The sequence below is a fragment of the Equus caballus genome, chromosome 22, assembly GCF_041296265.1.
Source record: "Equus caballus isolate H_3958 breed thoroughbred chromosome 22, TB-T2T, whole genome shotgun sequence".
NCBI lineage: Eukaryota > Metazoa > Chordata > Mammalia > Perissodactyla > Equidae > Equus > Equus caballus.
The window spans coordinates 39,977,626-40,047,831 of NC_091705.1; the positions used below are offsets into that span (position 1 = coordinate 39,977,626).

The following is a 70,206-nucleotide window of genomic DNA, read 5'->3' on the forward strand; positions in this document are numbered from 1 at the left end:
GAGGAACATCCAGTGGGGTAACGGGGATAGAGGTTCTGCAGTGGCTTTTGTAGAGAGGTGGTCAGAAAGGTGATGGGAAGGAGCCAGCCACGCAGTGTTCTGTAGGAAGGGCATTCCCAGCAGGGGATCTGAATGTGCAAAGGCCCTGAGATGGGATGGGCTGGGTGAGAGGGAAGAGCCGAATGGAGGCCGGTGTGGCTGAGTGGAGTGAGCGACACGGGGAGAGGTGGGAGATGAAGGTGGAGAGGAGGAGAGGGTGCAGGTCATGCAGGGCATTTGGGTTTATTCTCAACGTGATGGCCAGCCACTGGCGGATTTAGGCAGGGCAGCGCTGTGATCAGATCTGTTTTAGGGCGTGTGTTCTGTGCGGCGGAAGGGAAGGGCATGGCCAAGGCAGCAGGGGTTTTGGGGTGAAGAAAGCGATGCTGCCGTATCTTCAAGGGTGAGGACAGACTTGTGACTGCGACCTGGGGGTGAAGCCCCTCCCCGTCCTGGCACCGAGGGGCTCTGATCCCTGCCAGCTGAGTAAACCTGGTGGGCTGGCCCGGGTTCCCTCTCCACTGCACATCATCTACACCACGGGAGGTCAGACAGCTCTTCCCAGTCAGGCGGGTGCTCTGCAGGCCTTTTGGGGGCACAAGGAGGCCTTTGGGGGCTTCAGACTGTGCTTCTCAGACTGCCCAGCAAACCACGGCCCACCTTCCTGAAGCACGAACCCCACTCTAGGTTTAGATTTAGATTCAGTTAAATGATTTAAAGCTTTTTTGTTTTTGGTGAGGAAGATTGGCCCTGAGTTAACATCTGTGTCAGTCCTCCTCTATTTTGTACGTGGGATGCTACCACAGCATGGCTTGATGAGCAGGGTGTAGGTCCGTGCCCAGGATCCAAACCCACGAACCCTGGGCTGCTGAAGTGGTGCCTGTGGACTTAACCACTATGCCACTGGGCTGGCCCCTTAAAGCATTTTTTTCAAATATTAAAACAAAGGTGGAGTAGAATAAAAACCTACACTGTTCTTTAGAGATAAAATGAAGCGATTTCACCCTGTGGTCATCGGCGCTGACAGGCCCCTTGGGGTCCACCCAACTGTTAGGGGTTCCTTGGGGGAAAGTTTGGAGAAATAGTCCTTAAGGTGCAAAAGAGGAGGTGAGAGGATGGGAGAGAAGGAAAAGGGGAGAAAGAGAGGTGGGAGGACTCAAAGAGAAACAAGAAAGGGACGGCAGTATTTACCAGCTGTTTCCCCAAAGGTCTCTCTCTTTTCTCTCCCTTTTCTTCCAAACCCGCTGGGGCCCATCAGGCCTGAAAAACCCAGGGAAACGGGCCCTATTCCTTCCGGCACCCACATTGGCTGGCTTTGCTGGGAAACAGTTTCCTCTCTTAAGAGAGCCCCATGGAAGGCTTGTCTCTCTTTTTCAAAGGTTTTCTTTAATTGCATATGATCCACACTACAGACAGACACACTGATGCTGCTGTTTGTATATTTTTCTCTAGGCAGACCCATAAGGCAAGTCTTTGCTGGGCATGTTATTTACATGGTGGAAAGAACAAGCCATCTCCTTATTGAGGGAAGCAGACATGAGGGCTGGGGTGGGCGAGGGGGCTGTTGCAGCTGTGTGCTGGGGTCAGGACCAGCTTCCACTTCCCTTGTGGACTCGGAGGGGCCCCCTCTGTGGATGGTGCGACGTCCTCCCTGGGGTGTGGTTCGAGTCAGTCCTATGCCGGGGCCGCGCTCAGAAGCAGTATGTGCCTCTGAAGGCATCATAGTGATGGCAATAGCTTCAAGCCGCAGAGGGCAGGCAGGGCTGAGGGTGTCCTGGCGGTGGCGGTGACGAGGTGTGTCCTCTGGGCTCAGCTGTTGTCTCTGGTGTCCGAGGAGGCACTTCCAAACAGGATGTCACTGTCCTGGGACATGCTGCTCAGCTGCGACTTGGTTTTGATGAGGAACTGGGCCCTCCGGAACACCACCCTCTCCTGCTCCTGCTTGAGCTCCAGGTAGGAGCGGGAGAAGGTGTGGAAGATGGAAGTCACCGGGAAGGCCATGAGGAGGATGCCGCTGAGGATGCTGCTGAGCGCCACTACCTGGCCGGGCGTGCTCCTGGGTACCATGTCTCCATAGCCCACAGTTGTCATGGTGATGACAGCCCACCAGTAGCAGGCAGGGATGCTGGTGAACTCGGGGCTGTCAGCCATCTCATTCTCGATGACATAGAGGAGCGGGGCAAAGAGGGCAATGGCTACGCAGAGGAAGAGCAGCAGGAGCCCGAACTCGCGGGTGCAGCGTCGGGCCGTGAGCCCCAGCGTCTGCAGCCCCAGGGAGTGGCGGGCCAGGCGCATGACGTACAGAATGCGCAGCGCCCGCAGGACCCGCAGCACAAGCCCCACCTTGTCCAGGTAGTTGTTGCCCGCGCCCGACTTGCGGCGGCCCGCGGCCGCGCCGTCCACCAGCAGCGTGATATAGTAGGGCAGGATGGCCACCATGTCGATCAGCGTCAGCGGGCTGCGCAGGAAGGCGAACTTGCTGGGCGCCTGGATGAGCCTCAGGACGAACTCGAGGGAGAACCAGCCCACGCACACCGACTCCACGATGAAGATGTTGTGGCACATCTGGGAGCACTGGCCCTGGGAGAGAGGGCAGAGGTCAGAGGTCCCACTAGCAAGGAGCACAGGGCTGAGCTACCTGAGTGAAAGGTGGTCTGGGCAGGGCCAACCTGCCTGTCCATGTCATGTGGCCCCGGGGCTCTCTCTAGTTAGGCTCACTCCCCGGGCGATCACGGCCAGGCCCAGGGCTTGAGGGTGACCACTCCTCATCTCTTTCTCCAGCCCAGACCTTGCCCCTGACCTCCAAACCCCAGATGGGCTCCCACCTTGATGTCACCCCCGGGGAGTCTGATAGGCATCTGGCACTCGTCATATGCTAAACCAGGCTCCCAGTTTCTTTTTTTTCTTTTAAACTTATTTTTATGGAGATACAATTGACATATAGCATTGTGTAAATTTAAGGTGTACAATGTATTGATTTGATACATCTCTGTATTTTGCAATCTGATTTCCACCACAGCCTTAACTGGCACCTCTAGCATGCCACCTAAGGACCATTTCTCCTTTGTGGTGGGAACGATGAAGACCGAGTCTCTTTGGGCTCCTGATTCCTCCTGCACACCCACCAGCCTGTGCTTTCCCTTCTTGGCCACCAGCAACCCCATCTTTCCCGTTGCTCTGGCCAGGAGACCTGGCCTCCTCCTGCCACCTCCCATGTGATCCTCAGGAAATCCTGTTGACTCTACCTTTGAAACAATTTCAGAATCAAATCACTTCTCACATGTCCACTGCCCCCAGCCACCATCCTCTCTGCCTGGACAGTTGCTGGCACCCTCGTCCTTACAGTCCACGTTGTACACACAGCCAGAGGGACCCTGAGACTGAATCAGATCCTGTCCCTCTGCTCAGCACCCTCCATGGCTCAGAGAGATACTCAAGTCCCCTCCTCCGCCCCAGGGCACATGTGGCCCGGGCACTACTTCCCCCACATCCTCGGCCCCTGTCCCCCTCACTCACCTGTTCCAGCCTCACGGGCCTCCTCACTGCCCTTCCAACCCCAGGCTCACCTGCCAGCCCGGCCCTGACTTTCTGCTCCCCCTACAAGATTCCTCTTCCCACATCCACCCTCCCTTCCTCCAGCTCCTTGCTTCAATATCACCTTCCCGGGGAGGCCTTTTGTGACCACCCCCTTTGTCCTGCACCCCATTCCCCTTATTCTGTGCTGTTTGTTCATAGTACTCATCATCTTTTAATATGCCTTAGAATTTACTTACTTATCACATCTGTTGTCTGTCTCCGCCCCCTGCCCCACCTGCCTCCTGCCCCAGCATTGTAGCCCCACAGTGCAGGCAGTTTGTTCGCTGCGAGTACCCCCACACCTGGAAAGGCCCGGCACGCGGCAGGTGATCCATTCATATTTGTTACTGGGATGGATGGAGGAGCATTGGACTGGCGTTTAGACAGAGGTCCAGCTCAAGGCCAGGAGGCACAGGAAAGACAGAGGAGGTGGCCAGGTGGGGTGGAGCCTGCTGGAGAGACCAGCTGTCCTGCTCAGCAGCCCCTGATCGCTGCCTCAGCGAATTCAGGCTTGAGGCTGCCTCACCGAAGCTTTCGAAGAAGCTGGAAAGCTGGAGTTTTACGTGAAATCTCCTGGGTTTTAAATGTGATAATTCAATACAGAGAAAACAGTCTATGAGCCACTTGGACACATCTGGGCACTGGATTTGGCATGCTGGCCGCCAGCTTGTCTCTCTGAAATCTAACTAGACAGTAGACTGTCCCAGTGGAACTTAAGCTCAAAGGGGCCTTTGGCTGAGAGGGAAGGCACGAATGGCTCTAGCCTGGGGCATCTCGTTGGGCCCTGGGCACAGCTGGTTCCACGAGTCTTGCTCTAATAGCTCGCTCTCCAGGAAGACGGAGAGCAAACTGCCACTGGGTGGGGCTTTGAGGTCTCAGACCTCTGGGACAGGAAGCCCCCTCCTCTGGGAAGCCTTCCTGGAGTGGCTCCCTCCAAGTATCCCCAGCACAGGTGGTGCGCCTCTCACAAGAACCCCCTCAGCTTGTCTTACACTTACAGTCACTGGGGGTGTCAGTGTCCCTCCTCTGCGAGAAGTGAAGCTGGAAGGCTTGTTCTGGTCACCCTGCCTGCCCGGTGGTGCCTGAATACAGTAGACACTCAAACGTGTGTTCAAGGAGCAAGTGAAACGGTGAACCCTACTGGTCCCCAAAATGAAGCAGAAGAAGAGCCTTTTCACTGGATCATTAAAAAGGCCACATATTACAGTCATGTGCCGTATAATGGCGTTTTGGTCAATGACGGACCGTGCGTATGACGGTGGTCCCGTAAGATGAGTCCCATGTAGCCCAGGTGTGTGGTGGGCTACACCATGTAGGTTTGTGTAAGTGCACGCAATGATGTTCACGTAATGATGGAATTGCTCAACGATGCATTTCTCAGAATGTATCCCCATCATCAAGCAACACGTGACTGTATTATTAAAAAAGCAAGTATCGGAAGTAGAAGAAAATGGTGGCTATATGAGTATTTTCCTGATGAAATGAGGACTGCATATGTTGGAGCTAAGAAGACGTCCATCCTGAGTAGAGGTACTTCCAACAGGTCTCTAATGATGGGCATTTTCTCTCTCTCTCTTTTTGGTGTGCACGTGTAATCTTTATAGTTTGCACTTCCCACATGCTCACGCGCAGGCATTGTTCCTATCGCTTCAGTGGACTCACTCACTGAATCCTCACAATGCTGTGAGTTGGGCCTGTTTACAGCCGACTGGATGGGTGAGGAAATTGAGGCACAGAGGAGGTAAGTAACTTGCCTACAGATACACAGCCAGAGTAGACGAAATAGGATTCAAATTCAGGCTGTCTGGTTCTAGCCCTGCCCTCTTCATCACTGCCCTTTATGCTTCTCAGAAGTTAATTTTACTGGTTGAGTGCTGTTTTCTTAATATTCCTTTTTAAAATTCAATGTACAAAAAAAAAGGGCCGGAAACCCCCTGCGAGTTATAAATTCAACAGCTATTGTTACTTCCTCCATCATACATGTAAGTGGAAAAACCCTCACGTGGTGAGTAGTTCTAATCTGCAATCAGAGAGCATATAAAGCACTTAGCACATGCAGGGTACACAGCCAGTGCTCAATAGATGCTGGCTGGCATGACATTTATGTTCAGTTCACACTGCCTTACCCATTTCTCCAATGCCCACACAATTTGTACCTGTGTGGACCTTTCGGGCTGTCTTGTACTTGCTTCCAGAACCTCTATGTGTGGGGTGGGGTCCTAACTCAAAGGCCCGAGGGTCTCATCCAGCAGAAGGCTGAACTGGGGAGCACACGTCCCATGGACTCAGCTCCCTCCAGGAGCTGCCACGAGGGACCGCAGGCCAGGGGGCCCGACCATATAAATTTTAAGAGAAGCTGGCAGTTGGAATTTTTAAGTGAAAAGCACCTTCCTTTTAAATGTTGGCAACCAAGTCAAAATTTTGGGCAGCACAGTGTGGACCGATCACACACTTCCCTGGGGCTGATGAGGCCCTGTCATGTGGACCCGTACTTCCATGTTTAAGAACACAGAGTGTGGACTCAGTCAGCTCAGGGTCTGGGCAGCCACCCTGCTCGGTGTCCTCATCTGTCAAGCGAGTGTGAGGACACCTCCTGGACAGGCTGCTGGAAGATGCTCTGAGAGCCAAGATGCAGGCAGACCTGCAGCCCAGCCCCGGCTCCCATCCACTGCCCTGAGAAGTGAGCACACAGCCCGTGTCCAGCCCTGGAGGAAACACCTTACACACGTTCTCTTATTTAACACAAAGAAATGCTCACTATTCGAAGTCGCATGCACACACACACACCTATCAATAAAAATTATGTTCAAGACCCAGAAAATGTTTCTGGGATATTTTTATACAGGAGAATTAGGAAGGTGGAGAAAGGCCTCAAGTAGGTGAAATAAATTTCGATGATATATGTCACGTGCTTAGCTTAGGGCCAGGCACGTCAGAAATCACATCATCCATTTTCCCCCATTCATCCATTCAACAGAGAGTGGCTGAGTGCCTCGTCCATGCTGCACATTGTTCTAGACACTGAGGGCACAGTGGAGACCAGGACAGGCACAGAGCTCGCATTTGAAGGTGGAGGTGGACAGGACACAGGTAAACACCATGTCAGGAGGGAATGGAGATGCTACTCAGCCACTGGCGCAGTCAGGGAAGGCCTCCTGGAGGAGGTGACAGTGTGGTCGTGAAGGATGTGGACGTCCAGGAGGAGTGGTCCAGCAGGCTGTTTTGTCTCCCGGCCTCAGAGACCTTCCCTCACTGCAGCCGGCCTGCCGCACCCAGCTGTGGGCTCCCTCTTACCTTCTCCTCCTCCTCTCTCAGGCTGGGCAAGGTGCTGACGGACAGGTTGATGGCGGTGACAGTGACAAAGAGCACCGAGAGGCAGGCGAACACTTTGCCGGGCAGCCCGGAGTGCGGCCTCTCCACCATGTCGCGCAGTCTCCGCATGCAGCGGCCCAGGCGGCCCTTGCCCTCCGCCAGGTCCTCGCTGTCCCGGTCCTCGCTGTCCAGCGCGTCGTCCTCGTCCTCCCGCTCCACCATCTCGGCGAACTCCTCCATCTTCCGCAGGTAGCGGCGCTTGCAGCAGCCGTCCAGGCGGTCCTCGGCGATGCCCCAGTACAGCAGCTCCTCTTGGAAGGACAGCGCGCACATCTCCCGCAGCAGGCGCAGCTTGCCCGCCCGCAGGAAGGTCAGGATGGTGCCGAAGGCCCCCGGGTGGCGGTCGAAGAAGAACTCGTTGCAGGTCACATCGTAGTCATCGCACACGTTGAGGATGTCGTCGAAGTTGGTGCAGGCCTTGAGCTGGCCCAGCCGCGTCAGCGGGAACTCCTCCAGCGTGGTCCAGGGCAGCGAGTACTTGATGCCGCCCACGTTGATGATGATGCGCCGCCGGCGGTCCTCGGGCTGGCCGCCCTGGCGGGGCTCGTCCTGCGGCCGCAGCCGCTGCGCGCGGCGGTAGAAGGCGCCCTTGAGGGACTGTCGCTGCGGAAAGAAGGTCCTGTGGAAGGAGGCGTCCGAGGCGCAGCTCAGGGCGCTGTAGTCGTAATCGGAATTGTCTCCCGGTAGGAGGGTCATTTTGGGCCTTCACATCCCTCCGGGGCCTGGGGGAGAAGAGGGGGAAGACCCTCAGTGACTCCTGAGTCTCGGCTGACCATGCTGATTCTGCCGCTATTTGCTGTTACGGACTCAATTGTGTCCCCCCCCAGTTCACAAGGGGAAGCCTGAATCCCCAGTGGGATGATACCAGGAGGCGGGGCCTTTGCAGCTAGTTAGGTTTCCATGAGTCATGAGGGTGGAGCCCCCATGAAGGCATTAGTGCCCTCATAAGAAGAGGGAGAGACACCCAGCTCCCTCCCTCTCCCCACCACGTGGGGGCACAGTGACAGGGCAGCCATCTGCAAGCCAGGAGGACAGTCCCCTCGAGAATCGCACCATGCTGGCACCCATGAGCCCGGAATTCCAACCTCCAGAACTGCCAGCAGTAAACGTCTGTGGCTGAAGCCGCCCAGGCTGGGTACTTCGTCACGGCAGCTGAGCTAAGACGTTCACTTAAGAGTGAAAATAGCAACACTGTTGTTCAGCCTTCCCTAACCTTCACGGTTCTTCGTATTCACCTCGTCTATGCTATAAGGACTTACCGAGTGCTACTGTGTCAGGCACCGCTTGAAGCTCGGGGGGCTCATAGTCAAGCACAGAATCGAACGTGGTCCCCAGCCCCACAGAGCCGACATCCTAGTGGACTGTCATGCAACATCTGTGCTGTTATTTACTTAACACTTGATTTTAAATTAGCCCCCACTTTTTGTATTTATTTAGCTTGGACAGACGGTCTAGTGGACGTCAGTGGCTCTCAACCAGGGCCGATTTGGTCCCGCAGCGGCAATGTGGCCATGTCTGGAGGCATTTGAGATGGTCATATGAGGGATGCTAGGGCATCTAGGGGATAGGGGCCAAGGATGCTGCTGCATGTCCTATGATGCACAGGCCACACTCCACGTCGGAGAGTCATCGGGCCCCAACGTGACCAGTGCTGAGTGAGAAGCCCTGGTGTTGTGGGCACAGGCGTGGGCTTTGGAGCCTCGTGGCGCAGGCAAGTTACTCAACCTTGATGTGTTTCAACTTCCTCCTCTGTGAAATGGGTGTGACCACATGGCCTGCTTCACAGGATTATCAAGAGGATTCAATGAATTATGTACCTGAGAGCACCTAATGCCGTGCCTGGCGTATGGGAGGTGCTCAGTTATTGTCGTCTATCGTTACTACATGCATTTATCTTAAAGGGACACCTGGTGTTGCTTCTATAAATGGGAAACCTATACCATTTGCCATAAATAAGAGGCGATGTCCAAAGTAACGTACAGTCCTCACCACGGTGCCATGTTTGCTCAGGTGTCAGGACACTTCATCTTGAGGACACGGGGGTGTGCTGGCCAGCCATGCCTGCTCCTCCAGGAAGCCTTCCTGGGCTCTTCCAGCTGAATTGAGTACCCCTCCCCCATACCTGGGGCATTTCTCTTCCCCAGTGTCACCACCCAGCTTTAGAATTATCTGTGTGCAAGACTGGCTCCTTTATTAGACTGCTCACTCTGTGGGGGCAGAACTGTGCTTTACTCATCTCTGAATCCCTGGACCCAGCAGCATAAGAAGTGCTCACCGAATGAGTACATTTCCTGTTGGTGAGGCCAACATGACGAGGCTACTTCTGAGAAACTGGGGTTAAACCATCAGCTTACATAGACTCTTTCCTTCCCACCCTCAAAGCTCAGACTCTGCGCTACTAGAATGAGATTGCTTATGCATTCCTAGCTCATGGGCTGAATTCGGTTCACAAATATTTTGCCGGAATTGAGAAATAGCATGTAAAGATTCATATTTTTGTTTTCTCTAGAAAAATCAGACTATCTGGCAACACTTGGCCCAAATTCCAGCTGAGAAATGGCTGCCCCCTTTAGGCAGGGCAGGTATGCTTCAATCCACCACAGCCGCCACCCTTCCCTATTGTCTCCCTAACACCCACTCTACTTCATTTCATCTATATTTCCTTCTTGGCCCCTTTAGGCATTTGAGTTTGAGACCCCTGGATTTTAGCAACAGAGCTCGCCAGAATTAAGCCAATGCAGAGAAAAGTAGTGAGATTCTAATACTTTGCTTTTTAAAATCACCCTCTTTCCCCACAAACCCGATCATCCATGGAGCAGCAAAGTCTATCAGTGCCCAATGGAAACCCATTTCCGACACCTGAGTGTGACACCTGAGTGTGACTCTGTGTTCAGGGAAACGAGGCCATGTTCAGGGAAAGCGCGCGCGTACACGCCCACACGTGCACCCCCGTATGGATGAGAAACTGCTTCACAGGAGCCAGGAGGCCGGGCTCCACGTTTGAAAGGGGGTCCTTCCTATCAGGAATTCTGTTACAGAAGCAAATTGTCACCCCGCTCATTTATCTTTGGGGAAAGCCACCGTTTCACAGATTGGGTTTGGGAAAGCTAGGCTACACCTGTGTTTGAAATTAAAATCATTGGATTTGAGAATGTTGCGAATGTTTTTAACTTCCCCTAAAATTGGAAGCCATCTCCTCAGGCAGCGCCTGCCAGGATCCCTCAGAGGCGTGGGAACACGGCCTGTCAGGCGCTTCACGGCAGGGACGTCGAGTTTCAGTTCTGCGGCTTCATCTTCGCCACCAACGAGAAGCGGAAAATGACACTCTTTTTGGCGAGAATGGTGATGGAGGCAAAGGAAGCTTCCTCTCATCCTGCAAGCCCCGGGGAGCTCTCGTGAACCCCACAGCTGCAATCACCTCTTCTCCCGGGGAATTTCTTCCTTCAACCCTCCCCACTTTCCCTCCAGCAGAAAGCTCCCCCAATTAGCGACTCTTCATTCCTTTCTCTCAGGACGCATGTCAGCGGTGAGTTAAAGGCTCGGCGTCCTGCGTGGAAAGTTATCCTGCCTCAGAAGCCTGCGGAGTCTGGAGAAGAGGACAGAGCACCCTTCGTTCAGGCTGCTTGCACACGGAGGGCCAGAGTTCCCTGGGGAGGGCCAGAACTTGCTAAATGAGGATGGGTCCACTTTGCCCTGGCCCTTGGTCTTGGGGGCGCCCAGTGTGATGGGCGTGGGGAGGCCGGCTCTGTGCGCTGGGCTCTAGAGTCGCGAGTGAAGTTCATAGATCAAACAGGCCCCAAAGTCCTGCTTCTGGAAAATAATGCTCCTCTTCACTCAGCCTGATACCCTCACCAGAAGTCTGGTCTTTCAAACTTTCTCTACAGTATTCGCTCTGTCAGTTCTAGAGCATGACGGATACTAGTGATGTTGCTTCTGAGGGTCTATACGGACGCTTGAAAAGAGGAAGCCGTCTGGGAAAGGGGCTGCAATGGTGGGGACGAGGAGCAGGAGTCCTGAGGGACTGTCACTCATTCCTTCAACGCTCACCACACGTCAGACCTGTGCTCCGTCTAGGGGCACAGCAGAGAACAAGACAGCCCCTGTGCCCATGGAGCTGACGTTCTAGTGGGGGAGACAGTCTCTAAATAAGTACGTAGATCATTTCAGGTTGTAGTGAGTGCTGTGAGGGAAGCAGAACAAGGTGACAGATGGAAAATGACTGGGGGGGGGCAACATTAGCTGATGGGGTCTGGCAGGGCTTCTCGGAGGAGGAGTCCTTGGAGCTGAGCCTCAAGGATGGGAAGAAGCCGCCCTTGTGAGGACCTGGGAGAGGGTGTCTCAGGTAGAGGGGAGGGGAAGAGCTTGCTCCCCGACCTGGGACATGGATGATTAAAGACCAAAGAGAAGGCTGAGTGGCCTGGCAGAGTGAGTGAGGGGAAGGTGGGAGGAGACGAGCATGGGAAGGCTGGCGCCAGATGGAGCAGGGCCTCGTGGGCATGACATGAGCTCAGAAGGCTGTGAGTGGGCCCGGGAGACCAGGCTGGAAGCCCCTGACATCACTCTGGAAAGAGGTAACTGAGGGTTGGACCAGCGGAGGGGACTGGAATTGGGTGGATGTGGGAGGGACTTGGGAGGAAGAGCGGACTGGACTTGCTGACCGACAGGAGTGAGGGAAAGAGATGAATGTAGGGTGATGCCAGTGTGCCGTTCGCCGAGGTGACAGAGAGGTGGCGCTATCATGAGAGCTGAGTTAGAGGCAGCTTCTGCTGGCTGTGAGATGACGGACAGGAGAGGGCGTGGGCAAGTCACAGATGGAGAGAGAGGAGGGACCCGTGTCTCACGTGGATGATGGATAGTGTCGCCCCATCAAAGCTGGCCTAATGATCATCTGTGTGTGTGTGTGTAGGGGGGTGGCATTAGCTGGTAGCTTTGACCTGGCTGGGCTGGAGAGGGCAGGAGGGCCAGGCTAGCAGAGATATGGTGAAGCCCAGAGGCCGGCGTTCCCTGTACCCAGCGCCCAGCACCCACTTCCTGGTTGAAGCTGCATTGCACACCAGGCCCATGTGGTTACTGCAGGTAGACACCACTAGGGGGGTGTGGCAGGCAGAATAACCCACCCCTCTCGCCCCCTGAAGATGTCCATGCCTTAATCCTAATGCCTGGAACCTGTGAATATGTTAGATCATATGGCAAGGAGGAACTGAGGTTGCTAATCAGCTGCCTTTGAGGTGGGAAGATGCTCCTGGATTCTCTGGGGGCCCCATGCAATCACAAGGGTCCTTAAAAGATGGAAGAGAGAGGCAGGAGAGGATGTTAGAGTGATGCGATGCTGTAGGAAAGACCTGACTGGCCAACACTGACGGCCAGTGTGCAGATGGAAGGGGCCACGAGCTGAGGAGAGCAGGCAGCCTCCAGAAGCTGGAAAAGGCAAAGACTGACTCCCCAGGGACCCTCCAGAAAGGAGTGCAGCCTGCCGACGCCTTTATTTTAGCCCAAAAAGGTCCACTGGAGGCTTGTGTCTCCCAGAAGCGTGAGGTGACAAATCTGTGCTATTTTCAGGCACTCAGGTTGTGGTAATCTGTTACAGCAGCCACAGGAAACTAACACAGGCAATGCTCAGGAAAAGCTGTCCTCCTCCAGCTTGGGGGACCCCTTGTTAACTACTCCAAGCTGGGGGAAAAGAAGAGCCCACAGGCTCTGAAATCAAGAGATCTGGGTTCAAGGCCAGCCACTCTGTGACTTTGGACAAGTCATGTCCTGCCTCTGAGACTCAGTTTCCTCATTTGTAAAATGGGGATGTGAATAGGTCCTGCCTCCTTGAGTTATGGTGAGGACTAAAGCAGATGACACGGGTGACGTGGTTGGCACATGCATGACACACCGTAGACCCTCAGTGGATACCTGCTCTATTATTAGCTATGAGGAGGGTCTGTCATCACCTCCTCCACCAGCCAGGGGCGACTCCTGTGTGGACCCGATCCAGTGGGATTTGAACCCAGCACTGTCGGACCACCAGAGCCCTCCACTGCAGGAAGTGCAGTCTGGCATGGCCTCTGGGAAAATCATCGGGGTGCAGAGGGAAACGAAGGGTGCTGATGCCCTGTGACCCAAGGATCCTACTCCCGGGTCTATTTCCCAGACCTGGGTCCCTGGGGTTGTGGCAGTCATTGCACTCAAATCCTTGACTCAGGATCTGCTTCTGGGAAGTCAGATCTGAGAGGAGCAAGGTATAAGAGTGTGTCCAGTGTTGCTTTTGGTGCTAGGAGGTCCCCCAGCATCCATCCTGGGGGAAATGGACAAGTGATGCATACAGATGGCGGACTCCCATAGATTGCGCAGGAATTAGAAGCGATGCACTAGATGTAGGTCTGGCAATACATTTAGATCTTAAAGACATGGTGCCAAGCGGAAAAAGAAACAGAATAGCACTATGCTATTTATGTAAATCACCACACACAAAACAGTACATACTTTACGAAGACTCAGGCGCATGTAAGGATCTGTATCAACCATGAGGGGGTGCCCAGGGGGGGCCGGGGAGGGGGAATAAGCATGGAGATTGGACTAAAGGGATCAATGAGCAAGACGGCCTGGCACGGGCTAATGAGGAAGCGTGCTATGAAGTCAAGACTGGGGTTAACACGACTCTGGGTTTTAATCCAGGTTAAATAAAGAAAAAAAGGGAATTGCACAAAGACAGCCAAGCACCAGGTTCCAAACCGCCCTGGGGCTCAGTGGAGATACAGACCCTCTCAGTCAGCATCCCAGAGCGGGAGGCCCAGGAGGTGGCATTTTTTGACAGGCTGCCCTAGAGATTCTTAGGCATGCTAAAGATCCAGAGAGAGCAAAAGGGGCGGCAGGAAGACCTGGAGAGCCCCAGGGGCCGGGGAGCAAGAGCTGCTCTGGGCTTCGGCGGGGAGCCCCTTGCCCAACTTCTCAATCTCCCTGGGGCCCTGGAAGGCTCTGGGGGTCCCACGCTTGGGGGGCTCCACTGGAGGAGTGGAAAAGCTGCTTAGAGACAAAAGCCTACTTCGGGGCTGCCGTGATCAAACTCCCCTTTGTGAGCCACGGATCTGCTGGCTCTCCCCTGCAACTGCTTTCCTTCCTCTTGGGAGAAGGATGATGTTCGCAAGCTAGGACGGGGGGCTGGGTACACTTTCCCAAAGATAAACAATCGTTTAAACCATAGGAGTTCTGAGTGGCAGCCCCACCACGAGGCTGCTCTGTGGTCAGCGTCTGACTGCGGGTTAGGGTGCAGGGCCTGGGGAGGGGTAGAGGGGGTGGTGGGATGGGATGAAGGGCCAAGTCAGGCTGGCCTGGCCATCACTGCTGCTCCTGCCGATAGCCCTTTGACCTGGCCCTCCGTACCCTCTGAGTCACCGGCCCTCTCTGAGCCTGGTTCCGCCCCACAGAGTGGGGATAAGTGTGCCTACCTCCCAGGACTGTTATAAGGGTCTGGGGAGTGCAGGTTTGCTGCAGGAATTAGCAGGGTCACCCGATCTCTCCTCCTCATGGCCGCACGCCATCAAGGACGTGAAAGGTTTCCACGAACTGTTGTGCGCTGATCCCAACTGCAAAAATACCTCCTGGCTTTCTCTCCGGGGTTTCAACAAACCACCGGCCTCTCTCGACTCTGCTCTTCCCGTCCTACATCCACCCCTTAGGACGGAGCTCGCCCATCCCTTAGGACCCAGCGCTCTGCCCCTCTTCCGAGTGCGAGTGCGAGGGGGGATGCAGAAAGAGTGCTACACACTCACAGGGCTGTAATAGCAACAACCAGCCTCTCCTAACTGCACACTCACTAAGTGCCAGGAGCTCTGCTAAGAGCCTTAACTGTGTGAGTCCATGTCCTTCCCTAAGAGGCAGGCAGTACCATTAACACCCCCATTTTACAGATGAGGAAATTGAGGCTTCAAGAAGGGAACACTCATGGCTCTGGTGAGAAGGGATGAAGCCAGAGTCAGACCAGGTCTGTGGGACTCCAAGTCAGACCCCTCTGACCTCTGATTTTACTGCCTCCCCGGATCCTGGTTCCGGGTGTGTGTGTGTGTGTGTGTGTGTGTGTGTCTCCACCACCCGGAGCAAGCCAGGGACTGAATCTCTTGTCTCTATTTTCTACAGACAAACTTTTGGAAAGTCTTTGGCGATGAGGAAAGCAGGCAATTGCCCATGGCTGGGGGAAACATCTTTATTCCTCTTGTGTATTTGTACAAGAGCAGAGTAAGAAATCAGCAAAAACCCTGGTTTTGTTAAATTCTGAGTTACTATCTGAGCTGGCCTCCGGGCAGAAGATCTCTCCTATGGTGTGGACAGAGGTAAGGGTGTGGCCTCTGGGCCAGGCTGCCTGGCTCACCGTTTAAAAGCTGTGCACCCTTACTCAAATGCCTTCACCTCTCTGTGCCTGCATGTCCTTGGCTGTAAACTGGGGTAATCACTGCATCTGCCTTGTAACTGCTCGGAGCTGTGCCCGGCACATGGGAAGGGCTCTGTGTTTGCTCCCGTGGCTTTTGTGCAGCAAGCCTGGCAGAACCCCCCTCCCCCATTTCCTTTCTTAGAGGAGGAATGTGAGGCACAAAACACCTTGCAGAGGGTGGACTTCAGCGCTGGCTCTCCCTCTCACCTGGCACTGAAGTCAAGTCTCTCCCTCGCTGGGCCTCCACTTCCGCATCTATAACATGAACTGACGAGGCATGCCCCTACGGGAGGCAGTCCCTGGGACCTGTGAACATGTTACCTGACAGAGCAATGAAGATTTTACTGGTGTGATTAAATTGAGGATCTTGAGATGGGGAGATGACCCTGTGTCATCTGCTGGCCCAATGTCATCACCAGGGTCCTTATAAGATGGAGGCAGGACGGTCAGAGTCAGAGAAGATGTGATGATGGGGGCAGCCGTGAGGCCAGGGGCTACAGGTGCAGCCAGCCTCCAGAAGCTGGAAAAGGCAAAGAAATGGATTGTCCCCCAGGAGAAACACAGCCCTGTGGACCCCTTGATTTTAGCCTAGTGAGACCCATTTTGGACTTCTGATCCCCCCAAAAATGTAATATAATCAATTTGTGTTGCTTTAAGCCACTAAATTGGGGTAATCTGTGGGAAACTAACACAACCTCCAAGGCAACTTTCTAAAAGAAAAGCATTTCTCTCCTGAGCTCCTTGAGCTTTGGTTTCTTTCCTTCAATGCTTCTCCACTTGTGTCATTCTCCAACTCCACGTGGGTGTCGAGGGGACCCTCCATCCCTCCACACAGCCCTTCCCCTCCCAGGGCGGCTTCCTCAGTCAGGGTCAGGGCTCCTGGCTGGGCTGACTCAGAGGCAGGTCAGGCTGCATTAATCCCCGGTTAACACGTTCATCAAAGCGGGTCCAGTCATTAGCCTGGCCCAGGTCGGGCATGCTTGATCTCCGAGATAGGCTGCACCCGAGCGGAGAATCTTTCTCAGCTACCTGCCTGCTGTCCCTCCTTGCCACCATCCAACCATGCTGGACCTCTGTCCCGCTTCCTGTGAGCTGGGGTCCAAGTCCCCGGCGGGGGCCGGGGAGTGGGGGAGATCTGCTGAGCGCTGGGCTCCTCCTTCCTTCTCCCACCTGTCCCCAAATGAGAAAATGTGCCAGTCTCCCCCCCTACAAAAAAGACAGAGGCGGCGTCTGGAGCCTCCCTACTCTGCGGCTGGCAAATTAACACAAATGTACTTTCGCCTTCTACCAGGAGGTGTTTCGGGGTGGGAGCCAGAAAGTCCTTTTCTGTTTGCCTCCTTGCAGGCTGAAATTTGGGAACACAGGCATGAGCAGAGGAGCAGGCTGGGGGAGCAGCGGGGACTTGGGGCAGCAGGAAGGGGACACCTGCTTAAAGCATCCCTCAGTTCTCTTTCCTTAGGAAGCGTTGAGGCTGCGGTCTCTGGGGAAGTGAGGAAGGAAGGAGAGAGAGCATGGTGGTGCCTGCCTGGCAGGGGAGGCACGGGGTGAGCGAGACACAGCCACCCCAGAGCAGGGCAGAGTCCGAGGCACAATTCAGGTCCCATCTGTTAGCACATCCACTTTATGTTCTGATTTTGTTAATCGAATAGTCTGCTATCTAATAAAAATGGCCAACCGTGATGGAGTGCTTGCAGCTAGACTTTCTTGCCTCTCCTTTTTTATTCATTCTACCCAGAGTGGCTTTTCCAGCCGCCATTTTCCACCCAGGGGCTCCATTTCCAGGTTTAATGAGTCAACCAAGAGTGGATTCCCAGACCCCTGTACCTTTGGCAACAGGAAATGTTGACTCTTCATCAGGTATTGGAAAAGGGGATGCAGAGAAAGGTCAGCCCAGTCATGACACCCTTTAGGGGCCCAGGGGCTTAATTCCTTGGTTCTGTTTGACTCTCAGCCCTGCATCCAGAACACATCTCTCTGCTCTTCTGTTTCCTCAGGCATCTCTCTCACCTCTCGCCAGAGCCCAGCTGTGTGTCTTGTGCAGAGAATTCAAAGTGGCAGTGGGATCGGAGTGTGGCTCCCAGATCTGCCCCAATCAGGCTCCAGGGTGCCCCCAGCCTGAGTTCTTAAGTCTCGGGACAGGAATCAAGGCTGTCTTGTTTCCAGCACATTCATGGTTCCCCATGGGTTTGGAGTGGGTCCCACGACAGAAATCTTTCCACTGGAATGGGCTGGTTGAGGGAATGACTGATGAGGGCAATCCCCAGAGGCCATCCTTGCCTGTCTGTCAAACATACCTTCTCTCCCTCCCCACTCAGCAGGTGCCTCAGCAGAGCTCCAAGACAGAGGACACAAGGTTGAGCTCAGGTCCAGCAGAGCCTGAGAAGTCCACTCAAGAAAGCTGGCATGCCCTGGCCACGTGTCCCTGGCAAGCCCAGCAGTGGGGCCGGGTCTCCAGCAGTGCCAAACTTTCCTTGGAGACAGGCTCTGGTGAGGCACCCCAGAGTGCCTCTGCCTGCCGTCATGTGTGTGGGTATCAAACACACGCTAGTGAATACACCTCTGCTCAGATTCACAGAGGCAGGAGCCTCCCCACTCCACACACACACACACACACACACACACACACACACACACACACGGCTAATCAGAGCAGCTCCTCCTCTCTCCTCACCCCCCTGCACTCATCTCAAGGTGTCAGCAAGAGGGTGGGTGTCTGCGTCTGTCTCATCTACCTGGGTGACTCTGGTGCCCGGCACCCTTTATGTGCTTCAGAAAATGCCGACCAAGTGGACAACTTAATTAATGATCCCCGTTGCTGGGAGCCTGCCCTCATCAGTCAGCTTAGATCAGTATTTCTCAACACCCCTCCCCAATGCCACCCTCCCCTAGGGAGCTTTTTAAAGACCTTTTCTTCCTCTCCAAGAACCTATTCCAGCCTCCCCCTCCCCTGGAGAACGAACACATCAAATGAGCCAAGGAAAGGCCCTCTGCCACCTGTCCCAGGGACCCTCTGCCTGTCACAGTCCCACCCGAGGGGGCTCAGGCCTCCTCAAGGGAGGGGCTGGGTCTTAATCCCTACTTCTCTCTGGGCTGCAGGCTGGCCTCCATCCGGTCCTACCCGCATCCCGTCCCTCTCCTGCACTGCTCTCTCGCCAGCACAGTGCCTCAAGAACTGACTGTGAAACAGTGAAATCACGGTGACGGGCACCTGGCCTGGGGAGCTGCCCACAGCAGGTGCTCAATCAGTCTTTGTCCAATCCGTGAACGAATGAACTTCTCTCTTTTCCTTCCTCCCCCAAAGGCTCCCGTCCACCCAAGCAGAGCCCCTCCTGGGTACGGAGCCCCTGAGGCTGAGGAGGCCATCACCCACCTTCCTACCAGTTGCTGGAGCCTCCCGTGAACAGAGCTGTCTCGAAATCCCCAGCGCCAGGCACACAGTAGACGCTCAATAAAAGCTTGTTGAGTTAATGAATGACTCAGTAAAGCTCAGTGGTGGGGATGCTCCATTCCGTGCCTAAGGATGGAGTCAATGAGCGAGTGACAGACGCCCCCCCCCACCCCAGACTCCCCCCAACACCCTTTCCTCTCGGGATCCAGCCAGGCGGCGAGACACCTCCGCCACAGCCAGGATGCGCCCCGCGCCGCGTCACCGCGGCGGAGAACGTCCAGCACTTCGCACCCCGGGGACCCCTCGGGAAGAACTCAGCTGGACCCGCACCGTGACCGCGGCGAGCGCGCCCCACGCCGCCGCCCGCTGCTCCGGGTCTTCCGTCGCCCCAGCCTCTCCGCTCGGTAGGTTTCGGGGCCCCGCCAGGCGCAGCGCCCCCCGACCCCCAGCTTACAGGCGCGGGGGCCGCTCGGCGGCTCGGCGGCGCCCGGCGAGGCTGCAGCGCGTAAAGTTCCCACCTCAAGTTCCCGTCCCGGCGTCCCCGCCTCGGAGTTGGCCGCGCCGCGGCTTCGGTTCCCCGGGCTGCCAGTGGGTCGCAGGGAGGACGCGAGAAGGGCTGGAAGTCGCCCGGGGCGCCCGCGTCGCCTCCCGGAGCCGCGGACAAACTTGGGCCCCCGGGCCCGGCTCCGCTCCTGCGCTCGGACCCAGGGCCGCCCCGCCTCTGCGCCTCGGTCCCCGCCAAGCTCCGAGCGCGCCGCGCGGCAGCCGCCGAGGGAGGGAGCGGGGGCAGGAGGCGGGACGGAGGGAGGAGACTGCGCGCGGGGCGGGGAGAGGGGGCGGGCGGCGGAGAGCGCGGCGCCGGGCATCGCCCCGCAGCCCGGGCGGTGGCAGCGCCACGCGGGCACCGGCGTCCGGGCGCCTCAGCCCGCGGCCCGTAGCTTGGCTGGGCAGGGCTCCTCACGGCACCTTCTGGAGCCCCGGCCTCGGGGGCACGCACGAAGCGCCCCCTGCCACCCCCTCTCCTCCTTCCCCCGCCCCGCGCAGGCCGTAGGCTCCCGGCGCTCGGCTGCCCCGGGGCTGCACGCGCTCAGCCGCGCGCCAGCCTCCTGGGGTCGCGCGCAGTGTCACGTGCTTTCCCTGGCTGTTCAAGTGCACCGCTGGTCACTGGAGCCAGTGCCCCAGGGTCTACACGTGCCATGCAAAGTCCCACGCTCCGCTGTCCCGGGGCCGCATCCTCCACGCGCTTCCACATCCCGGGGCCACACGCGCCGTGTCTTGTGCTTTTCCCTGGAGGTCCTAGTGCGCCGCTGCTGGTGAGCCCCTCTTGCTACCACGGGACACGGGCTGCACGCGCCTTGCCACGTCAACTTCTTAGGGTCAGCAACGGCCACGCCAGGTGCCTCTCCCTCCAGGTCCGTGTGCATCACTGCCCCAGAGTCCGCGTGGCCCAGCCGCCCGCACCCCGGCCCAGGCTGGGCGCTCGCAATGGGTCCTGGGCTCCCGGAGTCCCGCACCCGGAGGGCAGGCAGCCGGCCAGGAGCGCCAGCTCGCCTCAGAGTTGGTGGGAGTCGCGCTTTTGCCCAGGTTGGGTTGGAGGGCTCTGCCTGAGAGGGCGCCCCCGCAGAGCCGGCCTCTTAGAGTCGCTTGCCTCGCACCTCCTTTCCTCTTTTCCTTCCAGTCTCTGCCGCTTTTCCCACCATCAGAGATTCAGGAAGGGCTGTGAAGCAGCTCTGCCGTGGGCGACCACGACAGACAAGGACCTGCCCCCTAGAACTCACCTTCTGCTGGGGGAGAGGCAGGACCAGGAACACCCCTAACTGCACAGCTGCAGTCTGTGAGAAGGGCAAGGAAGAAGCCAGAGCGGGGTGGGGGTACAGTGAGGGGCGGGACCACTTTAGATAGGCCTCCGAGGAGGGGGTGTTTACGCTGACCATGAACGAGAAGAGGGAGCCCGTCTTTGGATGATCTGGGAGAGAGCTTTCCAGGTGGATGGAACAGCAAAGGCAATGGCCGCGAGGTGAGCCAGAGGAGGCACGTTTGAGGCACAGCAGAGATGGGTATTGGGGAGGGTGTGCGGGCTGTGGCCATCCGGTGGTCCCCGGAGCGCACTTTGAGAAACACTGTTAGCTCTAGGTGTTGGGTCAGGTCCCCGCCTTCCTCTCCCCTCTGAAAATTGGCGTTTCTATCTCTTTTCCTTGCTTACTGTCTGTCTTCCAGCTAGAAATCAAGCTCCATCGGGGCCAGGGTTAGTGCTCTCCCTCCAGCATCTTCCACGCTGCCAGGCATGGACAGAACAGACCAGGCTTCTGACATAAACGCTGTGGGAACGCTCAGGACAGTGCTATGGGATGGATCTGGTCATCTCAGAGAGACCTGGGGCTTGCTGAAGCCCCAGGGGGAGGATGTGGAGCAGTTCTCAGACTTTATTATGCATCCAAATCCGGGTTCTTTGCAGGACTTGTTAAAACCCAGATGGCAGTCCCCCCCGCCCCCCCGACAAGTTTCTATTCAGTAGGGTTGCTGGGGGGCCCTTAGAACAAGGTCCCTGGTGGTGCTGGTGCTACTGGTCTGGGGATCCCACTTTGAGAACCACTGATGTTGAAGACTTGAAACTCAACCCTGCTGGGTCTGACTTCAGAGCCCACAGGAGCTGCCAGATCCAGCGGGGTCTCGGGGCCTGACGCCTTGCTTCCTCTTGTGTAGGATCAGCTGGACCTGGTGAGCGCCTCAGGGAAGGGCTGTCCCTGGGGGCTAGGCCTTTCCGAACACTGTGTGCCTCAGTGAAATGTTGGGGTGACCTGTGGATAGAAGACCCCGAAACTTCTGTCTTACTGGTAGAGCCCATCAGTAAGGACGGTCCCTCCCTCCCACCCCCTATCCACCCCCCACATGCACAGACTCACTTGCTGTGCCCAGGAGTTAAATTACTGCCTGGTCTTATCCCCGACTTGTGCTAAACTACGTCCAATAAAATTCTTTTAAATCCTTTTAAGGAATTCCCTCTTCGCAGTTTCTCCCTCCCTTTAAAGGCTTCCAGATTTTCAGCTCTTCCCTTCATATTTTCATTTCCCTCTTGAGAAGCATCCTTCCCGAGCTGTTGTGTGGAAATGGATGCTGATGGTGCCTGTGAGAGTTCCCTGAGAAGACAGGAGCCGTGGATGCTTGCTGAGCACCTACGAGGGCTATTCGTAGACATCAGAGGCACAAACTGGGCCAGTCGGTGGGCTCTGGCTCACAGACCTGTTTTATTGGGCCCTGCTGGGTTAAAATTTTTTTAAAAATTTTGAATTAGTTGCCAATCTTTAAAGATCGGGAGATTTCACATAAATTTTTTTCTTCTGAAACACTGGGAGATGTGGCTGACATCCCTCACGTGAGCAGTGTGCTGGGGCCGGGTCATCCCCTCCCTTGCCTGTGGTTTGGGCCTCAGCCCACATCATGTCACTTAAATTACCAACGGGCCCCTGGAAGCAGGAGCTGCTGACCTCTCATCTTGGTAAATTGTCTAGGGTCACACAGGAAATGGCAAAGCTGGATCTGAACCCAGGGCTGTCTGACCTGAAAGCCCAACTTGTCACTAGAAAACAAGCTGCTCTTAGTTTTGGGGGCAGGAGGAGGATGTGGCCTCCCTGGCCCGGAGGAAATACCTTAAAAGGGAGTCACAGTTAGCGGTTAAAGGACAGGCGTTCCTTCTCATTCATAGCCAACTCTCGGTAAGTCATAAAGTTCTGGGTTGTTTTTCCAGGGCACGAAGGGTTACCCAGAGCTGTCCACGCCGTTTGTCCATTCTTCCCCTTGAGATGAAAAGGCTTAGATTTGCAAGACAACTGGTGAGAGTTAGGAGCTGAGTCTGGGGAGGTGGGAGTGGGGGGGTGATGGTAGGGGTGGGAGTGGGGGGATTTTCTTCCTTAGTTCTCCTGCCGGGGGTCTAACTGGGTGTCCCTGGGCACAGCTTGTAGAAAAACTGCTGCTCGGCAAGGCAAGTTGCGGTGGGGGTGGGTGCATGGGCAGTCCCCTGCCACCTCTCTTGCGCTCTCTCTGCTCCAGGCATTCTGCCTTCTTTCTGTGCCTCCCTCTGCCTGGAATGATCTTCCCATAGGCTTCCACAGAACCGGTTCCTTCAGGTCGCTGTCAATGGTCACCTCAGGACTCCGGGAGCCGGGCGCAGCCAGTGAGGCTGAGGTGTGCAAAGGGACAACTTTCTTTAAGTCTTTATTTTAAAAGTTGGTATTTTGCTCACCATGGATTGGTTTTGCACTAAATTTGATTCTTAAAAAATATCATATCAAAATTTTATTTATCTTGATTCCTGAGCTTTTTGGCGCCTCCTTAAATTTCACCCCCAGGCGAGAGCCCCACCGGCCTCAGTCCAGCCCCAGCTCAGCTCCTGGTCCAGGGTGCTGTGGACTGGGAGTCAGGAGACCTGGCTTCTGGTCCAGCTTGTGCCACTAGACCAGCTGTGTGACTGAATGCATGTACCCTCGGCGCCCTGAGCCGCTCAGCTGCACCATCTCTCCAGGGACGGGCTATTCCTGGCTCTAGTTCTAGAATGATCCAAGACACTCCTTAGAACTCTGATAGGTTGTGTATTGTATGCATCTCCTGGGGGCTTTGGGCCTGTTTTAGGCCTCTGACTCTGGCCATTATGTCACCGGCCTTTCCCCATCCCATGTGAGGTGATCCTCTGTGCAAACACCACATCTTCGTGGCTGCTTTGTGCAATGAGCGTTGATGCCCTTGTCGTTTTCCCCATCCTGGGGGGAGTTTCAGTTTTGGAGGTGTAGTCGTGCCCTTTATTCTTGCTTCTTGCTCTTTGGTTCCAATCACTGGATCATGTGACACACCTTCATTAGGAAGCTTCCCAAATGCCAAGTGCTGAGCAACCACTCAGGATACAAAAGAAACCTGTCCAGCCCTGGAAGAGCTGACGTTCTAGCGAGGGAGCCAGCACATAAGCAGACCCGTGTGCTGAGAGAAGTGTGCCCGGGGTAGAGGACGTCCAGCTCAGTGAAGGTCACCTTGAGAGGACGGTGCACTGTCCTTCCTCCTGGGGGGACCCTGCATCCTGGGGGCCGTCTCCAAGTGCCAGCGGCCCAGAGCAGTGGGCAGTCACCTTCCTAATGGACTCTCCTCCAGAGAGAGCTGTGGTGTGACATTTTGCATCCACACTTGAATGGGCGAAGCTCTGAGTTACAGCTTTCAGTTCCTTCTAACTCCCCATCTCCCTCCATCCCTCCTCTGGATTGTGGCTTGTTCCTCAGTTGTTCCTAGTTCTGACAACCCTCAAAACCTGTTTCAAAGTGCACCTCCCTCTTTCAGTTCTCCTCCGCTGCTCCAGCCCTCAGGGGACTCTTCTCTCACTTTTTTTCCAAAGCCTTTATCAACTAATAGACCTTCTGCCTGGAGCTTAATTAAGATCGGTCCAGAGTTTCTTGTTGCTTCAGCAAAGCCGGAATGTAATGGTTCTTGCAGGGAGAGGGCACTTGCCTGGCAGTCAGTAACAGCTGGGAGGGCTCTGCTCCTCCACTCAGAGGGTACAAACAGATGTATCTGGCTAGCCTTCTGTGTTTTAAAAATAATGAATTATGTGCCAATACTTGAAAATCAGGAGATCTCAAATAAAACTCTGGGTTTTCGGCTTCCCTTGAAAACTTAGAAGGTGTGCCAACCCTGAGCCTACATTCCTCCCTGGCAAAAATTGGCTAGATCTGGTAGCACCTTTTTCCTTAAGTGGGGCATGGGTCTTCCAGTTTGCCACAATCCCCACTACTCCTTAATGTCTAACATTAGGCTCCCTTTACTTATCTACTTTACCTTCCTGGCCCCTAGAGGATTTTGAGATTTTAATCCCTTCTAACTTTTTTCTTTAAGAGGGTAGACAGCTCATCAGAGCACTATGCACTGGCTGATGCTTAGCATGGCCCAAAGGGAGGCTGGGCATCACTCTGAAAATTGTTGGGGAGGTGGGGAGGGGACACTTAGGAGGGTGCTTGCTGTGAATCAGTCTGAAGAGTCTTAGTATCAACGAACTCCAGTGTTGGAACTTGGCTGCTACCATGCTGCTTTACCTGGACATGTAGAGATATACTTAGTGTGAACATAAAACAATAAATTTATAAAAATTAACTAACTTATCAAGAGCACTTACTATGTGCCAGATACTGTTCTCAGATTTTTACGTTTAATTTCACAATAACCCTGTGTGGTCATCACTGTTACTTCTCCCATTTTAGAGACAAGGGACCTGAGACGCAGGTAGGTAACTTGCTCAGGAATGCACAGCCAGAAAACAAGAGGCTGCAATTGCACCAGACACAGAATGCCTGGAACCTGGATTTTACCAGGATTGGAGGTACCGGCAGGTGATGGGTTTTTCTATTGTTGTCTTCTCTGCATCATCCATTTCCTGGGGCTGTAATCTGTTTCCCTCCTGCCAGGAGGCTGTGAAGTTTGAGGCTTCCTTCCCTTGGCACCGGGCTGAAGTTAGCTGGCCCCCAGCTCTGCTACTGTAGGCTCTTTGATCTGGAGACACACTGGACTACACGGCTTCAGCAAGAGGAGGACAGGGGAGGGCTGGGGCAAGAAAGCAGGGGCTTTGCCAGCCCAGACCAGGTCCCCTCAGACAGCCCAGGGATCCCAGAAGTGCAGGGCCCACCTGCCAGCCCCTGGGCATGAGCTCGTAGCCCCTGTGTCCCCACGTCTGAGGTCAGCGCCCGGATGCTGAGCTCCGAGCATCCGTCTTGCTGCAATGGAAGATTTGAATCCCCTTGTCGTCACTTTGCATTGCTTCTGGGCTGTGTTCCCTCTTATTTCATTTTCGTCTGAAATCCTGAGCTCACCCTCCTCGGCAGCTGACGGGCCCATTTATTTCCAAGGCTGCAGCCAGTCGGAGGGCTGCCGACAGCTCCGCGGAGTGCTCTGGGTTTGCGCCACCTTGTTTTGTTCCTGCAGACAGGGCTGGGAGACCAGAGAACATCTTCATTTTGCAGCAGCAAAGCTGTCAGAGCCTTCAGCCTCAGCCCTCATCCTCTTGGGCCTGAGATGCATTTGGTTTGCCCTAGAGGGCACTGCCCGGGTTGACTCTGTCCCTTGGTCTTTCGTCCTTTTGGACTCAAAACCTTGAGAGCGTGCAGCCTGTGCTTTGCAAATGTCCTGTCAAATGCCCCTGATTTGTCACAGTTGGAACAGCTCCTAGAGATCGTGTTGTCAGATCTTCTCGCAGTGTTCAGATAATGAAACAAAGCCCAGAGAGGGCAAGAGACTCATGGGGAATTGCACAGCAAGTGAGAGGCAGAACAAAACTGACAGGCTCCGGCCCCAGCCATTTCACATTATTCCAGTCCACCTCTTCAGAATCTCAGAAGGCCAGCCTCAAGGGACTCCCCTCACGAGGCATCATCTACCTGCAAGGCTCCTCCGCCAGCACTTCAGGGCACTGCTGCTCCTCCCCTTCCGGCCTCAGCTCAGATGTCCCCTCCTCAGGGAGGCCGCCCCTCCTGCCTTGTCTGAAGCACCCTCCAGTCACTCTCCATCACATTCTCTGACATCCTCCATTGTTTTGTCCTCAGAGCTCTGATCAGTACCTGCAAAGATCTCCTATCAGAGTTTAATTTGCATTTTTGTTGTCGCTCCCACCAGAATGCGAGCTCCATCTCCCACCAGAATGCGAGCTCCACCAGGCAGTGACCGCGTCTGTGTCTGTCTCACTCGCCTCAACCTCTCCAGTAACCTCGCCAGTACCGGCACACAGAGGCGCCCCGCATGTCTGCGCATGTGGAGTGAAGGGATGAAGGGATTTCAGGGACTTCCAATGGTCCCTAAACAAGAGCACAGTTTTCAGTAAGGAATGCAAATTTAAATGTCTGTGGGATCACTTTCATTTGCTTTAGATAAGATAGATAAGATTTTATTTGTGGAAACAAAGTTTACTCCTAAAGATGCTCCGAGGCCATATGTCTAGTGCCCCTTTTATTGGCGCATGTGACCCTGTTTGCTGAGCTCCGGGTCTGTGCTCTGCCCTGTGACAGGCACCGGACACGCAGAGGTGAGGAGAAGCAGGGGGAGCCAGGATTCTTCTCAAACCGGCTTAAATGCAAAGAAGAATCGATTGGTTTGCTTGGTCAAAAAGTCTAGGGGTTGGTCTGCCCGACTGCAAAGCCCGTGTTCTTTAAACACGGCTTTAGCAAATTGTGGTATAATTTAAACAGAGTGAAACGCACAGATCTCCATATACCTATCAAGGTACAGAGCATTTCCGGGACCCCAGGAAGTTCCTTCCTCTTCCAGTTAAGCCCCCTTCCCTGGCCCTGTCATCCCAGGGGCGACCCCTGTTCCAGTTTCTTTCAGCACAGATCCACTTTGCGTCTTCTGGAATTTCACGCGAATGGAAGCTTACGGAGCGTCCTCTTTGGCGTCTGCCTTCTTTTCCTCAGCATCAAGCTCCACGCTCAGCATCCGTGTTGTGAGTGTCAGTGCTTCATTCCTTTTCACTGCCTGGTTGTGTTCCGTTGTACAGATGCACTGCATTTGTTTCTCCATTCATCTGTTGATGGACATGTGGGTCGTTTCCAGTTATGGGCTACTGTGGGTAAAGCTGCTATGAACATTCTTGGTGGACGTGTGCACTCGTTTTTAGGAAATTCCTAGGAGCAAACTTGCGGGGTGAAAACCTCATGTCCTCAATTAAAATGATACACCACCTCCCTGTGCTGGAGTCTTCTGTCTGTAGGTGTGATTGAAGCCTGGCTGTGAGCTGTGTGAGGGCACAGACCATTATTATTTGAAGCATTGTGCTTAGTAGCTGGTCCCCCCCAGGATAGATGGATGGGTGGAGGGGTGAATCTTTTTTGGATTGAGAGTTGTCTGGAGACCATTCTCCTGGGTGTCTTGTGTTTCTACACATCTTGCAAGCAAAGGCACAAACTGCCTTCCTTCAGACTATATTTTAGAGGATGTTCATGCAGTGAATAGTCTTGGAAGATAGAGACAGTGTCTTTCTCCAGAGCAAAGGGCAGGCATATTTACTGTCCATGATAAAAGATTTGGGTTTCTAAATACTATTCAGACTTAAAGAGAAAGGAAATTCTGACGCATGCAATGCTATAGATGAACCTTGCGGACATTATACTAAGTGAAATAAGCCAGTCACAAAAAAAGACAAATACTGTCTGAGTCCACTTGTAGGAGGTACTTAGAGTAGTCAGATTCGTAGGAGCAGAAGGTAGAATGGTGGCTGCCAGAGGCGGGGGAGTGGGGAGGGGAGTGGGAAGTTATTTAGTGGGAACTGTTTCATCCTGCAAGAGTTTGGATGGGAAAGTTCTGGAGATCTGTTGCACAACAATGAGAATATGCTTAACTCTACTGAACTGCACACTGAGAAATGGTTAAGACGGTAGATTTTGCGTTGTATGTTTTTACCACACACACACACACACACACACACACACAGATTTGGGTTTCCAGGGCTCAGGATTCCTTTCCCGTAATGCAACTCATTACATGTCTTTGCACTGCTCTGTGGGAATCGGGGTTTGGGGAACTTGTGCAAGAAAATGTTGATGCTCTGGCTACTGCTATGGCTGTAAGTAATAACCGTCCTTTGTCTCTGACCCAGGAGTCTCCTGTCTTCTGCCGGCATCCATAAAACTGCGGTGGGCTCACTTGCTAGCTTGCAGGTAGGGTAGATCTCAGACCCTTCTCAGTTCTTGACGAAAGCGATCTCTGTATTTTTTTCCTTGCAGCACTTTGACAACTGTAGTTAAATACTTATCCTTAAGTATCTTGATGTACTTGTCTGCCTCACTAACCCCTGTGTTCTCTGGTTCACAGCTTTATTCCCAGGGTCTTGCACAGTGCACAGTAGCACACACAAGATGCTCAATAAACATTTGTAGAGTGAATGACTGGATGGTTGAGAGAATGAATTCTTGTTGCCTTGGTCCCACTGTCTCTTCCTCAAGAAGCAATCGTGGAACCGAATGTCTGGCTTGTTGTCCCAGCTATTTGCAGGCAAGCTCCTGGGAGCCATCTCTGCTTTGTGCTGGGCTGGCTCTCATCTTCCTCCTCATCCTCCCCACCCCCCCCCCCCCCCCGCCCCCCGTGCTTCTCCTACACAAGTGCTGCTGAGAGCACTTCAAGTGGAGGGAAGTTCCTCTCCTTTTCATCTGCCAGCTGCTTGCTTGAGGTCAAGGATCTCCCTCTCCACTTTACAGAAGAGGAAACAGGCCCCAGAGGTGAAGCTCTCATGTATCTCTTGCCCTGGGTTTGGCCATTTGCCATCCAGTCTCAGACGGGGCCAGGTGCTGGGGCTTTTGCCCTCATAGCCCACCAGCCCCTGGATATCAAGAGGGTGGGATGTGGGTGGAACGCAGAAGTATCTCAAACTATTGACGACAGAGTTGACCCACAGCAGCAGTTCAGTTAGTGCTCAGCAGAGTCCTGGCTTTAGATGGGCATCATCCTGCTGGGGGATCCTTGGGGGCCTCTGAGCGGCTGCCAGTGGAAGGCCCTTGTTTGGCTCTGAACAGTTCAGGGGGTTACTTACTTGCTGGCAGGGGGTCTGCAAGGGTGGGCTGAGCTTCCAGAGCTCTCGATGCTGACTTGAATCCTGTTCTTGGTCCTGCCAAGTCCAGTCCCCTCGGTCGCCCAGTCTCTTCCAGCCACGCCTGGGATGGGGGTCTCTGGAAATCTCTCTGTTCTCTTTTTATATCATTATTATGGCGTACACTTAATGCCTGTTTCCCTTGGCGCCTCCCATTTATTTTCAAGAGCTTCCTTTGAAGTAAGAAAAAAAAAGGAATGTTATCAATTTCTCCTTTCATTTCTGCTGAAACAATTTTAATTCTCTCCCACTTGGTGTGGATCCCTCTGATTTATCAGGGCAGAGTCTTGTACAGGAAGGATGGGTGGAGAAGGCAATGAGAGCACAAAGACTTATATTTCAAGATAGTGCGTTGTGGCATTTAGAAACTGTGGGGTAGATTCAGGGCTGAATTGGGGCTCCCAGGCTAATGCTTTTCTCAGTACTTCAGGTTACATCTCTGGTCAAGTCAGTGACTGTTTATTAAGCACCTACTGTGTGCCAAATGCTTTGTTGACTCACGGACCCTGAGTGCTTAAAAGCTATGCTTTCTTCTCAGTGGTAAAGCTGTAGGTCTTGCATCTCCTTTCATATGGACTGGAATGAAAACTCTTTTGGGGAAAAGGAAAAAATTAGCTTTCAGTGGTGGTAATAGTTTGTGCGTTCATCAATCCACACATTTATTCATTTTTAAACATTCGTTGAGCACCTGCTGTGTGCCAAGCCTTCTACTTGATCTTGGGGATATGGCCTTGGCCGTGACAGGGAGGGTCTCTGTCTTCATGCACTTTAAATATTCTTGTGTAGAGAGGCAATAAACAAAGACACACGTAGGGACAGACAATGATAAACAAAGGGAGGAAAAGTAAAGGGAGTGAAGGTTTAAGAGCGATGGAGGCAGCTCTGGGAAAGTGACGTCCAGGGCTGAGTACGCTCAACTCATTCAGTAATCGCTTCTCGAAGGGCTCAGAGCTGAGTCGCAGATCCTTCCTCCAGGCAGCTTGTCTCTCACGCTATTTTTCTACTAGTAACGGATTCGCTGGGCTGAGCCATGGCTGCCCTCCCCTCTTCTCTTTGGCTCCTGCCCCACCTACGCTGCCTTAAATCCAGTCCATTCCCTGGGGCCATCCATCCCTTTGTGCCCTGGGCCATCCCTTGAGCATGTGGTCTAGCTGCTTTGCTATTGCTCCAACACAACAGGTGTCTGGAAAGTTCTTCCCCAAGATATCTGCACGGCTTGATCATTCACTTGTTCTTAGGTCTTTGCTCAAATGCCACCTTCAAGGGGAAGTCTTTCCTGGGCCCCCTATTTAAAATTGCAACAACCCCACTTCTACTCCAGACCTCTCCATCCTCCATTTTGTTTTCTTTTTCTCCTAATGAGAGCACTTGAGAGGACCGATGACCTTCAGTTGAGGGACCCAGGCAGCCTGCGGCAATGGTGCTCTCCTCCGTCCATCTTGCTGAGGCTCCCAATTGGCCTTGCCCAATCAGAAGATGGAGGCAAGTACAAGTCAGCCTCCAAGGGCACGGAGAAGGGCAGAGAAAGTGATCCAGAGTGGGGCTGGCCTTTAAACTCTTGTTTGAAGCCCTAGGGTTTTACTAAAGTGTTCTGGGGCTATCACGGTGGGCTAGGGGTGACCCAGTGGACTGGACTTTGATCAGACCGTTAACATTCCCACAGGCGTGTGTGTGGTGGCGAGAAGGCGGAGAATGACAAGGCCTGAACTTGAACTTCAGCTCCCGCACTTACCAGGTGTGTGACTTTGGACATATCACCACACCCTCTGAGGCCAGATACTCATCTGTTAAATGCAGCTAAAAATCCCTGCTCTGCATCCTCTCTGGAAGATTGTGAAGATTCCAGGAGTTTCAGGACGTGGAAATGCTTTGCAAACAGCAGATAAAACTTGGATAAAACTGGTTGTTTTAATCTCAGCCACCAGTGCGTGTTTCCACTGTTGACTCAGAAATTCCAAGTCTAGACGCAGAACGGGTAACTGGTCGCCATGAAGACCTGGGGATGACAGGGGTTTCCAGCCCAACCGATGTACTTAAATTGGCTTCTGATGGAAAAATCCTGAAGATCCCAGGCGTGGGTGGCTGTTCTGTTACCCATCAGGACACAAGGTACCCAGTTGTTGCTGGGGGCCTAAGACAAGGTCTTGATTCCAGCTTCATAAATGCTTCAAGGAGCGATCTGTTATCCCTCGTTCCTCCTTGCCTCCTGCCAAAGGGAGCTCTCTCCGAGGGTGAGGGGGGATGGCAGCATCGTGGCCCCGGCGGTGTGCTTCCTGTAAAGCAGTAGGAAACTGCAGACCCTCCTGTCTTGTTTGGGGGCTCAGGCGCCATTCTACAGCAGACAGGAGACACCCCGCGGCGGGAGCCCTGTAGCCCTGGCTCTGGGGAAAGCAGAGGACACCACCTGTGTCGCCAAGGCATTTAGCCACGGAGAGGGCATCTCTTTAGTGATCTGGGCTGGAGCCCAGCATGAGGTTGGCTGGTGGGCACGGCGCGGCTCCTTGCTGTGAGCTGGCATTCAGGGCCGAGCACAGTGCCATGTACCGGGCGCAGGGTTAGAGGTGGTTCTCAGCCACCGCCTTGCCTGCTGTCGGTCTCGGGCTTTGAAGAGTCAAGAACCGGATTGGTTCTTGGGGGTGGGGAAGAGGCCCTCTTCTTTTTGTTTGGCAGCTTCCACTCCGTTCTCATTTCCAGCGATGGGGTACCGAGGTTCAGTGGCTGGAACTCTAGCCTGGGCAAAGGGACCCTGAGCATTTGTCTCAGCTCCTCCCCTCCCTGATATCATACCTTTGGACAAATTGTTTCCTTTTCTCGGCCACAGTTTACCCATCCTTAAATGAGGGACTTTTTCTGTGATATGAGATGTTTCTTCCAATTTGAATATCTTGTGTTTCTAGGCAGGGTTTCTCAACCTGGGCACTATGGACATTTGGGTCAGGATCATTCTCTGTGCTGGGGGCTGTCCCGGGCATTGTAGGATGTTTAGCAGCATCCCTGGCCCCCGCCCACTAGATGCCAATAGCACCCGCCCTGAAAGTTTCGACAAACAAAAATGATTCCAATGAAAAATAGCAACGAAAATCCTCTGGGGATCAAAACTGTGTCTGTTGAGAACTACTGATTCAGGGTGTAGGCTAAAGATTTTGCAGTTGTGGGAAGTGTTTCCCCGGGTCTTACTCTGGAGGGTAAATTATTGTCGTTATTGTTGTTATTAGCTATTCAACACACGCAGATATATATATGTTCATGTAGATACATATCTATACGTATGCTTCCATCCTCACATCAACTTCTTCCCTCTTGTGTCCATGTCTCTGTGTCCTGATCTCCCTTTCCTTCCTCCTACAAAGACACTAGCTTTAGGACCCGCTCTAATCTGGTGTGACCTCATCTTACCTTGGTTACATTGGCAAAGACCCTATTTCCAAATAAGGCCACCTTCACAGGTACCAGGGATCAGGACTTGAACAGATCTTTCTGGGGGACGCAATTCAACCGAGTACCAAGGCCAGGACTGAACAGCCATGGCCAAGGGGGAACGAGATGAAGTCCCGCTGCTCTGTGAGAATCACGCCCACTTTCTGATGTAACAGCCCCAGGAAGGGCATCTTCAATTCCAGTTCCACGGTTCCAGCAGCTCCGGTGCACACACCCTCAGCCCTCCTGTCTCTCTCCCTCTGTCGAGTTCGTCCAGCAAAACCCTGACCCTGATTCCATCCCGCCGTCCAGAGCCACGCCCAAGCTGGACAGTGCCGGATAAAAACACACAACTGTGTCGAGGGTCTCTTTACATTTTTGCGTACAAACCTTAAGTGGACCCTCGGCAGCGCCCAACAGTCCCATTCCACCTCCTCGGTCCCGTCATTCTCCTGCTCGGGAGTACTATTTTCCATTCTCTCCTCCTTCCTCAGCCTTCAGCATGCTCTCGCCCTGCTTCCTCTCAGCGGAGGACGTGGCTTCTGATTTCACTGAGAAAATGGAAGCACTCAGAAGAGAACTGTTTGCTTGCCCTCAGCATACCTGCGTCCATAGTCACATTCTCCACCTTTTTCTCCACTCCACCTACATCCAAGCTTGCTTGTGTCCTGGAACCCACCCCTTTCCTGGAGGATTTCATTCCTGCATTTATCTCCTCTCCATCTCTTGCGTTGTCTCCCTGAAACCCACAATATCAAAATGAAAACCTCTGCCTATATGCCTTGCCGCCTCTAACCACCATCCCAGTTTCGTGCTTCCCTTGACAGGGACCCCCTTGAGTTGTACGTACCCAAGCTTCCAGTTCCTTCCCTGCCCGTTGCCTTTTGACCACGCCACCGAATCTGCTCAAGAGAATTGCCAACAGTCTCCATCTTGCTAAACCCAGTGGTCCCTTCTCAGTCACCTCCTTACTCAAACTCTCAGCAGCATTCGACACAGTCGATCTTGTCCTTGAATACACTCTTCTTGGCTGTGGGGACCTTCGACGCTCCTGGCTCTCCCCCGGCTCCCTGGCTGCACCTCCGCAGCCCTCCTGGCGGCCCATCCTCTTCCTCCTGACTCCTGAAGGTTGGAGTAAACCACAGCCTCCTTTGCCTTTTGTCTCTCTCCTGCCCCACATCCACGTACAGCCCTGAAGTGATCATGTTCAGCCCGAAGTCTTAGAAGACCACCTATATTTGGACGAGTCCTAAATTTACGTCTACAGCATTGATTCTCTTTTGATGTCCAGACTCATTTGTGTACCTCACAATTCAACAACTCTGCTTAGATGTCGCGGAGTACCACTGGTCCCCACCTCCTCCCGCAGGTCACTCCTGCCCGTCTTCCTCACCTCTTCCTCACGTTAATGTTGTGAGCCTAAAATCCTAGGAGTCATCCTCGCTTTCTCCCCTCCCCCATCCCATATCCAGTCCATCAACCAGTCATATTGGTTCTCCTTTCAAAAAATCCAGAATCTAGCTTCTCATTGCTCCACTGGCCCCTCAATCCAGACCACCATCACGTTCTGCCTGGAGGAATGTAGCAGCCTCTCAGCTGGCCGCCCTGCGGCCTTTCTCCCCTCCTACAAGTCACTCTCCTCCCTGAAGATGGAGGCATCTTCTGAAACCTGATTCATAGCATGTCATCTGCCTGCTTAAAATCCTTCATTGCATCTAGAAAAAAAATCCAGGTTCCTTCCCGGGTGTCTGGTGGGGTCCTGCCTCTCTCTCTGTCCTTCTCTGGTCACTCTCTGCCTGTCCCGCACACCACATGGGACTTCTTCGCCTTGAACAGGCTCAGGGCTCTGGCCCTCAGCGCTCCCTCTAAGACCTTCCATGGCTGCCTCTTTTCTGTTCTTTGTGTCTCAGCTCAAATATCGTCTCCCCGCAGAGGCCTTTTCTGGTGGTGACCACTAGGAGTCTTTGAAGCTTCTTCAATTTCTGTCATGACAAGATGTCCCAGACTGGTCTTGTGTATTTCCTGCTCCAGACCTAGAATCAGTCATTTCTCTAAGGGGCTCTGGTTCCTTTATTGGGAAATGACACCTGGAGACCATGATCCAGGCACCAGGGTGCTCATTGTATGAGGTTGGTCATTGCTGCCAGGTCTTTTCAGAAGACAGCGTCAGGAAATGTTACTTTAAAATATTACTTTAAAAAATAGACAGGGCCTGGCCCTGTGGCTGAGTGGTTAAAGTTCCACACTCTCCTTCAGTGGGCCAGGTTCATGGGTTCGGATCCTGAGGGTGGACCCACTTCATTCACTAGCCATGCTGTGCAGGTGTCCCACATACAAAAAAATAGAGGAAGATTGGCACAGATGTTAGCTCAGGGCTAATCTTCCTCAAGCAAAAACAAACATACACATAAAAAACGGCCAGCCCCAGTGGCCTAGTGGTTAAGTCCAGCACGTTCTGCCTTGGCGGCCTGGGTTTGGTTCCCAGGCGTGAACCTACACCACTCCTCTATCAGTGTCCATGCTGTGGGGGCATCGCACGTACAAAACAGAGGAAGATTGGCAACAGATGTTAGCTCAGGGCCAATCTTCCTCAGCAAAAAAAACCAAAACATACAAATAAGTTGTGATTTCTTACTTCAAATTCACAACTACCGAGTTTTTGCTTGACGTTGTTAATTTTCCATTGTCTTTCTTCTCTTGTGCCAAAAACCTCATTCTTTCAACAAAAACATAATTACTCATCTTCTTTATCCCGTTACACACACACCCAGCCTCACAATCGCAACACTGACATTCTTCTCAACAATATGATTACTAAAAACAGTTTAAGATTCACTTGCAGTCGTTTTTGTCCTTAGAATAAGAGAAGTCAAAATACCGTAGTTTCAAGTCACCCAGCTTTCTTCGTCTCTGGGTGGCTGTGCCACCAACTGTGTCCACAGGGCCTTTTGCTTCAATTTGTTTTCATTTTTTGGGGATTGCTTTGTGAAAACTTAACTTTGTTTATAAGTATGTAAAACATTTGTATGGTTCCTGTAGTAGGCTGAATAACGCACCCCCCAGCACCCAATAAAGAGGTCCACTTTCTGATCCCTGGAACCTGTGAATATGTCACCTTATGTGGCAAAAGGGACTTTGCTGATGGGAGTAAGGATCTTGAGATGGGAGATTATCCTCGCTAATCCAGGTGGCCCCTACGTAGTCATACGGGTCCTTAGAGGACAGAAGCAGGAGTGTCAGAGTTAGGGAGAAAAAGTGATAATGGGAACTGAGGTCAGAGAGGAGGGAAGACGTTACCTTGACAGCTTTGAAGATGGAGATGGGACCCGCAAGCCAAGGAACGCACGCGGCCTCTAGAAGCCTGGGCATGGAGCTCCTTGGAGCCTCCAGAAGGAACACAGGCCTAACAGCACCCTGATTTCAGCCTGGAGAGACCCGTTTTGGACTTTGATCTTCAGAACTGCAAGAGAATAAATTTGCATTGTTTTAAGCCGCAGAACTCATGGTAATTTGTAACTGCAGACATAGGAAACTCACACACTTCCAAAAACCAGCTCTAACGTTTATTCCTGCCACCTCCACCCTATTCCACCCTTCCCCTGTGTTCTAGAGGTCAGTCACAGCAGGATGTGGAGGCAGCCCTCATTCCCTTTAATGGCTGTATAGAAGTCCATCGTGTGCACGTAATGTCTGTTATTTATTGGTCTCCTTTTGGTGAACACTGGATTAATTTTAGTCTTGCGAATGCAAATAATGCTGCAGTGCATATATCCTCTCATATTTTTGCCAGCTCCTCTTTGGGATAGCTTCCTAGGAGAATCGCTGGATCAAAGGATAGATGCGTATGTAATTTTGCAGATATTGTCAAGGCCCTCCACGGGGTTGTAGCATTTTGCATCACTGCCTACAACATATGAGAGAGCTGCTTTCCCCCAAATCTTGTCAAAATTTCGGATTTTAGCCAATCTGATGGTGGAGAGGTGGTTTACCGATGTCATTTTCATTTGCGTCTTCTTATTATGAACGAGGGTGAGCATCTTTTTGTATGGTCAGCAGACATTTGCATTTCTTTTTTTGGGAATTGTTCAATAATATTTTTATGGAATAAACTGAGTGAATGAGTGAGTAAACATATCAGAATATCCAGGAACAAGATGAGCCCTTCGAGGCAGGCTTCTTACTTTCCTATTTCTTTGTTTTCAGCCACCACCACTCCGTCAGACACCCGGTGTCTCACTGGGCCCCTCGCCGGTGCTGAGTAAGCATTAATTTCACCACGCCAGAAAGTTGAATCTGAGAGCACATCCTTTCAATAGAGGTAACAGCAAGAGCAGGCTTGTGAGTAGGAGAGATCGGTGAAGACTGAAACGCTGGGTCGCTGCACATGCCTGGGGCCGGGGAGCTGAGCAGCAGCTGAAGGCAGGGACACACACTCGCTCCTGCGTCTCAGTTGTGGTAGCTGCAGCCTCAGCTGGGACGCATCTGGCTGCAAATCAACAGGCAATTCCCGTGCCCACTGCCTTTTATCCCCATGGCTGTTCTACCTCCAGCTCTGTGTTCGGGAATGGAGCCAGAGCCGTCGGAAGGGATGGGCAGGGTGCCACAGCCGGAAGATGGCGGGTTTTGAGTGTGTGGCGCAGGGTCCAAATGCCGGCTCCGTCACTCTGCGCTCTGAGAGGACATGGGTGAGTCATTTAAGCTGCTCTGGGTCTCAGATGCTTCACGGAAAACCAGGATCATTGTACCTTCAGCATCGTTTTTTATAAAAACGAAGGTGTGAAATTGTATGGGTGAGGTACATGGTATCTGGCAGCTGTGGTTATGCCAAGGAGGGTCATTGATTGCTGCATACGCAGCATACACTAGGCCTGGCGCTTTGAGTTTTCACGTGTGATCACGTGTATCCCTCACAGCAAGCCTGTGAGGGATTTCCACTCTCCTTCTTCTTACTCGAGTGAGGAAATTGAGGGGCAGAGCCCAGGCCATGGCCCAAGGTCTCAGAGCTCCTGCGTGGCCCAGGAGGGAGACGAACCCAGGCCAATTGCCACCCGAGCAAGGTGCTTCCCTGCCTTGCTGTCGGCAGACTCTGCGGACCACACCCGGGGCCTCCCCCAGAGGCCGGTGACCCAGACCTAGCTGCTCAAAGGACTGTGCCCCTTGTGTTGGGCGGTCTGCTGGACCGACTGTGTAGTTTGCAGGGTCCAGTGCACAGGGAAAATGCAGGGCCCTTGTTCAGAAGACATTAAGAATTTCTGGATGGTGACAGCAGAGCATTCAACCAAGCACAGAGCCCTTCTGAACAGGGGCCCACAGGTCGTAGGCCCAGGCAGCCGGCCCCAGTGGTCTTCACTGGGCTGTGCCTCCCAGGAGACTGGGGGCACGCTGTGGGCTCCCTCTGAATGTTTTGTCAGCCTCCTAACTTCTCTGAAGACCCAAAGGAAACCCTGAGATATGCTAAGCAGGCCCAACACAAACCCTGAAAATCTTCCTGGCTGCACTTAGCTCCAGCAAGAATATGACTGGATCCACATGAAATGGTTACTTGTGACTCAGGCTGGCCAAGAGCCCTCACCTGCCCAACAGGTGAGGTCAGAAAACTCCACAGGCAGGCTCCTCATGTTCCCTCTCCAGTTTACAACCTAAGAAATTATCATAATCATTACATTAATTCTTAGTTATAGTAATAATAATAATAATAGTTTTCAACAGTAATTTACTCTGTAGTCAGCATTCACATTTACTTAACTTACGCAGGTTATAGACTTTCTGAAAAATCAGTGTTACTGAACCAATCTGTTCACGTCCAAAGTTATAAACTGTATTTCTTGTTCTGAAAAACTCTTTTTTTTTTTTTTTGTTGGGGAAGATCCCTCCTGAGCTAATATCTGTTGCCAATCTTCTTCTTTTTCTGTATGTGAACCACTACCATATCATGGCCGCTGACAGATGAGTGGTGTAGGTCTGAGCCCGGGAACTGAACCTGGGCTGCCAAAGTGGAGGGTGCTGAACTTAACCACCAGGCCCCTGGGGCTGGCCTTGAAAAACTCTTAATGCTGCAGTTTCCTGCAAAATTCAGCACAAGATTCCAACACTTCTCAAATCGTTGAGCACAAGGAAGAATACCCTTCTCATCCCCCACCCAACACACACATACAGCATCAATTAATTACATTATTATAAATAAAATGCTGTGGTGTAACATTCCCGGCCCAGACTTGTCCTCACACAGGCCTCTGTCTGGCCACGCTGCTCGTGGCCAGCTTCATAATTTGGGTTCCAGACACGGGTCCATACATCCAAGCGAGGGGAACTGCTCTGGCCCACCTCACAGGCAGGCAGGACCACCACGCACCGACGTGACCCGCCTTACAAACAGGAGACCTGAGACGGGTGGTCAGAGAGCTGTAAGCAGCCTGGCTGGGGAGCGTCGAGTCACTCGAGTGGGCTGTTGGGGAGCCCCCAGCTGGCCCACTGAACTCGACATTGTCTCACGTCCACCTCCCCAGGAGTCTCTTTGCAGCAGGTATAAATCTTAGTCCATAAAATTGGGCGTGCCAAAAAAAAGAAGTAGCACATTTCTCTATTTTCTTTCACTTCAAGTGGTGGCAGATTCAGTCTCAGTCGTGGATGGGGTTTTCTTTTCCCCCCACAACAGCCAGGCATGTGCCAAGGTCCTGAGAGTGCCAGGCAGCGGGAAGGCCCTGGCTTCTGTCCCCGGTTGGGGGCACAGGCATCTCCATCGTGGCTGGGCATCCCCTGCATCGCCCGAGGACGGTCGTCCTCCCCTGGGGGCGATTTTGCCCCCGCCCCCCAGGGGCATTTGTCTGGGGACTTTTTTGGCTCCCACAACTGGCACCTCGTGGGGAGGGCCACTCATGCAGCTAAAGTCCCTTCAACGCATGGGACAGCCCCCTGCAGGATAAAGAATTATTCTGTCCCGATGTCGATAGTGCTGAGGCTGGGAAACCCTGCCCTCAGAGGTTCTCAAGCCCCTATTTCCCCAGCCTTCTGACTTCTGGCCACTTTATAATCTGGCAACTTCTTTTCCTTTCTCTTCATGTTGTTCTGAATGTAACTTCCCTCTCTATTCTTGTTCTCTGCTAAACTACCTCACCAGTCAAAGAGCCCAGTTGTTCATCCGCCACAGAGATGACCCGTAACTGGTCGAAGCCATCATTTCCACACCCTAGTATTAGAGACTGGCTTTTCCAGCCTCTCTTCCAGCTAGGGCTTGCCATGTGACATAGTTCTGGCCAATGAAATGTAAGGAGACATGTGCTGGGGGCCTCTGGAAAAGAGATTGCTCCTTGTGTGAGGTGTTCTGGAGAGGAGAGCTGTCTGGTGTCAGCCACCATGATTTTCCTGCCTGGAACAACCACGTGAGGATGTAAGGTGTAGGGCTGTGGCAGCCGTCTTGCAACCATGAGGTAAGTCAGGAGAATTGCAGACATGAGCCACCAAATGGACCCTGGAATCATCCACTTCCAGGTCTCTTGTTAAATAAGCTACAAATGTCCTTAGAGTTTAGACCATACTTGATACACTTGGGCAAACCTCTTAACCTCTCTCTATCTTACTCTTGTGTAAGAAGGGAAGAATAAATGCTTCCTGCATAAAGTTGTTATGGAGATTTAATGAGATGACGTATGTAAAGCATTTGACTAAGTGCCTGGAATATAATAACTATTCAATGTATTGCAAATGTCTTTGTTACTGTCCCTATGAACCGAATTAATTGGGGATGATATTACGGGTCTTCCGGTAAATTTCTTCTACTGATTGATTGTTCACTCAATTATCCAACAAACAGGTATTAGCGCCTGCCATGCTAAGATACTGGAAATGATAGGAAGTTATTTAAGAGAATACAATTAGGGGGAAATGATACCTGAGAGGTTGTATATTAGATCCCAGCAAAATTCTCTTTTATTCAAGAGCTGGATTTTGTAAACTTTAGTTTCTGTATTCTGTCATTGTATGTGTCATATCCATGTACCATGTCCTTGCCCTGGTACAATAGCTGTACTGTTATTGACTTAAAATTTTTCTTTAAACCAACTTACTCTTTTGGGTTAAATAGATTTATTTTTAAAAGAAACTTTATATCACTATGGTAAATGAACAACCAACATCACTAGCCATAAACAAAAAATAGCCAAAATATAAATGCCATGAAAGATTCTCTAATGTTATTAAATTAAAACAAAATATTCATTTGTGTGCTCCATGAACTCATCTTGCACACCGCAGTTGTACCCACACCACGCTTAGCCATACACCGAAGAGAGTGATCATACTTAGTGAAAAAATGTTAAAGTTTAAAAACAGCCTAAGATTTATAAGTTCTGAAGTGGGTTTGACATAGAAGTTAGACATAAATAATATGATTATTATACCTAATTATTCCTCAGCAGTCTGTCATACTTAAAGAAAATTACTATGAAATATAGTGTGGCTTTCTGGTTAACAATATTTTCTCCCTCCTTTATCAAGTTTACGGAACCTTTCTCTGTCATAATCCCTGAGGTGTTTCGCTGTCAACGTAGGCTCCGACCATCCCTTTCCACAGTAATTTACTCTGCAGTCAGCAATCACACTGATTTACCTTTTGCAGGTTGTGGACATCCTGAAAAGTCAATGTTACTGAACCAGCCTATTTATGTCCAAAGTAATACACTGTTTTTTCTTTCTTGTTCCGGAAAACTCTTAATGCTGCAATTTCCTTCAAAATGCAGCACACAGCTGCAATGCTTTTTAAATTGTTGACAAAAAGGTCATGCCCTTTGCCCCTGCCCTCTGCCCTGGGATTTGGGGGTTTAGCTCTCTGTTACTATAGCTCCCCAAAGCTTCAGGCTCCCTGACCTCTTTTTTGTGTGTGTGAGGAAGATGGGCCCTGAGCTAACATCTGTTGCCAATCTTCCTCTATTTTATGTGGGTTGCCACCACAGCGTGGCTTGATGAGTGGTGCTAGGTCCACGCCCGGGATCTGAACCCGCAAACCCTGGGCTGCTGAAGTGGAGCGCATGAACTTAACCACTATGCCACTGGGCCGGCCCCTGGCCCCTAAACTTTGCTGGATTATTGCAGTTGCTTCACTGATGGTGCCTCTCGCCCTAAGCCAAATTCATACCTCACGATGTAGTCGGATCCTTCTCCTTAAATTGCAGCTCAGACTGTTGCTGGCTCTGCTTTTCCCTTTGAAACCTGAATCTGAATTCCGTTTAGCCTTCGAGGTTCTCCCCAATGTGATTCTACCCTACCTCCCTAAACTCGGCTCCTCACTCTTTTGCATCTGGCTGCTGGCTCAGCCTGTACCCTGTTCCCTGCACACAGCCCATTTCTTGTGTTTGCCCTTTGTCCTCGTCATTCCTCCCTCCCAGACCCTACTCTGTCAGTCTCCACCCTTCCAGGCTGAGCTTCACAGTCAGCTCCTGCAGGAACCGCCCTGGCCTCCTTGTCTGCTTGCTGCCTTTGATGAATCTCACCGTCTCCTCTACCGTCCTGCTGTCATCTGTGTGCACTGAGTGTTTCTGTGGCTGGTTTCGAAGCTGCTCGGGTGCAGGAAGCACTTGTGGCTCGTTTCTGTGTATCTTGCTGTGATTACACGGGGGGCAAATTGGACTGACAAGGGGGAACTGACAGCGATGTGAGTGGGTAAGGATCTCACCGAGATACAATAGGGAGCTATGGAGAGCTAGAGAGGGCATGCCCCTGTTGGGGAGAAGGGGCTCAGCCCAGTGCTGTGCGAGCCTCTGTTTTCCAAGAGAAGCCTGAAATCCGGAGTGTTTCAGTGGAACCTCACTGAATGGGCCGCAGTGAGCACGTGGGGTCTAGACGGACACTGTTGACATCCAGGCCTGACATCTACCCCCTGAAGTACATGATGGAATGATGTGTGTGGAATGGTTTAGAAACGAAAACCAGCTCACCCACCGGCTGCTTCTCCTATGGCGTTAAACCACTGGGTCATAGGTGTGTTTTTGCATCAAAGACGGAGTTTAGCAGAAAGGACAGCTGTGGCTTCTGGGATGCCTCCTCTGGCCAGGCCTGGTTCAGGTCCTGTGTGGAACGTGCTTGTCGCTCCATCCCCACGGCCCCCTGCATCAGGCGCCGTTATTATGCCTGGAGGCGTGATGTGACGGGCATGCGGTGACAGACGCTGCTTGCACGGCCGAGCTGGGGTTTGAACCTGGGCTCTGATGCTGGAGCCACGTCGCTTTGCACAAGGACAGCCCGTGAGCTCACGCTGCTTCATGGCTCTTTTCAGATCGCCTCACAGACTCCCCCTGTCAAACCCCCGGGAAGATGCTGTAAAGTTATCAGGGCCAGTGACAAGTCCCATGTTGGAGGGGGCACTGAGCCATGAGGCGGCAAGAGCACACCCAAGATGACACTGCTGGTCAGGAACGGAGACCGCAAGGCCGTAATTGGGCCGATTCAGCTCTGTTTGGGCTGTCTTCCTGGGTCCGGCGCTCCAGAGAGTGACAGTCCGTCCCGATTCATCGGGTTTGTTAGACGTTCGGGGAGCTCGGGGCCTTGTGGCTCGGAGGCTGGGGAGACGAGGCAAACATGATTAAGCACCATGAGAGGGTACAGAAGGTGAGTGCAGCGACAGCCGCGTGAGAATAAATAATTAGGTGCGAGCGGAAGAGCGCAGCCCGTGGGACCGTGGGTCGCAGAGGCACACGGGGCTGTGACAGGATCACAGTTCAGCACCCCCCTCAGCTTCGGGTCGTAGAGGAATGGCTCCCTCTGCCAGCCTGGTGTTCGGGGACCTACATTACCTGTCCCCGTCCCTGAACCCCGTCTCCGGAAACTTTTTTCTTTATTCTTCCAACTATTCAGGACTCAGGCTCATTATCATCATAATAGCTAGTATTTATTAAGGGGTTAATGCCTGGCCCTATTTTTACGGGTTTGTATGTTTTAACTCATTTAGCAATCCTAGCAACTCATAAGTTAGGTCCATTTTTAGTCCCTTTTTAAGATGAAGAAACAAGGGGCTGTCCCAGTGGCTGAGTGGTTAAGTTTGCACACTCGGCTGCGGCGGCCTAGGGTTTCGCCGGTTCGGATCCTGGGCGCCAGCACGGCACCGCTCATCAAGCCATGCTGAGGTGGCGTCCCACATGCCACAACTAGAAGGACCCACAACTAAAATACACAACTATGTACTGGGGGGCTTTGGGGAGAAAAAGGAAAGATAAAATCTTTAAAAAAAAAGGAGAAGAAACAAGAGGCACAGAGAGGCGAAGGTGGCCCAGTGGGATCTGAATCCAGACAGCATGGCTTGAAGGCCGGTGCTCTGAACTCCTGGCTCCGGGGAGCGGCCCCTTGGCTCACTGGCCACCCGGGCCCTGCCAGTCGGTGCCGTCCCTTCCCCCAGGTAATGACTGTCGTCAAATAAGGGTGACTGATCCAGACCCGTTAGCTGTGTTTACATGTGTGTTATAATATATGACCCCAGATGGTATCATGTGTTACCCATTCTTCCTCTTTAGAATAAATGCACGTGTTAATACACGCATATCCATCTCATTCTTTTTTGATTATGGTGGTAAAATATATATGACAAAATCTACCATTTTAACCATTTTTAAGTATATGATTCAGTGGCGCTATCTTCACTTTGTTGAGCAGCTGTCACCACCATCCATCCTCAGAACTTTCCTTTCCCCAAACTGAAATTCTGTACCCAATGAACAGTGACTCCCCATTCCCCCTCCCCCAGCCCCTGGCGACCACGGTTCTACTCTCTGTCTCTGCGAGTCTGACTGCTCTACGTCCCACGTACCATGGGATCACACATGATTGGTCCTTCTGTGACTGGCTTATTTCTCTCAGCATTGTGTTTTCTGGGTTCATCCATGTTGTAGCATGTGTCTGAATTTCGTTCATTTTTAAGGCTGAGTAATATTCCACCGAATAGACATACCACATTTGCTTATCCATTCGTCTGTCATCCGTTGATGGACATTGGGTTGCTTCCACATTTTGGCTATTGTGAGTAATGCTGCTATGAACGTGGCTGTACAAACATCTGTTTGAATTCTTGCTTTCAACTCTTTGGGGTACGCACCTGAAAGTGCGATTGCTGGGCCGTAGGGTAATTCTGTGTTTAATTTGCTGGGAAGCTGCCATACTGTTTGCTCACCTTTTCTCTTTACACTGCTATACAGTCATGCGTCGCTTAACGATGGGATACATTTTGAGAAATGCCTCGTTAGGTGGTTTTGTCATTGCGCGAACATCAGAGAGTGTATTTACACAAACCTAGATGGTATAGCCTACCACACATCTAGGCTCCACGGTTCCAATCTTATGGGACCACCGTCGTACGTGTGGTCCGTCATTGACTGAAACATTGTCTTGTGGCCCATGACTGTGGAGCAGTCCATTCCATTTGGTTGCACTTACAATCATAGCTGCAGGGGCCATCTTCAGACCTGTCTCCGCTCGCACATGGGTGACTGTTTATCAGAGGTAAACACTGGCCAAGTCAATGCTGTTGGCCTGAGGACAGTCTTGATTAACGTGTCTGACTTACTGGACTAGGGGTTTAGTCTCCTGTGCCAAGTCCGTGATCGCCCACCATCTCAGTCTTCCCTTGCTTTAGCTGTGCCCGGTGACTCCCCACAGAACATGGCAGAACGACCTCCCACCCACCAAGAGGCAGAAGCGCAGTTTCCATGAGCTGGCTTCAGCTTTCTTTGTCTGTCCCAAGGCTGTGTTGCAAGAGTAACACTCAAGCTCCATCACCCACGTCTCTTATAAAGTCCCCTCCTTTAGTCATGGATACCGGCAACCTGACGGTCATACTTCCATTCAGTTTGTGCAGTTTCTTCGACCAGAATCATCTCCTTCTGTAGTTTCTGCTTAATTGCTCCCATCCATTCAGTTATTCCTGCTTCAATTCCACCTCTTCCAGGAAGCCTTCCCTGCTTACTCCCACCCATTCTTGTCTCTTCCTTTCCTGAACTTAATAATGGTAATAATAAATAATAGTTACTATTTATTCAGCCCTATGTCAGGTGCCATACATGTGTTTTTTTAATCCTTACAAAAGCTCTATGAAGCATACACTGTGGTTGTTTACATTTTGAGAGGAAGAAACAGGCACAGAGAGGTGAGGTAACTTGCCCCAAGTTACCACACTATCCAGTTGGGCTTCCAAGCCTCGAAGCTCGTACCACTATGCCTCCTGCTTTTCCCATGTTGCTGTCTGAACTCTTCGCTTTGTCACATCATCATAAAACCACCTGGTATTGTCTCTAACATGCAACAAGATTGATGCCCTTCTCAAGGATGCTGTATCTTCTCCTTTCCTGGGGTTCGGGCACCCAGCAGGCGCTTGGTGAACAGCTCTTGTCTTTCTCTCATTACTGCCCGTGAGTAAATCTGCAGGCTGTTTTCCAGGCAAGAGGGTAAGTAATTTCCTGTCATCAGTGGAAGCAGACTGATGGAAAAGGAATCTTATAAAGACAATCTTTCTGTTTGTGTGAAAGAGGAAAGGAGACACAGCCAACTCAAGAAGCAGAATGAGTCACTGGCTCTCACTTCCAAAGGGGGTGATGATTAACACTAACTTGTTGAAAATGTATCTATACCTATGGGTTTCAGACTCTAAAATCAGACAGGCAAAGACACAGTTCTTGACCTCAAGGGCTCACAGTGGGGAGGCTTGGAGGTAAAAACGCAGAGACAAGAAGGTATGATGAATTCTAAGATCAAGTCATTGCAGAGAAAGGATGCCTCATTCCCCTGGGTGTGTGTGTGAGTGTGTGTGTATGTGAGAAAGTGTCTGTGGGTACGTAGGCATTCATGGGTATGAGAGAGTGCAAGTGTGTGAGACAGTGTGAGTAGGCATGCATGTGTGAGTGTGTGTATGTGAGTGTGTGTTTGAATGAGTGTGTGCTTGCTTGTGTGTGTCTGTGGCTAAATGGTAGCATCAAGAAAGTCTTCCTAAAGGATCTGCTTGTATTAATTATCTGTGGCTGTGTCACAAATGTCAACGTAGTGGCTTAAAACAGCTAACAGTTGTTATCTCAGTTTCCGTGGGTCAGAGGTCAGCACTTCGTTGGGGCCCCCGCGTCCTCTCTGACAAGGCTGCCGTCGGGGCTGGGGTCTCATCTGAGGCTCGAGTGGGGAAGGATCCACTTCCAAACTCACTCCCGTGGTTGTGGGCAGACTCACTTCCTCGTGGGCTGTAGGACCGAGGCCGCCCTCAGTTCCTTGTCACCTGAGCATCTCCGTGGGACATCTCACACCATGGAAGCTGGCTTCCAACAGAAAAGTGAGCTGGTGAGCAACAGAGTGAGCAAGATGGAAGCCAGAGTCTTTTAGTAAACTAATTTTTAAAGTAAGATCTCATCACTTTTGCTATAATCTGTTTGTTAGAAGTGCGTCAGTGGGTCCAGCTCATACTCAAGGGGAGGGGATGACACAAGGGAGAAATCCCAGGAGGCGGGCATCATTGAGGGCCATCCCAGAGGCTGCCCGTCGCATGGACGCTTCGGCCGAAACTTTGCAGGTAGCCAGGAGTTAATCAGGTGAATAAGGGTCAGAAGGATGTCGTTCTAGGCAGAGAACCAGGTGAGCAGTGCACAGATATAGAAGAAAGTATGCGGTACCAGGGGAAAGCAGTGTCCTGTGTGCTGGTGTGTAGGTTGTGTGTGTGTTTGTGTACATGTGCACTTGTGTGCACGTGCATGCACACACCTGTGGTTATGGGGAGACGTGAGAAAAGAGAGATGAATCTAGAGCACGCATTTGCCACGTGGGTGATGTCACCAACAGGGGGAAATTGGTTCTGGTGAGGAGTGAAAAATCTTAGATATCACAATGATTAATGGTCCTCCAGAACTCAACCCTATACAGTACATCTGTGATATTAAACTTTCATGAAGAGCAGAGGGTCGATTCGGAAAAACTGTCCAAAGGTATCCTTGGGCTGGGGGTGATAACGAAAAACATCAGGAACACTGGTCTAGAGAAGTCAGAGACCGTTTATTGAGTGCTTATAACCTATTGGGCTCTAAGTATTTCATGCTGAAGTGGTAAGCATTCATATATATCATATCACTCAGTCTTGTAACAACCCCATATCGTCTGCATTTTAGGAGGAGGAAATCAGGGTGGGTGGCTCCTGACATGGCCCCCAGTGACCCCCAGCCTCTGGTGTGCATGCCTCTGCCTCTCCCCTTGAACGTGGGCGGGACCCAGTGACTCTCTTCTAATAAACACAATATGACAGGTGGTATGAGGGTGACCCCTGTGATTAGGTCGTAAAGATGGAGTTCTTTTGGAACCTAATCGTGCAAGGACCGTTCTCTTCTGCACTTTCTCTCTGGCTCTTCTCCAGTGGGTGCTCTGATGAAGGAAACCCAAGAAAGAGACCCATGTGGCTGGAACTCAGGGCACCTCCTGCCAGTTGTTAGCAAGGATGTGAGGCCCTCAGTCCAACAACTCCCAATGAACTGGATCCTGCCAACCCCACAGGAATGAGCCTCCATGTGGATCCTGCCCCAGCTGAATCTTCAGATCAGACCACAGCCCAGGTGGACCCCTTGACTGCAGCCTCTGAGGGTCCTGAGCAGAGGACCCAGGGAAGCCTGGATTCCTGACCCACAGAAACAGATCCTAAATGTGTGTTGTTTTAAGCCTCTAACTTTTGGGGTAATTTTTAAATGCAGCAGTATATAACTAATATAGAAACAGAGAGGCTCAGAGAGGTGAAGAGACTTGTCCAAGGTCACACAGCAAAGATTCCAAAACTGGCGTATTAATCCTCAGCTCTATTCTCTTTATCACCACCTCTCTAGAGTCCAGATTGTGGTGTCCTTAAATGCTTGATGTGGGAGTGAGACCCTTCTCATAAAGGCAATGGGGAAGCACCGAAGGTTTTCGGGGGTGATGTGGAGTAAGAGAAAAACTTGTCTTCCTGAATGGAATAATGTCTAGTATCCAGCCAGTGATGGCTAAACTGGGAGACGGGGACATCTGGCTCATCCTGGCAAGACCTCAGAATGTACTCAGGAGTTGAGCTGAGGGTCAGAGGTGGAAAAACAAATATGGCCTTGTTCTTCTTCCCATCATGATCTTCTGAAGCAGCATGAGCGTTCAGAGGGAAGGCCAGGGAAGGACAAGGCTGACTCAGGGCGCTGGCACTGCTTTCTGGGACAGTAACAGAGGCACGAGGGTAACATTACGTGAGCTGGGACAGTCGCTGCGGCTGTCTCCGTCAGCACAGCCCACCCTCCCGCACAGGAGGCCTCCTGCAGCCGCGCAAGGCCCCAAACCGGAGCTGCTCAGAAGGCTGACGCCTTTCATCTCCTTGTGACAATAGCGGAGGAAAATAGCTTCCTGGACTCCGCTCCTAACTGAAAATTAAAGGAATACTTTATCACCAGCAAGGGCAGAGGCATCCACCAATGGCCTTCCAGAAAAAAGAAAAAAATAATAAAAATAGGCTTGCTCGCTTCAGTCTTTTTCTCTTCATATGGAAATAGCTGACAGGCTTGTGGACAGCCTCAGCGCTGTTTATTTCTCCTCTGGGTTTCTGCCACAGGGATGCAAAGGGACACTCGCCGGCCCAGAGCTTTAGTTCAGTCTCACATTTCTGCATGGACCCAGTGGTCCCATGTGTTCTCTCCTTCCCTTCGGCTTTGTAGGGCCATTTTGTTAGAAAATGCCTTGAGGTCAGCTGCAGAGGGACTACCCAGACCTAGGCAGGGCCCAGGCATCAGAATGAGGATGCGAGAGTCGGGGCTTTGGACTCAGTCTGCCCCGGGTGCCAGCGCTGGTTCTGGTGTTCTTTAGCTGTGTGAACCTGGGCAAGTTACTTGACTTCTCTGAGCCTCAGCTTCCTGACCTGTCAAAAGGAAGTATCCACCACATATATGGTCATAAGGATTAAAGGGGATGATGCAGGCAAAGCCCTGGGCACGGTGCCTGGCATACACCAAGCAATCCAAAACCTCAGCGAAATATTAGTGCCGGTGGGGGTTGGGGTGGGGGGTATTTGGGGGATGGGATGAGGCCAGCCCTGTAATCCCCTAAGATGACACCCATGGGTCTCACTCTGCTTACATGGAAGGCTGGACTTCCTCCCAGGAACGCCAGCTCTTGGACCTCTCTAAAAATCAGAGCGTTGTCCTTGTTCTCCACGATGGGCAATGCTGACTGATGGTAACCGGGTTATTAAAATGTGTGTGGCACGGCCCAGGATCCAGGCCCAGGGAATCCAGGTTTGGGGATTAAGGAAACTCCTTATCCTTGGTTGTTTGAAACAAAAGATCCAACCTGATTTGTGTGTGTGTGTGTGTGTGTATTAACAGGAGGTTTTTGTTTTGTTTTGTGCTTAACGATATAATTCTGACCGGAGGCTAAAAGCTGTGATGGGATAGAAAGAGCACTGGAGTGGGAGTCTGGACATTTGGTCTGAGGCTGACAGGTGATCCATCCTATTGTCTCAGTTTCCCTAAATGTGACATGAGCAGCCAGGGTCTCTAGCCCCTTTCCAGTTCTAACAGTTCTGCTGGTTCCACCACCCACAGGCTGTATGCTTTTGGGAAAGGGTGCACCTCCCTCAGCCTTTGTGTTATCATCTGTAAAATGGAGTTAATAATTGTCCCTACCTCACACGACTGTTGTGAGGGTTACGTTTGACGATGCTCGTAAACTTTAGCCAGTGTCAGGTACTCAGCGGGAGCTCGACACAGAGCAAGGATGCTGGCGGTGGAGGAGAACGCTGCCTCTTAGAGGAGCTCCCCAAAGACGGAGCCTGAGACGGGATTGCAGCATCTGCTTTACCAAGGGGGTGCTCTCCTGGCAGAGAGAGTGAGGGCAGGAGAATGGGGCAAGGGAAGAGAATTGAATAAGGCTGTGGTCTCAGCTGGAGAGGAGCCTCAGCCTGATCTCACAGGGCCACTGGGTGGGCAGGGCTCTGGAGTGTGAATTATATCTGTGACTTGCACAGAGGTGGTCCTGCTTTGAGGCAAGGGGCTAGCCTTTGTGACCGTGTCAGCCAGAGGTTGCTCCTGGGCTGCTTCCTGGAGTAGAGGCGGGCTCTCCCTTGTGGAAGAAGGCAATTCGAAGTCAATTCTTACACATCCAGAGTAGATAGGGACAGGTGAGTGCCTGGTGGAGGGGATGTGGGTGGGCCCCAACAGGACCCCCTGCACCTCTTCATTCTGAAAGACTGAGGCATGTGATGGGGGCATTTGCTGGCAGATTGATCGACTCAGCCTCTCAAGTGTTATCATCTATCTGGAGTTGATTTTCCTTCATTTCCACAGCCCTGGCATCGGAAATGAGATGGTGCCTCAGCCCTTTGCATAGTCCTTCCTGCCCTTTGCCGGAAATGAATGCAGCCAGAAGTGTTGCCCACGCGGAGGCCAGAGATGAGATCCTGGAGGCTGCGTGACGTGAGAGAAGTCGCTGTAAAAAGCACATTACCACATAGACGGAGAAAAGGATGTCACCAGGCAGTCCCCAGGGACGTGTAGGGCCTTGGCAACTCATCAGAAAGCTTCCCAGGGGTGTGAATAGAATTCTTCTCTGTGCTAGAGGTTGAGCAATTCCAATCCAGGAGATTTGCTGCAATTCGGTTCTGTCCTTGCAGATAAAGTGGATGGGTGCTAGAATTTGACAGAAGTTCCCTTGGCCTGGAATGCAATCATGGTGGGCTAGAGGAAAGCATCTCAGGGCTGTAGGGGGCGTGGAGAGCCCCTAGAATCAGGGCAGATGCAGAGCTGAGAGAAGCTGTGTCTCATAAACCAAAGACTCAGACAGGGCACACAGCCAGCAATCTTCAAATCAGAGAGATTAGCCTGGGAGCAGCCAGTCCTTGTAACTGGGGAATCAAGGAGGGGGCTTGGTCCGCCCAACCATCCACCCATCCATCATCCATCCATCCATCCATCCATCCATCCATCATCCATCCATCCACCTACCCACCCACACACCAGCCCACCCATCACCCATTCATTCATCCTTCCACCCACTCACTCATCCATTTTTCACCATTAATTAAAACAATTTTTTTGACTACTTAATACATTCACATGGAAAAATTCAAATAGACTAAAAGGACCAAGGATCTGTACACACAAATGGTGGCAAACTATACTCTCTATTCTGTGCCTTGGTCTTTTAGCATATCTTAAAGAGAGATGGCATTTACGTGTGAGCTTCAGCAAGCTTGGCGTGTGCCATGTACGTTTCAAGAACCAGGGTGAGGGCAGATAATTGCAGACACAGGCTTTGCAAAGTTCTGCTGAATGGCTTCACAGAAATCAAACATCAGTGAGATCTAATTTTTCACTCTCTGTCTGAGTAGGGACAGCTGGAGTTTCATTCATCGGCGTCACTTGGTTATAAATTGTGTTCTTTCCGACTTCTCCAATCTCCCAAATAAATTAACAGGGCACTTTCTGCTGATGTTGCTGAGTGATCAGTTTTTCAAGACAGAGCGGTTAACAACTGACCTGTTGTTATTCCAACAACTGTCACACCTGTTGATGACAGAGGGCTCCCTTTGTTCACATACAGAATTGGGTTTTCATGCTCAATACATCATTTCCCCCAACTTATTTGGAAATGTTTCAGATCTACAGAAAAGGTGAAAGAATACTATAATAACCATCCTTATATCCTTCATTTAGACTCATCAACTGTTGGCATTTGACATTTTGCCACCTTTTTCATTTTTTCTCAAACTCTTTGAAAGTAGATTGCAGACATTGTCATCCTTCACTTCTAAATGCTTCAGGCTGTGTCTCCTGAGAATAGGGGACATTTTCCTACATACCACAATATCATTATCTTGATCAAAAATTTAATAATTGCTATAATAAGTTTATCTAATGTAAATTCCATATTCAAATTTTCCTGTTTATTTCATTTTCATTCTTTGAAGCTGTTTTTATTTTTTTCCTCCTTGATCCAGGATCCCATTAAGGATCACACGTTACACTTAGTTCTCATGTCTCTTAGGGTCCCTTAATCTAGAATGTCCCCCCGTTGCCCACTGGCCTTCATTCTTTCTGTCTCTCATGACATTGGCATTTTCGAAAAACTGGCCAGTTGTCTTCTAGAATTTTCAATAACCTGGGTTTGTTTGATTATTTCCTTGTGGTTAGATTTAAGATAAACCTTTTTTGGCAAGTGTAACATATAGGGGATGTTTTTTACTTCTCACGCATCACATTGGGAGACATATAATGTCAGCCATGATCTGTTATTGGTAATGCTGCATTTGAGCAGTGTTTGAGGTGGTGTCTGCTATTTCGCTCCATTTTGAAGGTACTTCTTTCCTTTTCTAAATAAAAAGTGAGGCCATGTGACTATTCTGTTTCCAACGGCCTTTCTCCCCAGTGGCTTTAGCATCTATTGATGATCCTCTTCTGAATCTATGATATTGGTGGTTACAATCTTCTCATTCATTCATTCATTCTACATTTATTGGCTGGCATTCTTATGTAAAGCAGCTCTCATCTGCCTGTCCCTCACCCTGACTTTAAAATTTCTTATTTTTAGTGGTCCTATGGATTTGTCCCACCCCCCTACAAGATTTGGCCAATGGGAGCCCCTTCAAACTGGCTTCTTTGACCTTGTGACATGCCTTCGTCTGTTTGAGCACTTCCTTACTTTCTGGCGCAAGATGTTGCCCCAGAAATAGAATCAGTCGTTTCTACTTTTAGTGGGGGCATAGGATTTAGAAACCAAGATCTGGGCGCTGGGTGTGCTTTCTTGATGCTGGAATGTGATGTCTTCTAGATCTTTTGATTGGAGAACTAGGATGTGTATGTATTTGAATCACGAGTTCCTAGCGATACCACCAATTCTTCTCCCCAATCCCATATTTATATCTTTATTCTCCTATCGTGGGAATGCTTATTTCCAAAAAATTTACTATATTCACTCACTTGCTCTATTAGACAACACACACACAAAATACTTTCAGAATTACTGCTGCCTCCATCAACAACAATCTACTGGATCAATTTCAGGATTTCTTTGCACTTCTTTTTGTCCCACCCACTAAGTGTATCGGTTAGAACATATGTCTAAAAGCTGATTCCATTGTTGTCTCTATGGATTACATCATGTATTTGCTGTGCAGTTGGAGTTATTTGATTCTTCTTGTATTCAATTTTAGCGGTTCCTTCTTCCTACCCCTTTTGATTTAATTTACATGGTTCAATAGTAAAACAATAAAAAGGTTTACTCAGAGGACTCTCCCTCCCATCTCTATCCGTCTTACCTCATTCTCCTCTACACACGACAGCAAATAATTTTCAATGGTTTCTGGTTTATTCTTCCTGTGCTTCATTTTGTAAAAAACCATCACAAACACACACACACACACACACACACACTACCGTTTTGCACCTTGCTTTTTTCCCTTGACAATATATCCTGGAAACCACTCCATATTAGGTCACAGAGAGCTCCCTCATTCTTTTCTTTTCTATTTTTTTTTTACAGCTTCATAGTACTCCACTGTGTGGTGCTACCTTATTTTATTCAGTCACTCTCCCAAGGATGGGCTATTAGCTGGTTTCCCATATTCTACTATTTCTAACAATGTTGCAGTGAATAATCTTGTGCATATTCTGTTTTCATATTTGTGGAGCTATATCTTCAGGATAAATTCCTAAAAATTGGATTGATAGGTCAAAAGAGTAAATGCATAAATAATTCTGTTAGATATTGCTAAATTTCCCTCCTGGAGAGTGCACCATTATGCACTCCTCCCACCCATTTATGAAGTGCCTATTTCCCCATAGCCTTGCCAGCAGAGTTTGGTGCTAAGCTTTTGAATTTGCCCATTTGATAGGGGAGAAATGATATCTCAGTGTAATTTTCCTTTGCGTTTCTTTAATTATGAATAAAGTTGAGCATCTTTCCCATGTTTAAGTACCATTTGTATTTGTTTTCTGTTAACTGTTCATGTCCTTTGCCAATTTTTCTAACAGGCTTTTGGTCTTTTATCCCTCTCTATTTTTAAGAGTTCTTTATATAGTAGAGAGATCAGTCCTTTAAAATTGTGTATATATATATTCCTACAATATACCTGTAATATATTATTAGCTGGAAAATTAGTTGCAAATATATTCTCTTAGTTTCTGATTTGTCTTTTGAGTTTACTTATGTTTAAAAAGGCAGTCATAATTCTTCATTTTAATTCATAGTCTTATAACTCTAGAGTCAATTTTGGAGATTTCTCTTTCTCTTGCATCTCTTTATTCAACTAATTATGAAGGCTTGATGTTTCCTTCTTTCTAACGTTTCTTGAGTATGGTATTTGCTTTCCATAGACCATGGCTAACATCCCAGTTACTGTGTCCACATGGCTGTGAGATCCATTCTTCTGGATCCAGGTTTTTGACCCTCTGCTGCCTGAACAATCTTCTCAGACCTCTTAACATTGTCCTGAAAGTTTCAGAGGTTCTGTTCATTTTTTTAGAAATCTTTTTCTTTCTCTGTTCTTCAGATTGGATAATTTCTGTTGACCTCTCTTCAAGGTGAGCAACTCATTCCTCTGTCATTTCAACTCTGCTGTTAAACTTGTCCACCAAATTTTTTATTTCATATACTGTATTTTTCAGTTCTAGAATTTATATTTAGTTTCTTTATTTTTTCTTTTCCTGCTGAGGTTTCCTCTCTTTTTATTCATCACAAGCATATTTTCCTTTACGTCTTTGAGCAGTTATAATAGCTCTTGAGAATGGGTTACACTTTCCTATTTCTTTGTATGGTGAGGAATTTTTGTTTATATCTTGGACATTGTGACTATTATATTGTGGAGACTTTAGATTCTTATATTATTCCAAAGACTATTGATTTTTTTTAAGCAGACAATTAACATGGTTGAACAAAAACTACAAAGTCTGTCTCTTGAGTGGCAGCTAATATCTAAGTTCAGTTTTTTTTTTTTTAACTCTTATCTAGGTTTCTTGGAATCTTCTCCATGCAGTTCAGGGGATAGACAGAGATCTGGGCAAAGTTTAAATTCAGAATTTTGGGGGACTCTTTTCTCTGCCTTCGTCCCTTCCAGGATTCCCCCCTACCCTCACTTTCCCACGCCTGTGGCTGCTCTGAACTCTGTCTTCTGTTTGTTTATGCTAAAACGATTGTGGGTTTTCTATCAGAGTTTAGCTGCCCATGCAGCACTGATGGTGGCTTGACTTCAGGCTAAACAGCATAAAAAGTCAGGAAGCTAACCCCTTGCCATTCCTTTCTTCCAAAAGCCACCTCCTCTCTAGGATCTGCTTGCTTTCATGGACTTTCCAGTGTCTTCCTTCAGTTGTGTCCTCTGCCCCCTGAGTTTATAGTTGTTATTTGCAGGAGAGTCAGTCCGAGAGGAGCTGACCCAGCAATAAGCAGAACTCTGATTAATCTTTAATAAAAAACGTTCAGCTTTCTCCTTTTCGTCAAGAACTGGCTCATGTTTTACTTGTCATATGTTACTGGTCAGAGTGCACAGAGCTAGGACTTCAAAATACCTGCAGGTCAGGTTGCTGTTGCTCAATCTGTGGTGACCTTGCTGTGGGGATGAACCCAACCATGGAGTCTTCATTTAACTATGGAAGGTGGAAATGTCTATGTGCTGTTCAAAAATAATGACAATATTTAGAAGTACAACAAGCACCACATCTAATTATTTCTAATGATTAGTGTTTGCATACTCACTCAGTGGGAGATGCAATTAAGAGCATGTTCTAAAGAAATACAAACCCCTGAATACAATTAAATATCATCTTATCGTATTGCATTCTCTATTGCCTGTTTTTGCTAAAATTAATTCTGGTTTTTCTTATTTTGCGTGAAGAAGTACACCTTTACCTACCTATACCTTCGCTTTAGGCTTGTTCACAGGTTTCCTAGCAACTGGGCTAATGATTGCAGTAAATTTTTTTTTTTGTATTCCGGTATACTATGCTATTTTTAAGTAGCAAAATACTGTTGTTTTTAAAATGTAATACTGTTATTTTGGTATTTTTAAAAGTCTGAAAGCTGAATCATTTACATCTTAAGACATTCCAAGAGAGTTTTATGCTACTTTAAAAATTCTAATTGAACAAAAGTTTACTTGTTTAGAAAACATTTTCCTCGTCTCCATTATCCTCAAGAGAAGGAAAAAAATTATATTTGACAAAGCAAAGCTTGTGTTGCAAAGATAATCCTAATAAAAGTTCTCTATATTGTGACTATGTGAATACGAAATGACTGTTTTGAAATGGATACAGGTAACTTGCAACAACAGCTGATGCAAATGATTCTGTAGCTGCATACGGCGAAGGGACAGAACCTGGAGCTGGACTGGTCATCATTTCCTCAAAGCAAGAACTCCAGGTTCCTGTCAACAAGAAATTACTGCCTCTGTGAAGAAATAAGTTATCCCAACAGGTCTCAAAGCTGTTTGACTATGAGGCTGTCAGAGGAAAATATTTCAATTAGCTGGGAACCGTCTCCTCTCCAGTCCTCTGACGAGGATGGGAGCATAAAGATTTTTTAACAGCTGGAAAAATTTTCAAAGAAAATGCTTGGCACTCAACTATGACATCATTGATACACATTTTTACTTTTAATGATTGCATTTAAAGAATTAAATAATATTTTATGTATTTCCCAGTTATTTAAAACTCCTTTTATTTTTATTTAATGTTGAATTTGTCACTTTTGTATTGCTTTGTTAGTGTTATCTGCTAATAATTTGTGTTAAAGGTATAATATGTACCATTTATATTTTATATACTCATTGTAGTGCTTAACATTTCGTAATGTTTGTAAATTTATGTATTCAAGACGTATTGAATGACTTCTTTCAGTGATTTAAAATAATTTTATTAATTCTGTACACTTTCTGTTACAAATAGTACTATTCAATACCAAAATGCTGGTATTGTCATTTTTCTCGGGTACTGTACTCACTCCTCCCACCACTAGCAGTGGTGTATCTCCTGTCAGCGTTCAGTTCCTAACAGAAGATTCCCACCTGTGCTCCCTTAGCCCCAGGAAGGCATGTGGAGGGCAGAGCGCTCAGAACCCGTCGGAGGAGGCAGCCTGGAGAAGGAGAAAGACTGAATTCCGATGTCAGACAGAGTGCCGACCCGAGTTTACATCTCAGTTAAAGAATTCACTGCTCTGAGCCTCAGTTTCCCTGTCTGTAAAAGAGGAATGATTTTGCCTAGCTTGCGGAGTTGACGTGACTATGAAATGAGAATGTCTGCTCACGTGGACGCCTCCTCGTAAACCCTCACCCTATGTCGGTTCCCCTCTCTCCCTCCCCTCCTGAAAGAGGCCTTTTCTCTGCTAGAAGGTAGCTGGCTGTAAACCCAAGAGCAGTGTGGAGGCCGCCGCCGCGGTGGGGTGTAATCTGTCTGATTGACACGCGCTCTCTTGGGGGAAAGCAAAGGTCTTTGCTGCCCAGAAGGGAGCTCAGCACAGTGGGAGGTGGAACCTTCAGAGGAAAACCAGAGTGAGCAATCCACAGGTTCCTCAGAGTCGCGTTTTAATCTTAATGCCTTTCTCCTTTGATGCATCTGAACTGGAAGAGTAAATGGAAACAGTGGGAGCTGCCCTCTGGGAGCCTCTTCATTTGTTTTCCGAGGCGCTGTGAGGCCGCCCAGAAGGAACCGATGGGGCCCGCAGGTAGATAACTGTTTTCAAGAGCCTTTCAGAAGAACGGTGGGGTGGGGGGAGGGGGCGAGGGGGCGTTTCTGCTCTTCCTCTGGAGCCAAGTTAGACCTTACAAGTGGCCTCCGGAGACCTCCAGATAACTCTTTCCCGGTGCTGCCATAGCACATTGCACCAGCCTTTCCTTGTTAAATAACTGAGGTCAGCGCGCTCGGCGGCCCAGAAGACCAGTGTGCGGGGGTCACTATTTGCAGCCATTCCGAGTTTACCAGATTCTTGCAAACCTTGGTCTATTTATCTGATTCCACGACATAAATTCAGTTGGTTTGTAAACTTCAGCTGACAGACCCCATCTTTTTCAGATACCACCCGGGTTGCTATGAGCCCTCTGCGACGTCCCACGCGTCTCTTCACCAAGTCAGTTTTTAAAACACTGGGGATGTTGTTTACTTAACCCAAGCTTTGTGCCCGGGCTGGTTAAACAGACCTGTCCACGGGATGGAGATGGATATCACAAAGCTTTCAGCCCCGCTGTCCGTGTCCATCTGCCCCACGCCGTCGTGAACAGGAACTTGGACCCCCTCAGCCTTCTCCCCTGACCTCAAGCACAGTGCTGGGCACGTGGTAGTTCTGGTGAATCGACTTTATTCAGAGTCCCTGCGAGGCTGATTATGTCAAAATGTTTACGGCTGATTTCCGTGGACAGCTCGTCCGTTTGTTCATATCAGGACTCATTTCAATAGATACTTGCTGACTTCCTCTGGGGAGTCCCCCGTCCTAGGATGGCTGCGGTCCCCGCCCACTAGAGTGGTCCCACTGCTCAGGTGACGTTGGTCCATCTCGAAGGGCCACTTGTCTCTTCGGGCTCGGACTGAGTGTTCCTCACTCTCCAGCGACATACACCTTCCTTGTCACGAGAGTCCCGGGGGCTGGAGTCGGACGGGATCTGGGAGGCCGGCGAGGTCCGTGGTTCACAGTCTCTTTGGGGGCACAGGACACGTTAAGAACTTGAGGAAAGTCCAGGAAAACGCACGTGTACATATATTCACCTTTCATTCCAAAATACATACTGAGCCCCCACAATGCCCCACAGCCTGTTCCAGATGCTGAGATACAGCAGAGGACGAAACTGTGACAATCCCAGAGATTACCCCCTGGGTTGAGGAGTGGGAAGGATAGACAAAAATAGTCATTAATAAACAACTTGTACCCCAGAGTGTGATAAATGCTGGAGAAACACATAGTAGGGGCAGAAGGCAGACACGTGGGTGAAGAGGGCAGCGATGGGCCCACTTCCTCTTGGCTCCACGGACTTACCAACCGGTGAGTACCAGAAGCTGGTCAGGACGGCTGATCAAAACCTGACCAGAGCAGGTGGAATGGACACGTCACAGTGACCGTGGGAGCCCTGCTGCTGAAGCGCTCCTGGCGAGCGGGCGGGGTCTGCTTCTCTCCCTCATGCTCAGCTTTCTCTGCATTCGTGACTCTGACTGCCGCTCCTTCCAGTGACTATAACCTTTCGGAGTGAGGCACATGTCTTCCTCTGGACCTCCACCCTTCTCGGCCTGCCCCCAACTCTGTGTCTCAGCTGCCCCAAGAGGCTCAGGAGTGTGTGGGGCTGTCACCGACTTAGCAGGCGGTGTAGCACGGCAATCGAGTGCACAAGATGTGAAGGAAACGGCTGGGTTTGAATCCCAGCTCCTCCCGCTGGGTGCCTGTGGGTCTGTCGTCTGCCCTCTCTGAGTCTCAGTTTCCCTCTCTTTGAGATGAAGACACCGTGCCCCCCTCCCAGCATTGTTGTGAGGGCTGAATGAGGGGGCACAGGCAAAGGGCCGAGCGCAGAGCCTAGCGTGTGGGGAGCACTCAGGAAAGGCAGCCATTGCTGTAGAACTCGCCTGAGTTGATGTGCTCGGGGTTTTCCCAATGAGTGTGGTAGGAGGTTGGCGATTAGGCACAGAGGCGAAGAGTCATTCAGTCATCAAACATTCACTGAGTGCCCCTGTGTGCCACGCACTGTTCAAGCACTACGGACACAACAGACAAAAGTCCCTTTTCTCATGGATCTGGCATTCTGGCTCATGAAATATTGGATAAATGGATGTGGATGTGAAGGTGGAGATCCATGGATGTGGATGGATAAATGGAGACTTGGCTGTATGGCTTTCAGCTGCAGGTAAGAGAAAACTCAACAATAGTAGCTTAAATCATAAAGTTAATCATTATTTCCTTAAGAAGAAGGATAGATGGTCCCAGGGTTTGAAACTCAATGATGCCACCAAGGACCCAGAATACTTCTGTCCTTCAGCTCTACTGCCCTCACAGGAGTGGATTTTCATCCTTAGGCTCATTGCTTCATGGTCACAGGATGGCTGCTGCAGCTCCAGGCATCACATCTGCCTATGATGGTGATCCAAGGAGGAAAGGTGAGAAGGGAAACAAGAGCCTTTCTCCTCCTGTGACCCTTCCTTGTATCAGAGAGAGAAATCTCTCCCAGAAGCCTCTCACAGACTTCTCTTTACAGCTCATTGGCTACAAGCAGGTCATATGCCCAGCCTGGACCACTCATTGGCAAAGTAGAAAAGGATTACTGCGATTGCCTTGATGGACGTTGCTCCTCCTTTGGTGCTGGGCATTTTGCTACCTGAACAAAATCAGGGTTCAAGTCCCAAGGGGGAAGGAAGAATGGCTGTTGGGTTGGCGACCAACAGTGTCTGCTTCCCAGCCGGCCTGAGTCTCTTTGGTAGAGAGAAGTTAGAGGTAGGAGCTGGAGGGGCCCTTTCGGGATACTTCAGCTTCGAGGTTCCCACCTTGCGCCTCAGGTGGCACAGTCCAGTAGCAAGTTGAGGTGTGGGCTTTCCCCCGTTTTACTGTGTGGGACACAGAGGTGGCATCTGGTATACCCGTGGAGTGGCAGGGATGAGAAGTGGCAGGTGCGCTTGGAAAGAAAGCAGGAAAGTAAACACAGCACCGGGGCCCCTCCCTTACTGGCCCGTGAGCATCCTAGGTACGGGCTGAACACGGGGAAAACGTAGCCAAGACCCCTCTATCCTGGTGCCTGCTGGAGCTCCCTTGGAAACCCACAGGCACGGGGAACACAATCTCTACAAAACTGAACCCGGGACCTGGCTCCCCACCCCAGCAGCCTGCTCCTCCCCTCCCCTTCCTGGCTCAGTGCATGACGTCATCACCTGCCAGCAGCTCAGAACAAAAACCTGGGCGTCCTGCTCACGTCTCACCTCTCCCTTCCCCTGCTCCTGTCAGACCCTCATTAAGAGCACAGATCCTTTCTCTTCTGTCTTGAGCAGGTCCGTCCGCTTTTCTCTACCTCCAATGCCGCTGCCCTCTCCAAGCTGCTGGATAACCAGGACAGCCTGTTAGCTGTGCTCCCACCTCTGCTCTTACTCCTCCCACCCCACCACTGCAGCCAGAGCGACCTTTACAAGTGGCCTCTAGCAGCCACACCTCGGCTTCATGGCACGGGGGCTGGTCTTTCTTGTTCTCTGATCTCAGGATCCAGCTTGGTGCCCAGCCCGTGGCAGGGGCTCAGTAAACAGAGAGAGAAGGATGAATGAGGATTCATGAAGCGTAACAGACATGCAGCAGGAGTAGCTAGTGCTGGGGAGGTGTGGGCAAGTTCACACAGGGAGCTGGTGTCGGTTAGGTACTAAAGGACTGGTAGGAATTTTCCAGATGGAGAAGGACGATGGGTATTGATGAGGATTTTTAGGCTGCTTAATTTTAAAACAGTTTATGATGAGGATTTTTAGGCTGGTTACTTTTAAAACTACAGATAAGAAGCAGGCTCCTAGGAGTGGAATTTGTTTGCCCTTTGATCAGAGACAATTGCATTTGTGAAGGAAATCTCCATGCCTCCCTCTCTGCGCCAGGAGGAAGGGGGGATGGCTTTATCTCTGGAAACTCTTAATGGGGAAGGCAAGAACTTAAGTTGTTTACTGTCTGGCAACTTCATGTAACTGACCCCCCCACCCCAAAATCCTCCTTTGTCTTTAGCTGAAGATAATATTTGAGCGGTGACTTCTGCCATTTACTCAATCTGGTTTGATTCTTATCTAAAAGTTGTGGGACCGCCCAATGGCCAGACCCTACTGGCACTGGTACCATTTTAACTTTTTTTTCCTTTGTTTTGTAAAGAAATGACTCACATACCTATGCCTTAAATTTAGCCCTAACCCTCAACTCGGGGCAGCAGCAGAAGCTCTGACTGCCCGTGGGTCCTGTCCCCACGCACCAGCTCTGCCTGCCCATGGGTCCTGTCCCCATGCCAGCGGGGGCAGCAGCAGCGGCTCTGCCTGCCCATGGGCTCTGTCCCCATGCCAGCGGGGGCAGCAGAAGTGGCGGCAGCAGAAGCTCTGACTGCCCATGGGTCCTGTCCCCATGCTATTCTATACTATTCTCTAAATAAAAGAGCACTACTGCCAGATCTTGAGAGTCTAAGAAATCTTTCTTTCGACTCCTCGGCTCACCGACCCCGCATCAGGTATGACAGGGAGAGCGAAGGGCAGGTGCAAACACATGAAGGCGTGGAGCTGAACAATACGCTTGCAGAGTGATCTGTGTGGCCAGTCTGGAAGAGATGGTGGGGGAGGGGCAGGGAGTGGTGCCAGGAATCAAGGGGGCGGGGGAGGCAGAGATCAGAGCCCAAAGAACCTTGTGAGCTGTGCTTGGCTGTGGGCTTTACCCTGAGGGTCATAGGAAGCTCCTGGGCGTTTGTGAGCAGGTGGAGGAGATGCTGAAGTTTGTGTTGTAGAAAGATGACTCGGGGGCGGTGGATTGGAGGGGACAGGAGCCAAGAAGGGAGGCTGGGCTGGAAGGATATTATGCTCATTGTGATACACCTGCGAGCTAATTTCTGTTCTTCCCCCCACCTCCTGGGGCAGGACCCTGGATGGTGGCAACCCCCGTTACACTAGCCCCTTCTCCATCGTGAGGGATGGCCCGAGGAAGGGGAGCCAGTGTCAGCAGGGACCAGGGGAAGGGCTTCCCCACCGCCCCAGCTGTCACCCAAGCGACCAAAGGGGCTCATTCGGGGGAAATCTCCCCCTACTTCCACCAGAGCTGGGGGCCTCATTCTGACTGAGGCTCTGCTCCCCTGTCTGGCTTCCAAGAATGGATCCAGTTTGGAAGAAGACTGGGATGGAACCAGGAAGGACAATCAATCCATTCAAAGTAGGTGGGACTCCTGGGGAAATCAACTGCTAGTTTTGGTACCTGTGAAATCCACGAGGCAGCTGCCTGCCCGCTTGTGTCTGGAGAGCGGGCTTTCAAGTCGAGCTAAACTCGAAGGCGGACAGGGTCAGGGACCCACCACTTCTGGAGGATCCATTAGGTGCCAGGCACCGTCTCATTTAACCCTCATGCAACTCTCCTGAGGAAGTATTGTTACTCCAGTTTTCAAAAGAAGAAACTGAGGCACATGCTGAGAGGTTCAGGACCTTGCCTGAGATCACACACCGGATTCCCAATGCAGCAGGCAAAGGCTGGACCGGTTCTCGTGGACCAGCGGCAAACTGTTCTGATTTTTGTCGCAGATATGTCATCACTACTCAGTCTATGTCCCTCTGCAAGTACAATAGCCTGTTCCACAGTGCCAGGCACTGTCCATTGTATTATTTTGGATCCTTGCAACAACCATTCAAGGTGAAGGTATTTATCCCCATTTCACAGATGAAGAGTTGAGGCTCCCGGAGCTGAAGGGACTTATGCAAGGTCACACAGCTGGTAAGCTAAGCGGTGAAAGCAGGTTTGAATCGAGGCAACCTGACCGGACTGTGGGAGCCCAGCTCTCTGCCTCTTTCTCCCTCTGTTGCTCTCCCTGAGGACAGCACTTCTTCCCATCTCCATCTTTCCCCAGCTCCCTCTTCCTCCCTGCTCCTCCCAAGCAGGATCTCCACCCGGCACGAATGCTCAGACCTGTCTGTTAATGAGCAAAGAAAGTGAGCGTGTGTTAAAATGAGTCAGCACGTCATGCAAGCAGAAGTTTCTAGACAGCAGTCTGCCCTGCCGGTGACAGAGGCAATTACTGCAGCCCCAGGCGAGGGCTGTTCAGCATCTTGAAAGAATTAACCAACCAGCGCATAATTATTGCAAATGAACCGCCTCTTAATTATATCCGTGTTTCCATTACACACCCCGGTGTGCTCCAGCCCGGCCACCCACGGCCCCGCGTTTAAAAGTCCCCTTTGCCACGGCCAACTTCTCAGAGAGGATGGTGGCACTGTGCGTGTGGGAACGGCCCCTCTCCTTGAACTATCAACTTATAGGTCATGTCTTTGCTTGTGAACATTTCTGACAGAAATATAAGAAAAGAGCAAAGTTGTTTCCACAGGCCCCAGCCTTCCTGTGCGTCCGCGGAACTGTCTTCTGCCAGATTCAATTCAGTTCAATAATAACAGCCGCCCTGCTGGCGTCTCTCTTGTATGCCAGGCACAGTAATTCTTGCCTGCACAGTGGGTGCTGTTATTCCCCACTTTACAGACGGGGAAACTGAGGCTCGAAGGTGAGAGAGACTGCCCAAGGTCATTGATTTGGTAAATTGCAGAACCTGTGTTTAACCCGGGGCCTCCTGGAACCGAGTCTGTGCTCTGTGCTGGCGGATCACGGCGCCCCTCCCCCAGCCAACCCAGCACGGGTCTGAGGACCTGGGGTCTGCGGACCTGCTCTGCGCCTGCGCTGACTGTCCCAGGGTTGGAGCACATGACATAGCTCTGGTCTCCCTCTCCACTTCCCACAGAGTAATCCCTACTCGCACCAGGCATTTTTGTGTGGAATGGGAATTTTGCATGGAATTTTATAGAAAATTTTTGGGACGATAAGGAGGTGGTTTATGTGGCTGAAATTCCAACAGTTTTTAACTGAATATTAGGCATTCTGTTGTTGTGTGTAAACTTTTTACTCAAGGGCACACAGACAGTGAATAAGTCATATATGTACAGCTCAGTGAATTTTCACAAAGTGAACACACCCATGTAACCAGTGCCCAGACTGAGAAGAAACCATTCTAGCACCCCACAGGCCCCCCCAAACCAGGAGGCCCTTCCCAGTCACTTCCCTCTCCATGCACTTTGCATTCATATCAACTAACGTGGAGAGAACCTTTACTGTGTGCTAAATTCTTTACCTACATCGTCTCATTTCGTCTTCTCCTTTGCTCTAAGAGAAAGGCACTTATTATCCCCATTTTACAGATGAGGAAACAGACTTAGGCTAATTTGCCCCAATATTTTCTGCAGGTAAGTGGCGGAGGCAGGATTTGAACCCGGGGCTGTCTGATTCCAGCATCCCAATTCTTAACCTCTAGTCTGGGAGAGCATCGTGGCCTTGATCCCTCTGTCTATGCTCCAAGCCCTCGCTGAACGCGGACTCCACTTTCCAAAGGTGGGGGCTCCTGGTGGTCTTTGGTGTCTGGTAGGGTACAGCGCATCCAGAAGGCGTCTAACGAACGCCGGATGGATGAATGACTAAACAAGAAGCAGTTGTTTGAGGCTTAAGTTGTCTACTCAGATCCTGGCTTGGAGAGAAAAAAGCTTCGCAAAAGGCGGTAGTTTGTAGCTATTTTCAAGAAGCCGGCCGTTTGCACGTCTCTTCTGTGAGGCAGAGCATTTGCAGGGCACAAGCAATCCTTTGGCCTTTGTTTCATCAACATTTCCTCATCTTTTAATTTGTGGTAAGACGACATGGGAGAAAATAAACACAGCGATGGGCTGGGGAAAGACTTCTTGGCTCTGTCGGGGGAGGCGTACAAGATGCAGGGAGCGCTCTGCCGTCCTCTCAAAGTTCACGCCGTTTTTTGCTCCAAAGTCGCTTCCCTGCGTGATTTATCGCGCTATCTGGAAAATCAATTTTTCCTTCTCGAGACCACAGGAGAGTCTCGGGCTTCAAAACACATTTGTGCCTTTAAAACGAACATATTCAGTCTTCCTGCCTCTGGTATCTGTGGGCAGATCCATTCCGTGCTATTTTTAGAGTCATTTCCAGAAAAATAATTTACTTTTCATTGCGGAGTCTGTCAAGCTAGGTGGAGTTATTTTCTTTGTAGAGTTGGACGAGTAAATCTAGTCCTAAGAGATGAGGAGTTAAAGCATTTCCTGCAGACTTGGGGGTCATAGCTGGGTTTATCTTGTGGATTAAAATAAAAAAAGCTACCAGAACATCTATGTGTCCAATATGCTTTGTTACCACCTATCGGGTGTATTTCCTTAAGAAGTCAGAGCTGTTTGCATTAATAATAATAGCTGTATCAAGAATAGTCTTTAGGGGCTAAAAGGCTCCTTTCCTGGAATCAAAGGTTGAGAACTTAGACTCTGCAGCTGATGGACCAGGATTCAACTCTGAGCAAGTTATCTAACCTCTCTGGCCTCAGTTTCCTGACCTGGAAAACAGGAAGAGCAATAGGACCTCCCCTAACAGGTTCTATTAGGGGTAAAACGAGATAAAGCATGAACATCAGGGCGGATGTCTGCACGAGGCACAGAAGGCACAGGGTCTGGGGCCCGTGATTCTTTTAGGGGCACACGATAATGTTTCCATTTTAGCTTTTTTTAAAATCAGAAGAAAAATACAATAGTAATGAATACATAATAATTACTTCAGCCTGGATTATATTGGTCTTTATACCAACAGTTATAAAATACAATTTTTAATGTTTTTTATGGAAGAAGGAGCCCACGAAGGCAGAGTGCTCAGGATCCATGAAAGTCATAATGCAGCTAGAGTGTGTTATCAGTTGGGATTAGATTATACAATAACAGTAGCTTCAACAAATAGAAGTCTATTTTCCTCGCATGTAAAAGAGCCCAGAAGTTGGCAATTTCAGGGTGGTTTGGCAACTTCTTGGTCTTCAAGACCCCGAACTTCCGTTTTCATGCAGTACTTTTCTAAAGTTTGCCTCATGGTCCATAATGGCTGCTGAAGCTTTAGCCATCATGTCTGCATCCCAGGCATCAAGAAGGAAGAAAAGGCAAAGGGCAAAAGGTGCCCACTTCTCAGTGGGGGGCAGCTCCCTTTAAGGAACATTCTAAGAATTCCCACACAATACTGAACTTAGTCACAAGGCCACAGCTTAGCTACAAGGGGGGGCTGGAAAATTTCAGGTTTGGATTGGGTGCATTGCCTTTCCAGATAAAAGTGGGTTTATACCAAATAAGGGAAGAATAGGGCCAAGTCACACAACTCAGAAATAAAGAGACAGTAGCTCTCTCGATGGGGCACATCTTGACCAAGAGGGAGACAGGAGAGAGCTGGGTGGACAGATTCCTCCAGCCAGGGCCCCTCTCCCGTGGTGGACTGCTTCACCCGGCTCTGAAAGGGGAGGGCGTCTCTGCCCAGGCGGGCTCCGTCAAGTGAGAGGGTCAAGAAGGAAGGAGAAGGAGGGATCCGGCAGGTGCGTGGGCTCTGTGCCCCACCAGGTCTTCTCCCTGCCAGGTCTTCTTGAGTGTTCCGTCCCCGGGGAGGCTGTCCGACTTCGGATCTGCTCCACGCCTCCGCTCCTCGCCTCCGCTCCTCGCCTCCGCTCCTCGCCTCCGCTCCTCGCCTCGCTCACCTTGTGCTGCTTTTTCTGTGTGGCACATCTCATGGCCTGGAGGTTTCGGCATTTGTTCTGTCTCCCCCCGCTAGGGTGTAAGCTGCAGAGGGGCAGGGACCTCGCCTGGCCTCTCGTCCCAGCATCCTGCCTCCAGCGTCTGTGGTGTTTCCTGCCTGGCATGTGGCAGGCGCTCTGCGTGCTGAATGAATGGCCTGAGGCGTGAATATTGACCACCAGGGAGGCTGGGCTGGCGTGGGCTCTGGCGCCTTCTCCAAGCCCTCGCACTCTCCTCCAAGCTCCTCAGCTCTCTTGCTTCATTAACTGTCGTTCAGCAAAGGGTTGTTGAGACCCTACTGTGTGCTGGGTGCTGCTCTGGGCACCGGGAATCCAGCAAGCAACAAGGTAGACAAAAATCCCTGCTCTCAGGGGATTTCTCTTCTAAGCAAGGTGGGAGGCAAGTAAATATGTCAGCTGATGATGTGGAGAAAAAACCTGAGGGAGCTGGGGAGCCACATGGACATTTTGAAGGAGAATGTTCTAGGCAGAGGGAACAGTAAGTGCAAAGGCCCTGAGGCAGGAGCATACCTGGTGTGTCTGAAGAACAGTGAGGGGGCCAAAGTGGCTGGTGGAGAGGGTGGGAGATGCAGTGGAGGGTGCCAGGATTGGGGCTGATGCCTTAGGGCCCTAGGTCACTGTCAGAACCTTGATTTGTGTTCCAAAGGCTATGGAAACCCCTGGAGAGCCGGGGGGCAGAGGAGGGGCATGGTTTGCTTTTGTTCTGAAAGCATTCCTCCAGCTGTGCTGAGGATTGACTGTGTGGAGTGGGAGCGGAGGCAGGGAGACCAACAAGGAGGCTCCTGCTTTGTGAAGTTTAAATTTATGTGTCAACTTGACTGGGCTAAGGGATGCCCAGAGAGCCGGCCAAACAGTTCTGGGTGTGTCTGTGAGGGCGTCTCTGGAACAAATTCGCATTTACGGACAAGGCTCCATCTCCATGCTTCTCCGTGGGCGCAGATGCGGGAGTTTCAGCAGGCAGGCTCCGAGGTGAATTTCGCCTGCAGACAAAGTGTTGGAAATATTCCACTTTCCTTCATGGGATCCTGCTGCTGTTTTTGCTGCAGGCCCCACTGCTCTCTACTGCCTTTCATACACTGCCAGTTTCACTCATTACATTGTCTTTCTGGTTTCTGAAGAAGACACAGGAGGTTAGTGGAACGTGGTCTTGCTGACTCTACTTGTACCGGCTGGGATCCTTATTCTACAGATCTTTTAACCCCATGTTTTCAGACGGGGGTCAACAAACTGGTTCAGGGCAATAAAATGACCAACCCAAGGCCGTGTGGTTCTTAGTCGGTGATTACGACTGTCTGCCTTCAAATCTCTTCCTCTCCAATCTACTGGCTTTGTACTTGGTGAGAGTTGAGAGAGATTCCCCTCCGTCCTCGGAGAGGTGTTGTACCCTGCTTGCAAGTAGGTGATTCCAAGAACAGAGTCATAGGGAAGGGGCTGTGTTCATATTCCCTCCCCACTCTCCAGGAACAAAGTGAAATGTTCACCTGTGAGTTCATCATTTGCACCACAAGACCCGGGCAGCACGCTGCCTGGTCTCACTGTGACCAGCAAAGCTTTCATAAAGCACGGGCTTACGCTTCTCCAAACGAAGAGTTTCTTTCAAAGAGACAGTATCGGCAGCGCACGTCTGGTTGTCAGCACTTGTTGTGACATTTTCACATTCACAGTCCTCTCCTTACTCCATGCCCCTGCCCACCCCTGGCCCTTGAAAACCATCTTGACAGGGTGCTTCTTGATACAACTTGCCACATTCTGAATTAAATTTCAATGGCGATGAAACGCTTGCCAGGGAGCGAGGATGCCACAGAGGGAGAATGACACTTGCAAGCGTTCTGGAGCCTGCCCCAGGAACCAGGGTTTTCAGAAGTAAAAAGGCATTTGCCCTCTGTGCGTTTCCAGGAAAAAAAGACACTCGACAGCCATTTACCTTTTTCTACATTTTCCCAATTTTCTCAATCTGTTCCTATAGCAACCCTAATAGGGATTGGGTGGCTAGAAAAGCATTCGTTTCTATAGAAACAATTTGTTCTATAAGAGAAAAAGTTTACTGGGTAGCACATGAAATCTAATATTAGGATTTTGGTTTTGTTGGTGGATTTTTTTTTTTTTTTTTTGTCTGCCAGAAGCCTATTTCCCAAGCCACCTAC

General features: G+C 50.8%; 1 protein-coding gene and 1 long non-coding RNA gene across 7 annotated transcripts; one reads left to right on the forward strand and one right to left on the reverse strand.

Moving 5' to 3' along the window:
• Positions 1–1,464: 1,464 nt before the first annotated feature.
• Positions 1,465–19,583, reverse strand: KCNG1 (potassium voltage-gated channel modifier subfamily G member 1). Of its 4 annotated transcripts, XM_070247001.1 has the most exons (5): positions 19,307–19,551; positions 18,771–18,914; positions 15,722–15,920; positions 6,910–7,709; positions 1,465–2,619 (listed from the first exon to the last, which is right to left on the reverse strand). In XM_070247001.1, exons 4-5 carry the CDS (start codon positions 7,681–7,683, stop codon positions 1,849–1,851), a joined length of 1,545 nt encoding a protein of 514 aa, XP_070103102.1. In that variant the 5' UTR covers positions 7,684–7,709; positions 15,722–15,920; positions 18,771–18,914; positions 19,307–19,551; the 3' UTR covers positions 1,465–1,848. The 4 variants fall into 4 exon arrangements, with proteins under 4 accessions (XP_070103102.1, XP_023482521.2, XP_023482520.2 ...); XM_023626753.2 differs by lacking the exon at positions 15,722–15,920 and having other exon boundaries at positions 19,307–19,555; XM_023626752.2 differs by lacking the exons at positions 15,722–15,920; positions 18,771–18,914 and having other exon boundaries at positions 19,307–19,583.
• A 600-nt stretch (positions 19,584–20,183) lies between these two features.
• Positions 20,184–31,564, forward strand: LOC106782449 (uncharacterized). 3 transcript variants are annotated; one of them, XR_011430667.1, is made up of 8 exons: positions 20,184–20,805; positions 22,534–22,618; positions 25,022–25,140; positions 26,427–26,627; positions 27,125–27,249; positions 28,402–28,462; positions 28,617–30,870; positions 31,052–31,564. It is a non-coding gene; the product is annotated as an uncharacterized lncRNA (long non-coding RNA). The 3 variants fall into 3 exon arrangements; XR_011430665.1 differs by having other exon boundaries at positions 20,193–20,805; positions 25,022–25,150; XR_011430666.1 differs by lacking the exons at positions 20,184–20,805; positions 22,534–22,618 and adding an exon at positions 21,845–22,501 and having other exon boundaries at positions 25,022–25,150.
• The last annotated feature ends 38,642 nt before the right edge of the window (positions 31,565–70,206 follow it).

What these genes read in the sequence shown, in the direction of transcription:
- KCNG1 (XM_023626752.2), bottom strand. Translation starts at nt 7,683, where the DNA reads ATGACCCTCCTACCGGGAGACAATTCCGATTACGACTACAGCGCCCTG. An exon ending in TGAGAGAGGAGGAGGAGAAG is followed by an intron (nt 2,620 to 6,909) that starts GTAAGAGGGAGC and finishes CCTCTCTCCCAG; the next exon opens with GGCCAGTGCTCCCAGATGTG.